This window comes from Lygodium microphyllum, chromosome 6, assembly GCF_053477565.2.
Source record: "Lygodium microphyllum isolate KBCC chromosome 6, Lygodium_microphyllum_v1.1.10, whole genome shotgun sequence".
Taxonomy (NCBI): Eukaryota; Viridiplantae; Streptophyta; class Polypodiopsida; order Schizaeales; family Lygodiaceae; genus Lygodium; species Lygodium microphyllum.
The window spans coordinates 92,645,589-92,717,677 of NC_141140.1; the positions used below are offsets into that span (position 1 = coordinate 92,645,589).

Sequence of the window (72,089 nt, forward strand, 5' to 3'; positions counted from 1 at the left end):
TGACCCATCTCTCATTCCACAGCCCCTGTGCCTGATCATCATGCACCCATTTAGTGATGCCTTGGTGTAATATGTTGAAGAGCCTATTTAGGACAAGAACTATACCAACAGGTATTTCTCTAATGACAAGGAGGAAAATGCGGTGCTCATGAATTGTTGACAAGTTGTGATCATGATTTTAGGAAGAGGTAAAGGGTGTGACATGATGTAGTCACGAGAAACCCTTGCTTGTTGCGGACTTGCTGAGCTTGCCAAGGAAGTAGGCTCATTATCATTCAATAGTAAGCTCATATACACATTCTTATCACAGTCATCTACTTCTGAAATATTAGCCAAATGTGCCCCCATTGCATCATGTGCTGCATGTCTAGCAACCCTTCTAGTGCGTTGAGGTAAAGGAGCATCCATTTTACTCTCCTGAGTTTGTAACAACCATCTTGGAACTGTTTTGGTTGCATATACAATAGCGCTTTCATGCTGTACTACTTCTTCCATTGCATGTGGCAAACCATCATCTATACCTTGCTATTTGGGAGCATACGGTGCAGCAACAACTTTTTGTATTAAGGCTGTGCACATCTCCACATGATGCTCTCAGAAAGAAGAACAATCAAAGGAAAAAGATGTCATGAATGTGGCATTACTCAAAGGTACCATGATTGCCCAAAGAAAAAAGCTAGATCTAGCAAAGCTATAGTACCCATTAAGGTTCAGCAAGGTGGAGTTAGTATCCCTAGCCCATCTTTGGCAACTAGCTTGCTTCAAGTGCTAAGCAAGCGACCTCTACTCCACACACTGAAATGGAAGCCTTTTCCAAAATAGGTGAATACCTTGACCTCAAACATCAACTTAGGTTGATTAACAAGATAAAGAACTAGACGGAAGATGTGTAAGCTGAAATTAGGGTTGATGAATCCCAAGACAATTTGCAACCCCATGGTGCAGATAGCACACTTCCTCGATGATTAGGCTTAACACTTTTGGATGTCCTATTATAGAACTAGAAGCTCAACTACATGCTCAAGTTTAGCCAATGAAGTTGTAATATTAGGAAGTAGACCTAGGGCTCTTAGATGCCTTAGCTTCTATGAGTGTCTCAATACCATTGGGTATGCTTTAAGAACAATCCCACCATTTGGACAACTTTTAGGACATGGATTGATAGAAGTAGCGAAACCCAACCTATTGAGGAGAATACACAAAATCCTATGCCTAGCTTATTAGAATATCAGAGTAGCAGCATGGGAAAGTGTGCACAAGAGGGAGAAGAGAGCTCAAAGTACAAGAACAAAATCTTGCTTAGTAAGTGGCTCACAAGTACAACTGGGATACTCTCACACACATTGAGAGTGACCCTTAGGGCTATTTAAATAGCCTTTGGATGGCTAGGGTTAGGGTTTCCCCTGCCCTCTAGTCCATTCACACTCATCTATCCTTATGCACCCTTGGATATAGTGGGTTCACATGCTTATCTCTCAACATCCCCCCTTAATGTCAGAGTGGCATTGGATTACAAGACATGTTAATGTTCCCTCCCTCAATCAAATGGGATGCCTTTATAAATCAGACTACAAGGGTGCTTATAGGTAGAAGATTTATAGATTTAGAAGAGTCGAACATTAGGTGCTGTGGAGACATATTTGGTCTCCAATTCTTTTGGTACTTAAGGGGGTGGTAGGGCATTTACTGGTAATATGCCCCCAATCTTCTTACATTTGTTGCACTTCATTTTGTCAGGATAGTTTTTCTAACAATTGCTTAAAATATGTCCCTTTTTATTACAAAACGAGCATTTAGTGAAAATGATATGAGCCAAGAGTTTATCAGGGGCTATTGAAGTAGATGCATGACTAGTGCTAGCTTCTTTTTTATTTCTTTTCTACTCATTTAAACAAGATTGGATGGTGCCTTCCAAGGTTGGATTAGGGATATTTATAAGAGTAGTTACAAGGGTTGGGAATATCTTCTTTACAGCTTTTAAGAGAATGGCAATGGCATCTTGGTCATGAATTGGAGCTTGAATTGAGGATAGTTATATTATGAGCCCCTTCAAATGAGAGATAAACTTACCCAAGTCTTCTCCTTGCTTATACTCCAGGCTAAAATTTTCAATATTTAGAAAAATTTTAGAGTTCTTTCCTTTAGCCCTATAAAGCTTTTCAAGCTCATCCCATTTCTTCTTGCTTGTATCAAGCTCTCTATCATATTTGTGGTCATGAAGGGAGTTGACTACAACCTATTGCTAGGTCAGCCTGGGATGCACAATATGTGACTCATTGAAGATTGGGGCAATGATATAGTGTTTTTGGAAAACTATTCGAAAGTTATGTGCATTAAAATGACTAGCTAGAAGATTACTATAGTTGACCTCAATGCTATTTTTTGTTTGTTTTTGTTAGAAGATAGGCATAGGAGCCTGACGAAGGAAATTCGGTATGGCAGCCTCTATACTATGCCAAACTCCCTTCCGCCACAAAGTGAATGAGGTAAGGGCATCACCTAGTCATGGAAGAGCGGACTAGGACGCTATGCAAGAGGGAGAGGAGCTTGTGAGGGAGAAGAGAGGAAAACTAAAAGAGAGAGAGAGAGAGAGAGAGAACTACAAAAAATAGATGAATCAATAAAACTTAAGAGGGCACAAGAGATGGAGAACCCTCAAGACATAACCAATATACACAATATGGACACCAATAGCATGGGCTTATTACACTGTTGAGCATGCATAAGCCATAGTAAGAGAATGAACTACATAAGCTCATGAGAGAGAATGGGGAAGGCTCAATAGGACTGAAGAAGGCCTCTTGGCTTTCTCTTTCAAATTACAAAGGAGAAGGCCTCTTTATATAGGCCTTAAGGATGTTTAGAGAGGAGGTTAAGATAGAATAGGAATTAACACCACCAAAGCTGCATTAAGGCAGTTCCACCAATGTGGAAGCTCCATCTAGATGTTTTGTTGACAAATTTTGTACTTAATCAAGTTCCATTATAGGTGAGTTGTCTCCATTATCCCACCCATAGCTTGAGTCCAAGAGCTTTCCTATAAAAAAATATAGAAAATCTTCATAACATAAGATCATATTTGGCAATAATGGAGAGAGAATAGTGAGAATTCATACATTACTACTACAATTAAGGATGATTTGAGGGTGATTTAGGAGGGAAATTCTAATGGTATATTAGCTTGAGAGAGAGAAGAAGAGAGGGAAAAGGGTTGGGAGTCTAATGAATGATGTTTTATGGAAGTGTTAAGTGTGGGGAAGAAAGTGTGGGTGTGTATAAAATTGGGAGGTGGTCTCCACCGTAGTTGGAAAAAGTTTGCATCCACCATTTTGGTCATATCTCCTGACTCGTAGCTCCAAAAAATTATAAAAAAATACCAGCTAAAACTTCAGCTCACGGACTACAACTTGGATTGGAGTGAAAGTATTTTTAAAAAATCTTACAAAATCATATGCCTGATTTTTCTTCGACTAATGCTTCCAAGAAGGGTCCCATTTGTTTGAATTATCATAAGGCTTCAAAGCCATGACATTATGAGCCTCACATGCCCTTTGGATGGCTCCAAATCTATTTCATGTTTTTTCTTTTCGCATTACACATTTTCCCTTCACCTTCCTCCATTGATCTTTACTCTTCATCCCTCCTTGGTAAACCGGTCCATGAAATATTTCCATCCAGTGATTTCTTGGATTTCCCAAGAGGTTGTTCCCACCCTCTTTTTTATTTCAAACCTCCAAATGTAAAAAAAATCAACAAAGTATTAGACAAATACTTTTTTTGTGATTTTCTCGCATCATATAACCCCCCCCAAACTTGGCTAGAGGTATTTATGCCTCTAAACACTCTTTGGTATCTTGAGCTGACCCCACCTTGATGTGATAGGGTTTTAAGCGCCATCCATTTACCCTGGTCTTGTGCACTTTTCCCTCAATGTCTTGAAGTTTGTAGGAGCCATTGTTGATTTTTTTGTGTGACCCAAAACGGTCCCTCCCACCGGTAGAGAAACTTGCCATCCTTTCTTTTATCAAAGCGATTGTCATATCGAAGCACTAAAGATCTCTCCTTGATGTTTTTATCTGTTAACTTCTTGTTGAACTTTTCTCTACACTTCTCAGCTTCCTGGGAGTAGTGGTTGATGGTTTCTTCACGATCCAATTGTAGCCTCTCTAGGTCCGGTAATCTTTGATGTAACTTCTCCTTTTGAGAGCCTATTGTGTCACCTAATATCCAAATGCTAGCTAATTTCACCTCAATAGGAAAAAGAGCCTCTTTCCATAAACTAGATGAAAAGGTGTGAACCCTAACATGATTTTGAAGGAGGTTTTGTAAGCCCATAGAGCTCCACTAAGGTGCTTGTCCCAATCCCGGGGTTTTGAATGTACCTGTTTGCTGATGATTTTACAAATAATTCCATTTACCTTTTCCACCAATCCATTGCATTGAGGGTAGTAAGGGGTAGAGTGTCATCGTTGAATATTTAGCTTTTGCATGAGTTCACCCACCACATTAGCTCTAAACCCTGGTCCTCTATCTGATAGTATTTCAAGAGGGATACCAAACCTACAACAAATGTGGTCAAATATAAATTTACTCATTTCCTTAGCAGTGATTCTTCTAGTTGGCATAGCCTCGGCCCATCTAGTCATGTAATCTACCCCCATGATAATATACTCTTTTCCTGATGGAGTGCATGGTAGAGGCCCTATGGCATCGATTCTCCACTTCTCAAAGGGTCCATAGACCTTGATTGGGGTTTGCGGTGCTGCTATGAGCCGTTGTGGTCCTAATTTTTGACATTCTTCACATGTTTGACACCAATATTTGACATCTTGGTATAGATTGGGCCAAGTAAAGCCGGCTTGTAGAACCTTTCTACTTGTGATGTCATGTGCAAAGTGGCCTCCACACACATCATCATGGCAAGCTTTTAAGATTTCTTCAATTTCCCATTTTGAAGGCACTTTCCTAAGCACACTATCCTTACCAAGACAATACAAACTATCATTTATCATGTGATATCTTGTAGCCTTCCGAGCTAGCCACTGTCTTTCTCCCTTAGTCAGATGTTTGGGAGCTTCTCCTTGCTCTAAGAGGTGTAGAATATCTTCTAAGTCTTCCTTGCCTTGCTAAAGTGGGGGTTTGATAGCCACTGCTCCCACCATTGACTCATTCAACTTTGATGATGCTAGATGGTTGGCATTCTTATTCTGGTCTCTTGGCACATGATGTACTTGTGCCTCCCTAAATTTTCTCATAAGAGATTTGGCTTCTCTCATTTTACTAGAGAGGTTTGTATTTTTGCATGCCCATGTACCTTGCATCTGCCTTACCAATAGCATGGAGTCTCCAAAAGCATTCAACCTCTCGATTGAATTACTTGTAAAAGATGCGGGATCTAGAGCATGGCAAAGGCGGAAGCTATGGAGAATGGAAGATAAAGACACAACTCATGTTGACATGACAATGTAGACAACTGTTACACAAGTGAATTAGGTTTCAAGATTGAGACTTGAACTCATAAACACAATCTTGTGTATGGACAACAATGACACAGACACTTGACAGAAGAGACAAGTACTATTGCATTATCATCATATGAAAGTGATAGTTCAAGTACATCATTATATAGAGTTGTTTGGTAGCACTTAACATCCACTGTGCATATGGGATTTTTATTCTCTTCATAGAATGGACTGCATCTTCCTAGCCTAGCTGCCCTATACAAAGGGACTAAAGTAGGTGTGATTGCAAATATCTCAACACCCCTCCTCAATCACAACAAAAAGTACAAAGTGTGTAGAGGCTTTAGTAAAAGCAACACGTGCAAAGTGTGGGCACACCATAAACATAGCAAAAACACCAGAGACTGTTGCATAAAAGGCTAAGTGTGGGTACCACAAACATGATGAACATCCAGAGGCTGTAGCAGGGGCCTTACAAAGTGTACAGAGGCTGTAGTACAGGAATAACTGAGGATTTTTACAAGTTTATGTTTGAGACATTAGGGCTAGGAAACACAAGACTAAAAAAGTCTATCTGAATAGAAGGACTGATGAGGTTTGTCCTTCTCCTGGTGGTCTTCTTCTTCTTCTTCCTTTGCTCCATTTTCTTCTTCTTCTTGGACTGCAACTAGATAGGCCTTTTGGGACCTCTTTCTTACGTGGCAGAACTTCTCAGTGTGTCCAATCCTTTTGCAAAAGTCATAGAAGAGCTGATCCTTCTTGCCTTTGTACCTGTTGCCAACATATAATGCATGCTCATCTCTAGAGGTACTTGATTCTTCCTTAGTTTTTAGCTTCTTTTCCTCTTCTAATAGTGATGACTGAATATCAACAAGTTCAGGATTTGACATGTTGATTAAAGTTGTTGATACATTATTATATTCAAGAGGCAAACTCTTAAGTAGAACACCGATTGAAATATCTTCTTCCATTTTAATGTTGATTCCTACAAGTTGGGTTAGAAGTCCTTCCATGTAATTTAGATGTGTGGCAAGTAATGTGCTGGACTTCATTTCAAGCCTGAAAAACTCGATCAGGAGACCATACTTTGATGATTTAGATTGTGCACCGAACAAGGTGTCAAGTCTCTTCCATGTATCCTGTGAGGTCTCATAGTTATCCACATGGTGGATATAGCTGTCGTCTAGCTCCAGTTTGATAATGGCCCGGGCCTTATCATACTTGTGTCCCCTTATCCCCTTGCTTAGGGTTTCCCTCGACCGGTTTTGCATTATCTTTATCACCCTCTTTAGCCTTTTGGCCTTTTGTCGGCTCGTAGGTTAGAGGTTTCAACGCCATTGACGCGTACAGCCTCAACAAGGCTGACTCCATTGCCTTGTGGCAACTCCTCTATAGTGGTCTTTCCCCTTTGTAGTATTTGTCTTGGTCCATCATTCTGCTGGAGGTTATTACCTTGCGCTCTATGATTAACTATACTTGGCTGTTTACTCCCTTGTGGAACATGACATGAAGAGACTCTTTGAGATCACCTTGATGAAACTCACCAATGGCTTAGGAACATCCCTGTATAGTGAAAGTTAGCATAGAGTCCAATTAGAAACCTACAAACTAGTCATGGTGAAGCAACATGAATTGCTCAAGGAGGATGTAATGGTAACCTACATGCCACAATGAAAGAATCTGGAAGAACTCAAGGCCCAATTGGGGTTTCTTTCCAACACCTTGGCAAGTATAGGACAATAAGGATTATCAAGAACATGAACTAAAGGTAGAGGATTGATACAACCTGAGTAGTCCCAACCACCCTCTCCTATTGCCTTGGATCCACTAGCCATCGTGATGCCACCCATGACCCTACCTTATCTACCAAATTTTGACTTTAGAGAATTTGTAGAGTAATTAATATAGGAATCCCCAGAACAAAAGGAGGCTTATGAAGCCATGATTGAGGAAGTAAAGGCACAATCACAAAAGGTAACATATTTTCCCGTCCCATTTGACCTTCTAGTAGAAGAAGAACAAGTAAACCCTAAATAGGCAATACAAAAATATCAGGTGTAGGAAGAATCTAGTAGTGTGGCAATTTTCAATTTCAAGGTGGATGAAGGAGACAAGTTTAAGGAACCTTTTCCCCCACAAAAAGTATGAGGCTCATCTGAGCTACCAAAAGCATAGTAAAGAAGTGGGCAAGGCAACTTGATATTGAGGCCTTTAAGAAATCTTGTAAATCCATGGGTAGCAAGAACAAATACATACCATAAAATTGCAAGAAGCCTAGACAAGACATCCAAAATGGAGATACCCCATTCTAGAGAATAATAAGGTGGCATGGCAGGCCTTTGCGTACTCAATTGATAGTGTAAAGGTAAACCCGCTCCATTTCCCTTTCCCCCACCAAAATTGCAAGGAATACAATGAAGGATAACATGGTAGATATAACTTTCCAAAGATCCCAAATGTGAAAGCCACTAAGAAGAAAAGAATCTATATGTTCTAGCATTTCAACCTCATCCCAGCCTTCACATGTTTTGTAAGGTAATTCACTATGCCTAGATCCTTCCTTTATCACAATATGTAACTACCTCCACCTCCTCATCACATTACTCTAGTAGCCTATCATGCCATATGAGGAAAGAATACCACCAATATTCTTTGATGTAAATGTACACATTAATTGGGTGGCAATGATATGACTACATCTTTGGGAAATACTTCTACCTCCTTACTGCATAAAGCTATTACAAGATGTAGTGGATAGCATATTTGCATTTTGTACACATCCTTTCTTTTTGGAATCATGCCTACAATTTTGCATTGCATTGAAAGGGTATATGCTTAGTAAGGTATGCCTTCAACATGCACTTAGATTGGTCCCTGAGTAGTGTAAATGCCTAGTTTCTTTTTTAAATTCCACACACATACAATATCTACTCCTAGGGGTCTATTCCCTAGCCCATGTCCCCACATCACTATCTCTAGGCTTATCAAATGGTAGGACAACACCAGCATGCTCAATAAACCTATCACCCTGGGCATTGCACTAAACCAAACCTTGCACCAATTGGCTTCTCAAGTGTGAAACAAAATTTCAAGTATATTTGAAACCTGGCCCATCTCCTGGTTGCACTACATGAGCACATCTCATTGCATGAGACAAGTAGGCATACCCCTCAGGGGGGAGAACCCAACAACATATAAGTACATGGGTGCAAGAAGAACCATCAACATTAGTGGCACGCATCATTTGCTTTTCATGATCCCTCCATCTACAATAGACACCCTCCTCCCTCCTTGCCACACTTGGTGAAATCCCACCATCTTCACCTTTCCTCAATTTGAACCTCTACATCAAGTAACCCAGTACCACTTAATAGCTACACCATGCGGGAGTGACATGGTATTGACACTCATCTAGGAGGGGGGACACATGTTAACCACATGAAGGTAAACAACATTGAGAAAGAGAATATGAAGAAGAAATGAAGAAAAGAAAGAGCTTGAAGGCTGGGGAATGCCTTTTTTGACAAGAATATCTATGGAAAAAGTCATTGTATGGAATGTTGTAATGAGAGATAGGCTCCCTCTTGTGCACATTGATATCCATGATTGATAGTTAGGCTCCTTCCTATGCACATTGTATCCATAATTGATAGCCAACATAACCTAGACATGTGCAACTTATTAATAATCTACTAGTCTAAGTTGTATGCAAGGAGAAAGACCGATCACTAGACCAAAAAGTGGGTTGGATGCCCAACAGGTATGGGAAAACCTAACCATAAGGTTGTGTAAAAAAAAAGGATGAAAGATAGTGGAAAAGGCTATTCATGTGTGTGCAAACTCCTTATTCTTACCTTTGTTTTGTCATATTGATGGGGTTCATTATTGCGCGTGCGGGGTAAGGACTTTGTCACTATCATTATTCAGTTGCGGGAGATGACTTAGCACAGCTTTTGCACGGGGCACGTAGTGATCATGCGGAAATATTACATTGGGCTTGAATTTCTTTCTCTTCAATCCGATTATGTCTATAAGGCACTTTACATGGTTGTTGAGAACCTGGGATTAGGTCTATTTTATGATCTTCAGGACGTGTAGGTGGTAAACCAGGGGGTATACCAGTAGCAAAACAATCTTTAAATTGTGAAAGAAATTGTTCGTGTCTAGGATACATCTGATTTTCCTTAACTTCAATTTCATTCACCCATACTAAGTACAATTTTCTACCTTTTCTCAATGCACATTTAGCTTGTGTGTGACTAAGCAATTGAAAATTATCCAAGATATGCATTCCATGTAATGTGATTTGTCTTCTGTTAGAATGGATTTTTATTGAATGTGTGGAATAATCTATGTCGGGATTATATTTATGACGCCAAGGCATTCCTAAAATAATGTCACTAGCTTGCAAAGGCACAATCAAGAAATTGTTGAGATATCGAGCTCCACTCGTGATATGCCAGGGTGACCGTTGTGCATTTATGTCACCGACGTGTCAGTTGCAGATTCGGTTGGTACACCGCCCATGAATAATAGCTACATGATAGCTATTCTTATCTACTCTAGTTCGTGGCTCAGTTAGTATGCCACCTTAGTTAGTTGAGTTTGGTTTTGAGACCCATATATAGGGTTCTTCTATTTCTTTGTATGAGAGTTTTTTTGGCTTACACAACTAAGAAGAGGAAAACTGTTTTCAGCCTCCACCTCTGTGTGTATTCCCCCATTTTGCAAGCAAGAAAGCTACAAGTGAGACTCCTTCCTTCTCTCCCACAATCTTGACATGGTATCAGAGCCTTGTTCGTGGTAAGGAGCTCAAGAAAGCAAGCCAAGCTCACGGTGTTCTGGTAAGAGGAGCAGTGTTGCTTTCATTTTCTGTTTTGGGAGCAGATCTCTGCAGGTAGCCCTCGGCGACCCTGTTTTTTTTATTTGAGGCCATTTCGGGGCCTGTTTTGGAGGCGGAAGTTTTCTGCACGCACTCAGGAAAAGGCCCAGTTTTATGCTGTGCGACCACTGTTCTACAGGTCGGTGAAAAGTTACTGTAGAAATTGCATCTTATGCTTGTGTGCAGAGACATTGGGAGTTACAGAATCATCCTTGTTGCCTGTTGATGCAAAATCGTCACTAGGAAGTGACTGTGTGGTCAAATACCACTTTCGTTAGTTTTGCAGATTAGCCCTTGTGAGGCTGAAGCTGTGCTCTTTGCAGTGACAGAATTTTTTGCAGTGTTCTGTAATGGCGTCTGATTCTCTCTCACAGATTGTCACTGAAAAGCTTGACAAGAACAACTTCCAAGCATGGAAGTTTAGAATGACGAATTTCCTTATGGGAAAAGGATATTGGGAATTTGTTGCAGGAAATGAAGAAGAACCAGTTCTTCCTGATGTTCCCAATCAACAGCAAATGCAGGCATTTAAAGCATGGCATGAGAGAGCCAGGAAAGTTATGTACTGGCTGTCTATCAGTATTTCAGACTCTATGATTGTGCATATTCAGGATGCAAGTACGCCAAAGGAGGCATGGGATACTTTATCAAAAATGTATAGCACAAATACTCAAGCCAGGAAAATGCAGCTCAAGCAAGAGTTGCATAATGTGCAAAGAGAAAATATGAGCATCAATGACTACCACATGAAGGTGAAGAAGATTGCAGATGCACTTGCTTCCATTGGGTCGCCAGTGGAAGATGATGATTTAGTTTCTGTGACCTTGAATGGTCTAAGAAAGGATTATGCACAGTTCGGAACATCCATTTCCGTCTGTGAAAGATTTCCTGATTTTGAGGAGTTGATTGCTCTTCTAATTTTTGAGGAGCAGAGAAATGGTGGTGCATCTTCTTCAGGAGGAACTTCAAAAGAAGATGTCTTCTACTCAAATGCTGGAAGAGGTAGAGGCAGAGGTAGAGGAGGCCGATCTGGAGGCCGTGGTAGAAATCAGAATATGCAGCAAACTCAAGAAAACCAGTCCTATGGAGGAGGACGTGGTAACTCTAGAGGCAGGGGGAGCCAAAGATGTCGTGGTGGATGGCAAAGAGGCCAAAATGCAAACAGTAATATTGAATGCTACTACTGTGGTAAAATGGGTCATATGGCTAAAGATTGCTATAAAAAGCAGAATGACATCATGAATGGAAAACTGCAACAAGGGAATTATGCATCTTCTAGTAGACAGGGTGATGACAGAAATGAGCATTTGTTTATGGTGCAGCACATGAACAATTCTGTGACAAGTGCAGAAGAAAGCAACGATATATGGTATGTTGACTCAGGTGCATCAAACCACATGACAGGTCATGCAGAATGGATGGAGGATGCAAGGAAAATGAAAAAACCAGGATTTGTGGAGACTGGTGATGATACTGCACATCCTATTGTGCAAATTGGAAAAATTCCTTTGTCTATGCAGGATGGGAAAAAGAAATACCTGTCCAATGTATTTCATGTCCCAAATATCACCAAGAATCTGGTTTCTGTTGGTCAAATGGTTGAGCAGGCCTTGCAGGTCAGATTTAATCCTCATGGATGCTTTGTTGAGGATATGAAAAATAAAGGTCGCTTGATAGCAAAAGGAAAGAAGAAGGGCAGAATGTTTACGTTGGATGTAGACATGCCTGAATTGAGTGCAGCAATGTTTGCACATGGGACCGGTGTAGTTGCAGATATTGATATCTGGCATAAACGCATTGGTCATGTTAATGTACAGCGACTTAAATCAATGCAGGCCCAAAATATTGTTGCAGGATTGCCTAAATTCAAGGTTGCAGAAATGCATAAGGTATGTGAAGCCTGTCAATTTGGAAAACATGCAAGGAAACCATTTCCTAGACATGTTCAAGAGAGTGAGAAGCCATTGGAATTAATCCACTCTGATGTGTGGACTACTAAAGCTGCATCTCTTGGAGGCTATCATTATTTTGTCACTTTTATTGATGACTATAGCAGAAAACTTTGGGTGTATTTTATGAAAAAGAAAAGTGAAGTTTTTGGGCATTTCAAAACTCTTAAAGCTATGGCTGAAAAAGAAACAGGTCTGCAAATAAAATGCCTAAGGTCAGATGGAGGAGGAGAGTACCTCTCAAATGAGTTTGCAAGGTTCCTGCAGGAGCATGGCATAAAGCAGCAATATTCATGCAGTCATACCCCACAACAAAATGGAATTGCAGAAAGGAAAAACAGGCATATTGGAGAGGTATCTCGTGCCATGCTCAATGAAAAAGACCTACCAGATTTTTATTGGGCTGAAGCAATTGCTACAGCAGTCTACATAATGAACAGGACTCCCATTGCAGCAATACATGGGATGACTCCAGAGGAGAGGTATACTGGTAGGAAACCAGATATTTCTCATTTGAAAATTTTTGGTTGCATTGCCTATGTACATGTGCCAGATGAGTTGAGATCCAAGTTGGATCCAAAAGCTGAGAAGTGCATCTTTATTGGTTACTCTCTGCAGCAAAAAGGGCATAGATGCTATAACCCTTCTACTCATAAGTTTATAGTGAGCAGAGATGTTGTTTTTGATGAGATGAGTAGCTGGTATAAACCAGTAAATGTGATTGATGATGTAGATGCACAAAATGGTAATGCTGCACAGAATTCACAGCAGCAGTCACAAAATATTAGTGGACCTGGAGCGTCCTCTAGCAGTGGTTCACATTCTTCGCCATGGACAGGCAGATTGAGATTAGGAGAATCTTCTCAAAGCAATGCAGATAGTGGTATGCAGGTATCACGAAAAGGAAAAGAGAAGGTTGATCAGCCCATGTTTGATGTGAATGCAGGTCACTCTTATGTGGATGGTGAATCCAGTGGCTCAGAACAGAGCATTGATGATGAGTTGGGTATTCCTTCTATTGTTACACCTGGAGTAAGGAAGACCAGGGATGTTTTGAGAGCACCTGGGAGTGAACCTATTTTGCGCAAGTCTACGAGAGCTAGGTATCCTGTGGATAGGCTGAAATATGATGGATTTACAGCCATTCACTATGCATATATGGTCAAAGTGATACAAGAACTAGAACCCACTTCTTTTGAGCAAGCCACGGGAAAAGAAAAATGGGAGAAAGCCATGGATGAAGAAATGGATGCCTTGGAAGCAAATGCTACATGGGAATTGGTACCTTTGCCTAAAGGTAAGAATGCAATTGGCTATAAGTGGGTTTATAAGGTGAAGCACAATGCAGATGGTTCTGTGAACAGATACAAGGCAAGATTAGTAGTCAAGGGGTATGCGCAAACATATGGCATTGACTATGAAGAAACATTCAGTCCGGTTGCAAGGATGGCAACCGTAAGAGCAGTCATTGCTATGGCTGCATCAAAGGGATGGTCTTTACATCAGATGGATGTAAAGAATGCCTTCTTGCATGGTGATTTGCAAGAAGAGGTCTATATGGAGCAGCCACCAGGTTATGTGCATGCTGTTCATCCTGAGTTTGTTTGCAGGTTGAAGAAAGCCTTGTATGGCTTGAAGCAAGCACCTAAAGCATGGTCTGACAAGATAGGACAGTATCTTGTCACTATTGGCTTTCAGATTTCCAAGGCAGATTTCTCACTTTATGTGAGAAAAACAGAGAAAGGTATTATGCTACTTGTCATTTATGTTGATGATTTGATTATGACAGGTAACAGTGATGAAGATATCCTTCATGTGAAAATGCTATTGAAGCAAAAGTTTGAGATGAAGGATTTGGGAGAGCTGCGTTATTTCTTGGGCATTGAGGTGATTAGATCACCAAGTGGGATACAGCTCTTGCAGAGGCAGTATGGATTGGACATGCTATCCAAATATGGGATGACAGGCTGTAAGCCTATTTCACTTCCTTTGGAGCAGAATGTGAAGCTGAGCACAGATGCAGGTGAGCTTCTGGAAGACCCTACTATGTACAGACGCATAGTAGGAAGTTTGATTTATATGACTATTACTAGGCCAGATTTGAGCTATGCTGTTGGATTGGTAAGTCAGTTTATGCAGGCTCCAAGGAAACCGCATTTGGATGCGGCTAGACGCATACTCAGGTATGTGAAGTCCACATTGCAGTATGGACTATTTTATGAGATTGGGGTTCAGATACAGTTGCATGGATACACTGATGCTGATTGGGCTGGTAGCATTTCTGATAGACGATCTACCAGTGGATATGTGTTCTCTTTTGGGAGTGCTGCAGTCACTTGGAGCAGCAAGAAACAGCCTACAGTTGCCTTGTCGAGCACAGAGGCTGAGTACAGGGGTGCAGCAATGGCTGCATGTGAGGTAGCTTGGTTGCATAAGCTACTTTATGATATGCATCAGTCTACAGATGGGCCAGTTGTCATTTATTGTGACAACATGAGTAGTATACACTTGGCAAATAACCCAGTCTATCATGCTAGAACAAAGCACGTTGAGGTGCATTATCACTATGTGCGGGAGAGGGTTTTACTAGGTCTTATTGATCTAGTTTATGTCAGCACAGAGGATCAGGTAGCTGACATATTCACGAAGGCATTGGGCGCAGAGAAGCTGCGCAAGTTCAGAGACCTGCTTGGTGTGCAGGAATTGGGATTGAGCTCGAGGGGGAGTGTTGAGATATCGAGCTCCACTCGTGATATGCCAGGGTGACCGTTGTGCATTTATGTCACCGACGTGTCACTTGCAGATGCGGTTGGTACACCGCCCATGAATAATAGCTACATGATAGCTATTCTTATCTACTCTAGTTCGTGGCTCAGTTATAGTATGCCACCTTAGTTAGTTGAGTTTGGTTTTGAGACCCATATATAGGGTTCTTCTATTTCTTTGTATGAGAGTTTTTTTGGCTTACACAACTAAGAAGAGGAAAACTGTTTTCAGCCTCCACCTCTGTGTGTATTCCCCCATTGTGCAAGCAAGAAAGCTACAAGTGAGACTCCTTCCTTCTCTCCCACAATCTTGACAGAAATTTCTACGCTCAACATAATCACTAAATTTAATTTCTAAATCATGAACTTTTTGTGTACCATTGTATCTAGTGCCTAAAAATGCAGCCTTTATGCGATAATGAGTTGGAACAATAGGTACATTCAATTCTTTGACTAACTTTGCAGAAATAAAATAATGTGTGCTCCCATCATCATGCAAAGCAATCTTTTCGTGACCTTGCACAAGACATTTTATTATTAATAATGAATAAGGATCTGGCATATCTGGTAAAGTATCTGAAGCAGGACCGATATCATCATCATATTCTGTGAAATCTAGCATTTCTTCATGGTCTTCATCTTCAGTCGCTCCCAAGTAATTGATTTGAATAATTGGCTTCTTGGATTGATAGTTCACCACTAGATGTCCAGGTTGATGACACTTGTAGCAAACTACAAACTTGGCTTTGGAAACATTATTAGTAATGGCTGGAAATTTGGGTATGTTGGGATTTGGCTAGAGAGATGGCTTAGGTTTTGAATTTGTGTTTGATGCTAAAGGAGGAGGTCGAGTCCAAGATTTACGGAAAGAAGAAGGAACAAAGCGAGTTTGATTGAATCTTAAAAAGTTAGAATTGAATTGGTTTGTACCGAAGTTACCGTTAGTTGAAAATTGTTACGATCACTTTTCTTGTCCACGAATTTTGTCTTCAACATCATGGGCCAAAGAAATCGCATCCTCCAAAGTCTTTGGCTTGAACATGTTCACTTCCGCATAGAAGTGACCAAGCAAACCAGACATATACTTGCACTTGTGGATCGCCTCAGGAACATCTTCAAGCATTCGAAGTTGCAGTAAGGCACTCTAGAAAACCTTAGTGTATTGCGGAATAGGCTCACGATCTCTTTGTTGTAGAAGAGAAGGGGAAATTATGAATAGGAGGAAAAAAACACTAAATAGCAAGATGAAGATGCTAAAGAATTTTGACTAATAGAAAGGAAGGCTCATATTTGAATAATACATTACATACATCATCATATTCTCTCTGAAGATGTTTCTCTATGCCTTTGTCAACCTGCATCATTGGCTTGCAAAACTTCACCATCAAACTATCTTTTTCATTTTAGCATATCAATGATTGCATCATGAAATTCACGCTCTGCGATTCCAAGAACTTCACCAAGTGTGAATTCCACTCTACTACCAAGTATGTGATCTTCCAAGACCTTTTTAAGGTTTGTAGTAGTCTCAAGATCCGATTGTAACTTGTAACCGGGCTGCTTGCCCCTTTTCTTGAAATCAAGAAATTTTCATGTTGCTTTAATTAGGAAATTAGCCTAGTTAGTGGCATCAAAGCCTTATTGTCACAATTGAGCATACACTTAAGTGTCGTAAGATTGCTATCCACAATTGATATTGAATTCTCTAACTCCTTCTACACAAATCTTTTTAGCACTTGCTTTCTTAAAAATTATGTTGGAATAAGGAGTTCATTGGAAGATGTAGAGCAATACCTTATGTGTCTCATTAGGTACTTTAGTTATTATTAGCCACCAAAACTCATTTTTTGATTGCACACTAAATGGAGGAACAAGTGTCATGTTTTTAGTGTAGATTTCTTATCTCAGCTTGATTCTAACAAAGCACCCACAAATGTAAATAACACTTTACTAGATGCCTACCTTTTCAACCATTGTCCAAGATACCCACTCAACTAAATTTTCCCAAATAAGAAGTGCCATGGGCTTGGTATAAAGAAATGTAATGTTTCCATAGTACTAGGCTAACATTTATAATAACCTCTCTTGTGACAATCTCAAAAGAGTGGCCATCTATAGACAAAAATTTGGAATAATCATCCAATCAGCCCTATTGTTGCAATTTGCATGGTTTTCTGCTCCATGTTGTCCTAACATCGAAGCAATCATTTTAGAGGAAGTCAATTCCAAACCCACTAGTGGCTATCACTTTATAACCACAATCATCCACAAAGTTGAACAATTCCATTTAATATGGCCCACCATCCATGAAGATGCAAATCCTTACGTATACAATATGTGTGGCATAGATGCAACAAAATCTTCATGATCTTGTTCAAAGGGAAAGAAAATTATTGACTTTTGGCAAATGATTTTCTATATCCAAATGAGCCCTAGCACTAGGTCAAATCCACCTTTTAATTATCTTTCTTCATTGCTCATTTATCTTGGAAATGATAAAGAAGGTCAATAAGGTCATTCAAAATATTTCGATGATAATATTCACATGTATCAATAATATCAATCAATGTTAATTAATATTCGTCAATCTCTATTGTAATGACCAGATCCTTTAAATACATTTCAATAAACTTTACAAGGCTAGGAAAATAAATTACATACGCTAGAAGAAGAATTAAATTCAATATAAAGATAAGGAATAAGCTATGATAAAGAAGTCATAAAGAAATTCATCCCTCAAGGAGGAGAACCCTTTGTTGAAAAAAGTTCTAGAGCAAATGGAGACGAATAAGAAATACCGGAGGTGGTGTTGCAAAGGTGCAAGCAAACTTGCATGGGCACTACTACTAATGCTATCACTATCCATGAATGATGGAACATAACAAAGATATCTGCAATCATTGAGATTAGTAATCTCCCATTGATAAACAATCTAAAATTACTATATCCCCTGATGTTTTGTGTGCTTTTTGGTAAGGTACTTCTTTTATGATACTAGAGGCTAAGGCAAGGTTTAGCAATTGTAAGGAACTCCTTTGATGATACTAGAAGCTAAGGCAAGGTTTAGCAGTTGGAGCTTTTAATGACATTCTCAAAATGCAAGCATCTAGTTGTAATTTTGAGAACTTTGCCTTGTTTCTTTGAATGATGTTTTTATGAATATATTTAATAGGTTATCGATGGAATAGATTCAAAAAGCTTGTGATACAGCCTAGGTTAATCGACAAGGTTATGAGGCAATATATAACATGATAGCTAGCTTGTCACAAGATAAAGCATATGATCTTGCCTTGTCCATTTCAATGTAGATCTATACTCATGAAGTATATTTATTAATCAAAGAATCAATTGAATAATAATTTTTTTATCAAACAGAAAGTGAAAATTGAAGGAAATAAACATGAGAAGAAAAATATTAATATGATGAGTTCATAAATACTTTGTTAATCGTATTAACTTGCAATGCACAATGGTATTTCTACAAGGTACAAAGTGCAAAAGGTATTGACTTGTTATAATATAGCATTGATGATCTAATATGACATACTTATTCTAAGATGTTCATGCAAACTATGTTGGTCAAATAATGTTTCAACCTTGGAGTTTGTTGTGAAGCATGAAGGGATGAAAGTTGGAGAGAGTATGCTTTATATTGATGAATTATGCAATGATGATACTAAGGTCTAGGTAATAAGATTGATATATAACATGCACATGCAAAATCAAAACCTTCTTAATAATGGAATATCACTTCCACACTATTGGGATTGGAAGTAAACCCAATACAAATCGACTAACACCTCAAAGAGAAGAGGATGGTTATGGAATTTTATGTGACCATAATAGCCCCCTTCTAAAAAGGGCGTAGATAGGCACATATGAACCTATCATAAAGCGATTTATATTCATTTAATTTAGAGAAGGGGGTTTTTTTTAAAGCTTTGTCACAATTGTGGCGAGAACTAAAAGCCAGCCACTACAACAAGGCATTATCACCATGTCAGTAACTCCCTTCTTTCCACCACTCTAGAGAGAGAGAGAGAGAGAGAGAGAGAGAGAGAGAGAGAGAGAGAGAGAGAGAGAGAGAGAGAGAGAGAGAGAGAGAGAGAGAGTACATAACTTTGTCTAGGCCACTAGTGGTGAATCACCATTTGGGCTTGTTTGCCACCTCTGCAAGATCACACTAGCTAGTTGATGAGGCCACCCCACAAGCTACTATGCTCCACCATCTATGTCACATCCCAAGTCACTATAACTACTTAGCCAATCCACACTATGCAACTCTTGCCCACGTTGCTAGCTTTACTAAGGCCATCTCCATCAATCATGCCCTAGTTTTAGCCAACTAACAAACATAATTCATCTCATCTTATAGTAGGGTCATGCCATGTAATGACTAGACTTTTGTAAAGTCCAATGAATAAATTTAGCCCCTTGTTTAGTAGGTATGATGCTTAAACAAGGTGAGCATGCAACTCACTTTACTTAATAGCAAAGTAGTGCATGTGGCATCACTTTTAGAATATGATTTATCATCATTGATGGTGTTTATGCAAGGGTTAATTAAGGTTGGTTATACACCAAATGGCAGATGCCCACTTTCTAAGTGTTAACCAATCAAAGTACTTATTTAGGAATTGGTGGGCATCCACAATTCTTTACAAACTAGAGAGGACATGACCTATTGTTTACATATTAAACAAATGAACTCCTTTCCCACTTTTGGACGGAGAGTCTCCCCTATCCGATTTGTAAAGTGTCCACTTTTTGCATGTATATCCAATTTTAAAATTTACCAGCATATTAGTTTTCACTCTTTTGCAAAATGTGTCTTTTGTGTGTAAAGGCTTTGTGTCCATGTATGTGCCCAATTTCAAAAACCGCATGCCCATACTTTGGGCAAGGGTCATCATTCAATGTGTAACTAGCCTAAGCCACATAGCTTTACATTCAAAGTGAAGAAGAAAAAGATGGCCCCACAACACTACATTAAAGCCACTTGTCCCTTCTCAGCTCTACCAATGGAGCCTCCAATGAACTAGTTCACACATACATCTTAGGTATCTCGAGATCATTATGGACCACATTAATTCAAAAATTTTAATTGACATAGGCCATTGCAAGATTATAAGAGTCTTAGAAAATGTAGTTAATTTTGTGTCTATATTTTAGTTTTTCTATGGCTAATATGGGTGAAAAATGAGAAAAGATCTTGCTCACCAAAGCTAAGTGAAAATCTTTCATTTGCGAAGTGCTGACAAGAATAGCTAGCATACAAAAAAAGGACTTTGGATTCAACTTTCATACAGCAATGTCACCTACAAGGGCTTTATGAATGGGTATCAAGCATTGGCCTATAGACAATCATACATAAGAATCGCTCCTAAACCTAGCTTGGAAACCTTTTGAAATGTGCTTTTACAAATGTTAGGAAGCATCTTAAGTAAAAGATATTCAAACTTATATTTCTATTATGGAGAAGAAATTTATAACTAGATTTTGGAAGTCCTACAAAGAAAATGGTGTAATCCCTCTAATGGCAAAGCAATTTCCCTTAATCACCACTTCAATTTGATCCCATTGTGGCTTGAGGATTCCTCCATGATGACTATGCCAACCTTGAGACCCTAGATTGCCATGACAAAAAAGTGTTAATATGGAGGGTAGAGGAACAACATGCGCACATATTGAAAGAGAGGAAATTCAATATAGATATTTGGACAAGCAAATAAATCTATCTACTCCGAGCCTAATGTTTTTGAAACAATATCTTATTCTCCACATGTATGATTCTCCATTAGGTGATGGAGTACCAAGGATGGATCAAGTATAGTAAAGTGCATGATGAAGAATTTCCCAAGCTATCATACTCCAAAGAATACTTCGAGCACCAAGATTTGGCCATCCTAATAGAGATGTAGAGCCTTTTAACCCATCATGGCTTGACGTATAGTTCAAGGTTCATTATGTGTGTATGCAGACGATATTCTATATTTTTATTCATTTTGGAATGGTTCTAATATCTCACATTGGATAGATGGTTCCAATTCAAAGATAAGTCCAAGTGATGTGCCTCCCAATTACTTTGTTAAATTGCCTCAATATGATGATTTGTTTGAATGTGTCCCAGTAAATACCTTGTCCTTGTGGGTGGCTTTTGTGACCATGATGGGCTTCTTACATAAGGAAAGTATTATTGATAATGGTGTACCTATTAAGAACATCAAGGAAGGTGTTTGTTAGAGTCATTGATTGGGGCATGGAAACAAAGTTTGACATGCAAAATACATATCCTCCTCAACCAACAAGTCAATGTATAAATGAAAGGATATACTCACACAATCTTCACAAGTGTGACCCCAAAAGTGCTTCTCGAGTCTTCCTCCCTTGCCCCCGCATGCACACCAAAGAGTGTTGCTCCAAAATCCCTCACCCATCAATTTGAAGTAAGTAAAATACATTGTTGGGATACATTGTATGTTGGATTTTGCAATTAGGCAAGCCATATATCACTCTTAAGAAGAAAATCTTTGTAGATCAATTAGAGAGAACTTGTAGCCTTGATGTGAATAACAAAGAGCCTCAAAGACATCCTTCATAGACCATATATCAAAATAAGCTAAAATCTTTCAACTCCATAACTATAGTGGTTTATGCCTAAAATATGATGTATATGCATATATCTTAATTAATATGAATGAATTAGTTCTTTCAAACTTGTCTTTGAATTTAAGTTGCTTTATGTAATAATCTCGAATTAAATTTGGTTAAATAAACATTGATGAAAAAATCAAATATTTTATCAAAAAGATCTTGCACTTTGTTAAAGTGATGGGGCTAACCTTCCAAATGATCACATCAACTAAGTGGGGTCACGAAGTATTATGAAGGACAACTTTGTGACATTGTTATGTCTAAAGAGATTTATGATTGAATATTATTTGGAAAGTTTGAAGACTACAAGGATACAACTCCTTTGAAGCTTCTAGAGCTCAACAAGTTTATGTACATGGCATTCTCAATAAAGGAAGTGAATTGGATAGACAAGCCTTTCAACATAGGCACTGGCTTACAGAGGGCAAATGTGAGGGCTACTATACATCAAGATAAAATCAAGCACCTATATACACTGCACCAATCACAATGACACATACATACCATGAGGCCTTTTAGAATGAGATAGATCCACTCAAAGAGCTTATCGAAGACCTCACTAAAAAGTTTTTCATGCTTACATGTGCACGCACACGCACGAACGCACGCATACACACACGCGCGCACACACACACCCACGGATGCACGCACACATGCATGCATGCACCCACACGCACGCACACGCACATGCACATGCACATGCACACGCACACGCACACGCACACGCACATGCACATGCACGCGCACGCGCGCACAGACACACACACACACACAAAGGAAACACAATGAACCATTGCTCAATTATTGGAAGAGCTCGAGGCTACTTTAGGAAAAATCACAAATAAGCAAAAGAATGAAGAGTTGGAGTTGCTTAAGAGTTCTCTAATAAGCTCACTGGGGACTTCCCTCTCAAATGTTGTTAATAATAATGAGACTAGACTCTTCAATACCATAGCTTGCAAAAACATTGGATATGAATGGCATCAACTTTTTGGATTGTTTCATTCAACGATTTACATGTTGATAACAAAATTCTTGCTTTGAAGCTTGCACACCACAATGTAGTATTGTTACTTTGTAGCTATGCATTAAAAGGTGTATGATTTGAATATGTTGTGGAGAGTAAGTTGATTGTTCAATTTGTGCTTTCATATCACAACTTAACATTATGATTTTGTATTTATACATTGAAAAATGTTTCTTTAAATATGTTTGAGGTTATGAGTTTATTAGTAAAATATATACTATGTGCATTCCTATTTAGTACTATGATTTTTTATTAGCTATACATATTTATTATTTAAACAAGACAAGGTCTCGATCACTCTAAAAAAGTTGATAATTGCAACTACACAAAAGAAGTAAAAATTATTGTTTAAGTCATAGACATGTTATTAAAGAATATATTCATCAAGTAGAGGTATTAAAAGTTTGTCCCATCCTTAAAAAGTATATTTAAAAACTACATTCAACTAGAGTTATTAAAACTCCTCGATTCCACATCCTCCTATTTTCCTCTTTCTACTTAGTATTTATCGATTATTTCAAATATATTCTATTTGAAATTTTTTTCCCTAATTTTTAAAAATAGTATAATTAAAATTGTATTTCAAAGAATCATTTGTTTATTAATTTTCTAACTACTCAAGATTATTATTGTAGCTCAGAGACCCCTTAACTACATATGATTGAGCTTAAAAATAAGTAATATAAACTTTAGTAATTAACTTATATTCTTTTTAAATGTTTTTACCTTTGCCCTTAGAGTACCTTAGCTCAAAGACTGATAGGCATGCCAAACCACTATGCAAAATAAAACTTACAATGAATACTCTTTAATATTAAATAATCTTTCTTTTTTGTACAATATATTCTTTGTATGAAAGAATTTTTTGTTTTAATTATTTTTTCAATCTAACATGGCAACCTACATATGACTTGTCCTTGCTTATCGCCTGTATTTTTAAGGGACATTGTACAACAATCCAATATTTTTTGTACTATAAGTATCTTATATTTTGTATCATGCAACTTAAATTTAAAGTGCACTAGTGTTCAAATCAACAAATAAGAAAAAGTGAAATTTTCTTAAACTGCAAAATGCAAGAAAAGTGAATACATCCTTGCTTTTGTAAAATTCTAGAATTCATGTACTTGTAACTCATATCTTTTATCTTCATGTGAAGATAGAGAGAGGGAGTTGGAAGAGGGTTGCCTATGTTTCATGTACAATTATCACTATGAATTTCATCAAGATAGAGGATAGTAACAAGAGAAATTTCCCACCCTACCATCATCCCTACCTACAAGGATAGCACAAAAAGTATACGAACTCTCTATTTGAACATAGGATATATTCCCCACACTACCATCATCCCTACCTACAATTCCATCCTTCTTTTACAAATTGCCACCAATATTTTATATGCAACACAAAGTATTAATTGATACAGCATCATGGATTAATTTTTATGTTCAAAGAAGCATATTTTAGTCCCTAATTATAGATTCATTGTTTGTTTATAAAGCTAGCAAATCACCTGGTTGAAGAAAATGAGAGATAGGGTAAAAATTTCTTGCTTGTTTACAAATCCATCAAGTCACCTCCCCCCCCCCCCCCCTAGATAAGAATCTTTTGATTTTCTTGCTAGGTATCAGTCAACAAATGGGCCTCTCTCTCTCTCTCTCTCTCTCTCTCTCTCTCTCTCTCTCTCTCTCTCTCTCTCTCTCTCTCTCTCTCTCTCTCTCTCTCTCTCTCTCTCTCTCTCTCTCTCTCTCTCTCTCTCTCTCTCTCTCTCTCTCTATATATATATATATATATATAAGATAGAGATGTTGATGGTTAAAGTAAGTCGAATAAGATGAGAATTAATGTTTTCCTATTGAGCTGACAAATATCTCTTTTTTCATTTCTTAGATTTGGTTTTCAAACATCCTATTGCAATTGAGCACTATTACTTACAACATATGCATGTTGATACAAGTGATCTACCATAATAAACTTTGATTGGGCAACCTATTACCCTATCTCATGGCCTTAAATTCATGTACAATGCAAGAAACTAATAACAAGGATACCAATGACAATTACAAGAGGTACAATAAAAATTTAGACATTTGATGAAGCTTGAGGGCTAAGCAATCACAAGAAGAGAAAAATATTATCTATACTTGCTTGGGAACTCTAATATACATTCAACAATGCTTTGAGCACGAGTTTGATAGAACCAAAAATTCTTACTATCCATTCACACACTTTTGGTACCTTTTTGTGATCCTCCCTACTCCTTTGAACCTTTGATGAAGCCCTTCAATAAGGTGCAAAGCAATGATGATCAATAACCTATCTAGTTGAATAGTCAATCAAGAGACTAATTCATGTTGATTTACGTGTCTACCCTACCAATGTGTTGTATCTATTTGTCCTTTTCAAAGTAATGCACAATAATAAGGTGGGAAAGTACCCAACATAAGTTTTGAGTTCAAGAGTGATTCAAAAGGTCATGCAACTATAAGCCAAAATATGTGCATAAGGACCTCTTTAGCTTAGCCTACAAGAATAGAATGATTGCTGATCTCATCTATTGTTGTTATTAGATGGCATGAAGGTTTCCAAGAAGTGGAAAGTATTGTGATTGAGAGAGCAAGCAATTAGAATAGTATTTATTAAGATCTCTTGGATATGGCGAATTGGTTGCTCAACAACAAATGAAAGGGTGTTCACTTGCCAAACCTTGAAAATCAAAGTTTAAGATTTGGCTTGAATGAATTGAATACCTTACAATGGTAAAATTTTGAAGGACCCATGGTTTGGGAGAGAGAAGCTCGAAAAGAGAGCAAGAGGGAAGACTAAACAAGATGAAGAAAGCCTATTGTTCACTCTTCCAAGAAAACTCTTAACTTTTCTTTAACCAAGAAATCTTGAGATAATAACAAGAAAGACCAATTCAACAAAGCCAAGGAGTTTCCACTAGCTATAACCCCAACTAAACCTTAGCTAAATTTTAAAACCGAACTATATTATCAAACGAAGGCAATGCCAAAACTACTTTGCATAATGGATTAAGAGCCAAGCCTTGATAGCACATATAATAGACTAGCTCTAATCAACTAGTAACTCACTAGATAAAGACAAATATAACACTCTATGGGACATAGGCAACTCCCACAAGCCAAATAGTCCATGACTATACTATGAAAATCTCTCTAAAAAGGACAAGCATACAAGACAATTATCAAAGTGACCCGAAACTCAAGTCCCTTGATCCATTACACAAAAAAAAAGGTGAAAAAAATGCCTCCATTAGTAGGAAATAGTGCAAGTAGCAACATACAACAACACACTTAAATAAATGTCTTACATCATTGGATCTAAACAAGCTTGCTTAACAATACATGCCCTCTCAAAACTGACTCTAGGATAATGCTAATAAGCCTAAGAGAATGCTAGTAACTAGTGAATCTAACATGACATGCTAAAGTCATAACCTCACATACCATTCACTTTGCCATTCATCTTCCACTCTGTAAATCTAACCATCATGTGTGACATATAGAAAGATTATACAAGGGAGGGTATCACATTATGTCAAATTGGGACCTTTTTCTTCTCTCAAACAAGTGGTATGTTATATTTGTCAAATTGTCTTACACTTCCAACCATGCTAGTAAGATATTTTTTCAAAACATACAACACAATTTGAGGGAAGCGTGATGACAATATATGTGTGTATATCATTGTGTTAAGTGAGATGGCTTTTTTGATAAACATTGGAGTTAACATATGAGACCAAGATAACCTTTGTTCCACATACGATGGTCTTACACCTTTTTGTTGCATGTTAGAATGCACCTATATCTAGCACAAGAGGACTATTGAGGACAACCATGATTTGTCAACAATAAGAGGCAAAAAATGGTGTTAGACATTGTTTGTGGGTTGTAAGCTCTTAGGTCCCAAATACGATTATGATAAGATACAAGCATGAACAACTCTAAAGATGAAGTCAATCCGTGAAGTTGCATTTGTAACTCCACAATGGTCAATGCTTGATCTAAAATATAAGTCCTACACAAATACATGAGCCTCTCAACACCCCCAAAACCAAAACTAGCAAGTATGTCAATAGGTAGGCATGGAGGATGATCATTGAAGCCACCAAAAGCACCATGTGTTAACTCTCCCAACTAGCACCAAGCTTCAAAGGTATTGAAGAATGTCCTTACACAACTTGCATCTAGCCACATCTTCCCCTTCTTATGTTCCTATTGTAGCTAAATAAGCAAGAAAGGATGCTCTTAAAGAATATGCAACCAACAAGTAAACATCTACTTGAAACCTACACAGTATGCTTGAATGATTAGCTTCATTTTCCCCTTCTTATGTTCCTATTGTAGCTAAATAAGCAAGAAAGATGCTCTTAAAGAACATGCAACCAACAAGGAAACATCTACTTGAAACCTACACAACATGCTAAAATGATGCAAGCTAATCAGCATTAACAAGCCCACGAAGGATCATTCATGTGTTCTATCATTAAGCAAAGCATTGACTTAGACAACAATCCATCTTGGCAATAGGACAAGGTGTATCCCCTATGTTCACACATTCTAGGAATTATTTGTTACTTCACCATACATGATAGATGACATACTCCTATTCCTAGTTCGCTTGCTATATATTTTGGAGTTCCTCGTTTGCTTGTCACCTTTTTCTCATATAAGACAAACCAACTAACCATGAGCATCAATTCGATGAAAATCAACTTTCAAGGAATATTGGAGTTACCATGATTTCATACATATGGTAGTCTACGTAGGAGTCGCAATGCTCCCAAAAACCAGGTATTAATGATGGGGAATTGTGAAAAATATAGCTATTAGCAAAAGCAACAAATATGCTGGAAATTCTCCAAAATTTCAAGTTGAAGGTCGCCACCTCGATTACCTGAAATGTTTTTATATGCTTAACGTGATATAAGATGATCGTTTGGAAACCTCAAAGAAAACTCGTGCACCCAAGAACAAGCAAAACATAAGACGATGGTTCGGGTACTACACGCTACCGAATGAAATTTAACAGCCACGCGCTGCGACCTTTTCTAACACAACGACAGACAGACTTCTCCTCGCCATAACTTGCCAGTGGCATACAGAGAAGCGTCACAATCTGTTTGGTTGGGTTCCCGATTACTCTGAGCCATCAGGCCCTTAAAACTTATCGCTTGATCTGCGAGCAATAGAATCACCTCTATATTACAGAACTCTCAATCCCAGATACCGAAGTCCAACATTGCACATTTTTGCAGTCGGTTGACACTAAGGATGTATTGTTACATAAAAATCTTAAAAATCAGATGTTACAAAGGTTGGTATTCAAACCATCCGGCTATAGCTTTACACAGCACAGTCTTCCTTTGTGCAGGGAGCTAAAGCTCATAAGTCTCCAGAGGTTTCACCACTTATCTTGATCCCTTATCCACTTTGTAGCAACCCATTTCTCACCTTTGATGACAGGGCAGCTTCCATGTAACGATGTCTGCGAGTGCCGAACAGAATATTAAGTATAAAACTGAAAAATCGTTTGGAGTCGCGATGCCAAGGGCGAATTCAACATCCAAATGTCCTAAGAGAGGGCCAGTCACACGCATTGCAATCAATGAACAAAATATGAACTTACCCTATCAAATGTTCCATTAGGAAACATGGAGTAAAACAGCAGAGCATCTCCTTGACGAGGCTTCACCTTCAGCCCAATACACTTTTTGTAATCATAATTTATGTTCATGTTTTGATGCCCCTACATAAGGTAAAGAAACTGCTTTGTAAGACTTGCACTCTGCTTTGTAAGAGCTTGCGTCCTTATACAGTGTACTAGAACACATAAACTGCTTACCTCGAAAGGGAACATCGTCTCCCCACCTTCCTCAACATCTGAAAGATAGAGGAGGAAGGATGCCATCTGTATAAAACGAAGTGGTAAAAATAGATGTTAGACTTAAACCACTTACCACTTGAACTTATGAGAGTCCGAACACCAAGTAATGCAATGATTAATCTTGACGTGTTAAGTGCTCATGCCATCAGTTCATCAAACAAATATAAGAGCTCCACAATTAAGTCTTCGAGCAACATGCACACCAGTGCTGCACATTAAAACACCTAAACATGAAAACAGGAAGATGCCAGCCTACTTCCATAGGCAAAAAAGAACTCACTCTCTGGCTTTTCTGAGGACCATATTCGGCAGGATTGAAATAATCATAGTGGCTGTTATACTTCTGGCCTCTTTCGTAACGCAGAACATTGAAGGCCTACAAACAAAGCAAACATAAAACCTGTATTAGATATAGAGAAACAATCAAAGTTTGATACAGATGATCAAATGAACAAAATTATGCTTTTTTTTTGCAAAATAAGGTGTGGCTAATACTAGACTCTGAAGAGAATACAACAAAGCACAAGTGCTCAACAGTCTAAATGCCAAACAGATCAGATATGTACAAGGCCTCCCAAGTGGGTCTAGAAGATGCAGAATAGCTGCCAAATCTCCTGGGTCCTGTCAATGCCATTAGCCCCCCTGAACCTACTCCCATTGGCCTCAAAGAGAGTGGATAATGAACAACCAAATCTCCAACGAAAAAACATATACTGAAAGGCTCTTTCCATTAAATGTCAGCTGGCAGCAAGCCTTCAAAGTGTTCTACCTTGTGAGACACTTGGTGAGCTCCCACACATTTGATCATGATATTGTGGGCCCCAGTAGCTGTCAATTGAGCAATGCCTCCATGCCCACTATTGCACATGAACCAGCCTCAAGGATGAATATCGTTTTCATGTGTCTCCACCTCATGGCATCCCAAAAATTGAGTTACTAGTTACGCTGCTTCATGGCATCCCAAAAACTAACTAGTTATGCTACCTCACAAGACCACAAAGAGTGCTTTTGGAGTCTCCGCGCATTGCTATGGGCAACATTAGCAAACCCCCCTCTTGTTGCACCTGAGGCAACTAGATACCTATTGCTAGACGTCTCCCTACAAGCGACCAACAGTAGGGGCCACAGTTATCCCATAGGCATCTCCACAAAGTGCCTCTAGATGGGTTCATGATAATGTGCTTTGCCCAATGTCATCTATGGGTGGGGGCCCAATCCATATCATCCTACATTAAACTGTGTGCTGATCCGTGTCAATAGGCGACGAAGCTAACTGCCATTTGCAAAGTGAAGAAGCACAAAAATATGCTATATAGTGACTCATACAAAATCGTCTTTTAATTCCTTGGCCAATGTGTGATTGAAACACAGAATGTGAATCAAATAGAAGTATGCACTCAGCAATAGTCAAAGATTCATAAACAATCAAGAAATTAGGACCCCCCTAAAAAAAACACAGAGAGAATGAAAGTGAAGACATGTGAAATTTTTGCACTTGAAGATCTTATTGTATCATTAAAGGATTTTATGTGTAGGATAGAGGGGTGGAAAAAGAAGAAAAAGAGGCAAGAAGTTTCCTTATAACGGCATCATTGTTTGGTCTACATTAGAGCTGCAAATAATGTTAATTCTTAACCAACAACAACATTCCGACAATGATCAATGGTTAATTTGAATAGGTCAAGTGTTTCATCGCTAGCTAACTTAGACCCTACGGTGAACTTGGTTGTGCATTAGCAAGCAAAGACTAGGCCCTAAAGCTTTATCATTTCTCTATGACATGGGAGAGCAGATAGGATTGTGAGAGTGCACAACAAAAGGGGAAACACAAACACAGAGAGAGACTGCAATGAAAGAAGAGAAAGGAAGGAGAAAATCTGCACTGAACTGAACGGAAGCTGAATACGAAAGAGGACTGATCAGTCCCTACCCGCAGCCCAAGGCATCAATGAGGGCTTCGGATCAAGCTGATGATGGAAGGCAGCACCAGAAGAAAGAGAAGAGCTCCTGTACATCATGAGCGTGCTGAAACCTGCAAAGGAAAACCTGTGAATGACCCAGTGGGTTGGTTGTTTTTGGGGGCCATAAATAGCCATAATCAACCAAATCTGACCAACCTGCTCCAGTAAGCCAAAAACATAACGGCCAACCAGTATAAAAACAATAAAATAATGCTGGCGCAAATTAATAGACCACCCATAATAAATCCAGGCTGCCCATCCCACTAGCCACTGAAAAAGAAATGCAAGGCTGGAAATAAACATCAGACAATGTGAACACACCCTAAACCCAACTGGAAAAGAAATGCATGCTCTAAACAAAGCTGCATTCTCTGTCAAAACACGTGACAAAACGAGTGCCAGAGATGCTAATGTCCCCATCTAACTCAGACTGAGGCTCACAAGTAGGAGAGGATGTTGCAAGACAGACATGACTCCCCTCTCAGATCTTGGATGTGGCTGAAGGCCAAATTAGACAGAAGGTGCTAAATACAAGGCAAGAAGAGATGACAAAATGAGTAAGGGCTGCTGGACTGGAAAAGACTGATTGACACAGTGGAGAGCAAGCAGCTATAAATAGCCAAGAGCTGGAGAACTGGTTGCCACTGGTCAGACTGGTAAAAACAGCTGCTTACCCTGAAAAGTGGCCACACGGCACTGCCCACCTAAGAAGAACTATTCACCCTGCCATGTGGCACAAATGCCTGCCCGGAACACACTTGGACTGGCCACCCAATGTTGCAGCCTATCACGTAGCATGCACACAGGCTGGGGGAATGCCATATGCAAGAATGAGCTCCACCTAAAATGTCCGGTAGAGGGCCTGTGTCAGAGTTTCTAATATCCTTGTCTGACTCAAACTGAGGCTCACAGACATCTCATTGGGTGCATGTACATACAACCATTTGATACTTAGTACAGACAAAAAATGCAGCTACCCTATGAAGCTGGAAAATGACATGTACCAACTATGTTTAGGACAGCACAGCAAGTGAGCATGGTGGATGTTCCAAGAGAAAGGACTGCCTACCTGAATTCCAGCACCACAAACATGGTATGAATATGCAAAGAATTTATATGATGTTCTAGGATGGCCAAATATGCCACACCCACTTACACCTACACCACCCAAAGCAATTGCTTAAACAAAAATTGTCATACATGTCAAAATGTAGAGAGGGAGGTCACAGGATCTTGATGGCCTAGTGGCTTCACATGTCACATGCCCAAGATACATTGGTCCCAGTGTTGATGCAGATGTTTGACAAAGCTGCATGCAAGGGATTCCCAGCTGGTTCAGCAAACCATAATATTGTACCCCTCTTTAAGAGGGGCACCATCTCCCACAAACTACATGAGAATTATGATTGGACATTGCTTGGCAAAAATGTACGGCTCTATTTTCGAACATGAATTAACTTCTTGGGCAAAGAAACATAATGAGAGATCTCCGGGACAAGCTGATTTTAGGAGACGCTTCACCACTTTGGACCATGTAGTCACTCTTGGAGCTCTCATAGAAGAGGGAAGGGCACACCGTAAAAGGATTTATTGCTGTTTTGCAGACTTTCTTATAGTCTTTTTGACACTCTTACCACAGTCAAGGATCATAAGAAGACCACAAAACATGCTAGTACCAGAGGACATACAATATTGAATAAAGCATATATGCCCTATGTGAGTCACTGATAGTAGTATGGGTATCAAAAGGCTTATCAGAAAAGGTCGACAGCACTATAGGGGTAAAGTAAGGTTGCCCATTGTCACCTACATTATCTGACCTATACATTGATGAAGTACAAAACTATATAGACAAATTGGGGGGGCATGGGGCAAAGCTTGGCCAATGTATAAATACCTATCCTATTGTATGCTGACGACATTGTTCTCATCTCAGATTCATCAAAAGGTTTGCAGCACCACTTTATGTCTTTTGCACACATAGAGAGCACTCTATAAACCTGAGAATTGCTAAAGTCATGGTGTTTGACACCACCCAAGCTAAGGTAACTAGATCAGCAGGAGTTTACTTTAATGGACGCCCCATAGAGATGGTTTGATCACACACACACACACACACACACACACATATATATATATATAGAGAGAGAGAGAGATGTGACCTTCAAAGCTGGACAATATCATCCCATCCCATACATGCAGGGGCTAGAAGGCTCCCTCCCTAGACAAGAATCTTCAAAAATAAAAAGAGAATATCATCCCATATAGGGGTAGAAGCTCCTTTCCTAGAAGGAAAAAAAAAAAGGCAAGTAACATAGCTGAAACACGAACACACAATATAACATCATGGCCATCTGAAATTACTCAATTTAAGATAATGGCTCTTCAACTTGCCAACTCTTCCACACCATTTCCATAAAAGGATCCTTAATGAGGATGCACTAAACAAAGGATACTATTGAAGTACTTACCAGAGGATGGAAAGGTAGAAACAGTGGGTCACCATGATCAAAGAGAACACTACCCTCTAGGTTCTCAGGGTGCCAAGCATGTGCTATCTTGCCAACAGATAGTTGCTGGTTGCACATGCCTTATTGAAAAGCAATCAATAGCTCCCCACGAAACATTGGGGGGAAAATCTATACGCATGCTGGAAACAACCGATGTGATTAATGCTAACACAGTATGAGGCACAAGCCTGAAGTCTGACCACATATAAATGATATCATGTGATATTCATGCACTTATATAAGCACCTCAAGCATGCGCCTCTCCTACAGGCATCCCATCCTTCTATAATCCAGATTCCACATCATTTCTCCAAATAACACACACAAATGCTAAAGGTCAGGGCTGCTTCAGAGGGCATTCCATCCTTCCCCAAAATAACTCACATCAAATGCACGCCAGAGGCCTACCCTGCTTCCGAGGGCATTCCGTTTTGACCCAAAATAACTGGCAGAAGATTAGAGTTACAAAGAAGACAAGATTATTTTCACATCAACTTTTTCTGGAAAGAAGAAACATGAAAGAGCTAATACATTTCCCAAAGCACTGGACTCACTGAGTATGAAGGGAAAAGAGCATAAAATTTTCAAGGGGAAATAAAGAGCATATATCAAAATCAGCTGGTTCACATTAATTTACCACAGCTAGCATGCTTAGACTCACCTCCCCATTAGCAACAGGAATCATTGTTGCTCTTGCCATCTTTTCTTCCACCCACCGTAGAGTTCCCGATTTGTCTTGCCTTGACGTCAAGAAAGTGCCTGAGCTGTCACAGCAAAAATGAAATGAAGTCACACACACACACACACACTCTCTCTCTCTTTTTTTTCGTAAAAGACACACACTCTCTCTCTCTCTCTCTCTCTCTCTCTCTCTCTCTCTCTCTCTGTGCAGATGTCAGATAGGGTGACTGAAGAGACGAGAGCATGTCTGTAATACGACCCACACACTTTATGATGCTGAATTGCCAATGAAGGAGACCTCTCAAACAGCCAATACAATGGCAGCTTCACAAGGTGGCACATCTGTGAGGCCCGCTACAAGTTGATATTCAGTTGTGAGTGCCTCTTGGTGAATGCCACTTTGGTGGAGCTCTAGTCATCCATCATTCACTCCCTCAAATAATTTGGACCAGCTTGAGGCAGCTATCTGTTTGCACTTGGGGTTGTCATAGCCTGTTTTTAACCCTACAGAATGGTAAATCCCCTATGGTGCTACACTCCTGCCCCATCATTATCCAACAACGTAGATTAGCATGACAATGCACAAGCTTTAATATCAGTGTGCATTGTAGTGGATCCTTATGGCCGTAGAAAGAGTAATACCCAAGGTGTCCAAAGCGGGGATGCCAGAGACACTTATTGTTCATAGGCTCCCCTATGGTGGCTAAAGCTTGGAAATGGTGGAACACAGTTCTCGGCAGTCAGCTAGGAGGAACTGGGTCATCATGTGGAGACCACTAGACTGTGCCTCATCATGAGCAATCACTAAACCAATCTAAGAGTGTATAATCTCAACTGTGGTTGCAATAAAGAAAACTACTCGCCCCAATTGGCAAAGCTATTGAACAGAAAGAAGGTTCGCCATAAGCTTGGGGGGACATAATACACATCATCCCAGCGAATCAAGATCTTGGCCCTCATCACGATCATACTTGACATGAGTTAGACCATGGATCTTGATCAAGGAGTTGTTCCTATACCGAACATTACCAATTGCAAAGGCTCAGGAGACAAAAATGTCCTAGATGGCGTCATAGGATGGGTGGCTCCACTATTCACAATCTAAACAGGTGAAGATGTGCTCGATCGGGTAGAGTGGGCCTCTATGGTCACCTCAACAAAAGGTAACTCACGAATATGGCCTATAAGCTCGCATCCTTTGATGTCTCTATGGAGAGGTTCTTGAAGACACATCAAAGAAGGGACATTGCCATGTATACCAAGACACACCAATATGCAAGGAGCAGATTACCTGAAGAAAGTTGGATAAATCATGGATTGTAGCACAGTCTATGGCCTCGATTACGAGCTCCACCAAATCATACAACTTCAAGATGGCAAGTACCATTATCCGCCATATGCAGTAATTCTCCCCATTAAAAATGTTTATCTTGTAGAAGAGCCAATAACACAGGGATCTTACGGTCCATAATAGCCCAAAACTCCACATCGAGCTTAGAAGACACTGTCACTTGAATAACCTGAACGAAAACAAGGGCACCCCCCTCCGACTTCAAAAACACAGCTTGCTAGGGATTCCTCCACTTGTCCTAACTTGTTTCAACCACTGGAGGCAATAAAAAGTCAAAATCTGCAATAGAAGGCTGAAACCACAGCCTTTTCTCCTTCATGAACAACAAAAACCTAAAAAATCAGCAACTTTGCTCCTTTCCCACACTCCTCACACTCATCTCAGCCTTCTATTGATAGCAGCCCTTCAGCTCAACTGCGATCACTGAAAATGCAGCCTTTTGTCACACTAGACTCTCCTCTTCAGGTCTGCCCACGATCGATCAACCCCTCAAACACTGCTTTGATACCATGTCAGAGTGCAGCAAATGTAGAAGCATATGACCGGATTGAAAGAAAATGAACACAAGCGGGGGCAGCGTTTTGAAAAAAGTAGAACACAGAAATGTACACTGATGACTGAACGTTAAATAAAGGGAGCAGATCTTTTTTTTTTTTTTTTTTTTTTGGGGGGGGCACAGAAATCTACACTGATGACTGAACGCTAAATAAAGGGAGCAGATCTGTACAACGGGCTGTCAAATGCATCCGCCGGAGCACTCTCACCTACACACCAAATCTGAACTGATCTGACCCCTGGCAGCCAGCCAATAAATAGGCTGAAAAAATGAATAAAATAATGTAGGTCAGCCAGCAAAATGCTGGCCAATGTAGCATAAACAACAAAATAATCATAAAATACTGCAGCAAAAATGCTGCCTACCACATGGCATACTGCCCGCACTGCCCCAGAAATGCTGCAATCAGCTGATGACTGCACAAATCTGTCTGACCTAATCCAGAAATGCGTAAATCTGCCCTACAATGACTGTACTCTGCCTGTGCCCATCCAAAGAATTACCAAATCTCTAACACCATCATCTTTCAGCCTGTCACCTGCTTCCCAACAATACTCTCATCATCTGGAGCTGCTGCCACCTGCAAATTCTGCTGTGCAGGCTGAATTTACAGCAGTCAGGAGGTGGACAGCTCATATTATCATCACCCTCATCTGGATCACATTGGGCTGCATTTCAGCTAGTACACCTGTATTTTGCTGCACCAGAGTCTTTGCTGAAAGGGGGATGGGGGAAAGAGTAGAACACAGAAATCTACACTGACTGAACGCTAAATAAAGGGAGCAGATCTGTACAACAGGCTGTCGAATGCATCTGCAGGCCTCTTACCTACACACACCAATCTGAACTGATCTGACCCCTGGCAGCCAGCCAATAAATAGGCTGAAAAAATGAATGAAATAATGCAGGTCAGCCAGCAAAATGCTGGCCAACTGTAGCATAGACAATAAAATAATCATAAAATACTACAGCAAAAATGGTGCCTACCATGTGGCATACTGCCTGGACTGCCCCAGAAATGTTGCAATCAGCTGGTGACTGCATAAATCTGTCAGAATGCGTAAATCTGCCCTACAATGAACTGTCTCTGCCTGTGCCCGTCCAAAGAATTACCAAATCTCTAACACCATCATCTTTCAGCCCATCACCTGCTTCCCAACGTTGCTCTCATCATCTGAAGCTGCTGCCACCTGCAAATTCTGCTGTGCAGGCTGCATTTACAGCAGCCAGATATTATCATCACCCTCATCTGGATCACACTGGGCTGCATTTCAGCCTGCATACCTATATTTTGCTGCACCAGAGTCTTTGCTGAAAGGGGGATGGGGGAAAGAGTAGAACACAGAAATCTACACTGACTGAACACTAAATAAAGGGAGCAGACCTGTACAACAGGCTGTGGAATGCATCTGCCAAAGCTCTCACACCTGAACACACCAAATCTGAACTGATCTGTGACTCCCAGCAGCCAGCCAATAAATAGGCTGAAAAATGAATAAAATAATGCAGGTCAGCCAGCAAAATGCTGGCTAACTGTAGCATAAACAATAAAATAATCATATATACTCCATCAAAAATGTTGCCTACCACATGGCATACTGCCCGGACTGCCCTAGAAATGCTGCAATCAGCTGGTGACTGCATAAATCTGTCTGACCTGATCCAGAAATGCGTAAATCTGCCCTACAATGACTGTACTCTGCCTGTGCCCCTCCAGACGATTACCAAATCTCTAACACCAGCATCTTTCAGCCTGTCACCTGCTTCCCAACGATGCCATCATCATCTGGAACTGCTGCCGCCTGCAAATTCTGCTGTGCAGGCTGCATTTACAGCAGCCAGGAGGTGGACACCTGATATCATCATCACCTCATCTAGATCACATTGTGCTGCATTTCAGCTGGCATACCTAAACTTTTCTGCATCAGAGACTTTGCTGAAATACTGCTGCCCTATGCCATTCTACTTTGCTGTATTTAGACTATGATCTATTCACTATCATTCATTGTCTGTGCAATTTTTATATCATCAAATAGTGTTTAGCTTGTGCAAGAGATGGACCTAGATTTCTCATAAAAAGGCCATTGGCACCCATTAAATACACTAGTACTGTGATAACCACTTTGCATTGAAAAGTGGGCTGAATTTGATACCTGGGAATGTTCAAAACAACACAATTACAAATACATATAGGTGAGTGAGTTTGTCCTTTCCTCTATGACTGAAGAAACTTTTAGGCCCTCAGTGTTGAAGAAAAATGCAAGACCTTGCAAAAATCTATTGAGTTGGCATTGATTGCCATAAGATGCGCTTTAAACCACCATAACAATAAGGATATGTAATCAAGTGTCTGTTCTCTCTGTCTAGACTCTAGCAACATGATAAACAATCTGACCAGCTATCTATGAGAGTAATTGCTGAGTTCTAGAGTTCTGGCTACCAACTTTTATGCACAGACTAATCATGTTTCAGAAGTTTACGATTCATTTTCAAAGAAAGCACAATATTGCTAAAGAAATAACATCACAAAAGCAAACCAATCACGAAAGAAAAGAGGTAAAGATTAGCCACCTTGTCCTTGTATCCTTGGTATTCTCTTCCGTCTCTCCCTTGCGCAAAGCCAAAGAAGAAGGAGCTAATCGTGATCTGGCTAATTTGATGATGGTTTCACATTGCTCCCTAGTAGCAAAATTGCGAAACAGTAATGCTCGTGGTTGCCAACTCAATACCTGGCATAAACATCATTGTCAAACAAACATAACCTTTTTTTTGTTATAGATAAAGGATGCATCTGTAGGATTTACAAGATGCAGTGATTATACTGCTTCTTGGCATTAATCTATCCAGCTATATCTGATCTAACCAGCTTTGCATCAACTTATGAAGACAACCAATCAGAAGTGGCAATTCAGTATTGAAGCACACATGCATGTACATCCACATGTCTCGAGCATTGACATGTGTGAAATTTCGGGGATCTTTGTTTTAATGGAATATCTTGTCAGCTAAACCATTGTTTTTGTCCTCCTAGATAAAGGGCAACCTTCATTGGAATTAACCGTTGACACTCTACACACAGTAACAAGCATGGAAATTGTTGATCCATGAAATTATCATTAACCTTTTCCTTTGATGCTAGAAGCACGTAAAGTCATGTACCTGGAAAGGTGTGTGACTAATGTAGTCATCACCACTTTCACCATGATCCGTGAGATCCGCATTTTCCTCCTGAATAACCTCCAGGGACTTTCTACCTCTCACTCCGAGAATTTGGTCCTGTACTGACGAATCCTGTTAAAACCTGTTATTAGAAGCGCTGGTATTTCTATGAAGTGGTATGAGGGGCGAAGGAAACGCAAGTTGCAACGGTTCTGCCCTTCATTACACGCTTCCGAATCATCTAGCCAGACAAGCCAGAAGAAAGAACCAAACCTGCGATACGAAAGCGGTAGACCCGTAGAAACCGATTAATAAGCAAGCCACGCACAGGAGCAAGACAACTGGCGTGGGGAGCTTGTAGCAGTTTGCTAGGGCTTTTCCTCTGCCTTTGCCCTTCATTTTGTGCGAATGGACGAAGCCAAAACAGCAAATTCACACTTCTTCAATTGGAAGCTGCATTGACATAGATCAATATGTGGATTTAATCACAAATAGAGAGCGAAACGGCTGCACAATTCTCCAGATGAAAAGTGAAAATGAGCGATAAGAATGCGAGGGGGAACTTATAATATAGCGGTGTAAGAGAAGGAAACGACAGTACCTGGCAGATCTAAGCACGATGGAGAAGGAAGGAGAGGATGTCGCAGAGAAACTGTGAGGCGATTTAAGAAACAGAAACCATGGAGCAGGCAGTTCATGCAAAGACGATCGGCGAGCGAGGCACGAATCAGAGAAAGAATGAGGAGAGGGAGAAGACGCTGTTTTCGCCGCCGATTTTAGATACAACTATGGAGAGGCTGAGACGAGGACGCGGGGAGCGGGGCCGCGGGGGGGGGGGGTATGGGCCTATGGGACCGGGCGGGGATCGGGTGGGGATGTGGAGGGTGGGATTGAGGAAATCTATGTACTGCAGAGATTCTGTCGGCTTAAGAGCTAAAAGTTGGGACCTTAGTCTTTAATCCCCACCAATTCTTCCAACTTCAGGGAAATTTGCCAAATTGCAGTCCTTTAGAAAATAAAAAAACCAAAAAATACAAGTCTAATTATAAATTTAGTCTCCAAAAAACTTTCAAATTTTAAAGAATACAATTTTAGTTCTTCATTATCCGAAAATTTTACCAAAATGCGTGTAAGTCCAGTTTTAACAAAAACGCTAAGGTTTATTGTAAAATAAAATTCACAAAAACTTTCAACATTGAAAGAAGAAGGTTCAAAGATTTGGGCTCAATAAAATTTTACATTATAAAAATTACAATCATGTATCATTCGATTCAAAAATCGCTCCAAAATTTTGGATTATAAGGTTTTTTGTATGTGCTACTAAACATGAGTCCAGTTTTAACAAAAACCCTAAGGTTTATTGTACAATAAATTTCACAAAAACTTTCAACATTGAAAGAAGAAGGTTCAAAGATTTGGGCTCAATAAAATTTTGTGTTATAAAAATTACAATCATGTATCATTCGATTCAAAAATCTCTCCAAAATTTTGGGTTATAAGGTTTTTTGTATGCGCTACTAAACATGTTTTTCTAAACACTACTCTGCTCTCTAAAATTCCAAAAATACCATTCAAATTTTAATCATTACTCTATCATTTTTAGAAAGTTACTAAAATACATTTACGCCCTCAAATTTAAACAAGTATCAATGTGCTTTTATGTATAGCTTTGTTTGTTAGCATTGCATGTTAAAGCATGCACTATTACAATGGTACGATAGGATTGATGAATCGCTATTCAAAAGTTAGTTCTAGCTTTATTGAGTTAAGAGCTAATTTAGGTTAGCTTAAGATCACCCCTAAACTTTAATTTTCTTTTCAAAGCAAAATCCTCAAAAGGCAAGTAATGCTCTATATGCTAGTGCGCACTTCTTTCAAACTCACATCACGTACCATTCACATATTACTTTGCACTCCCTTCTTTTCTATAACAATAACCTATCTTAGATTGCCTTGAATAATAATCACCATCAAATGGGTGGTGACATTTGCCTTGATAAATCATAATCTTTTGCATCTCTTTTGTAATCACCATCTAACGAGTATCTAAAGCCAGTAATCACCATCTAATGAGTTCAAGATTAGTCATATTTGTCTCATAAATCATGCATTTAGTATTGCATATGTGGATAATGCTATAAAGCATTGACATGTACCATCCCTTATTAAACTTGCAAAATATGATGTATTAAACCATTCTTAAGGGGTATCGAATTTTGGTTAAATTTGAGGTTGCAGTTTGGGATTTTTGACTAAATTGGAGAGGTATATTTGAAATTTTGACTACATCTTAGGAGTATTTTGGTCATTTTTAAATTTATGGGATAATTTTACATTTTCAAATAGTAGAGATGTTTGGTAGTTTACCAACATTTTGGTAGTACTTACAATACATTATTAATTAATTAATTTGAAATGAAGTATTCCGTACACTTAACCAATATAATTCAAGTGTTTATTATCAAATTCATATTTGTCCTTGTATTATATTTGCTTTTACCCTTTTCTTGTATGAATTAACATTAATTATGCTTCTTATTTACGAGGTAGTGATGTGGTGGGATGCAAGGTTGAGCCCATTTTAAGTTGCATATAACTACAAGCATGACACCTTCAGCCCCATCTTTGTGGTACAAAACCTCTAGGTGTCTATCTTCAAAGGTAAATTTTGGCATTTATTGGCTAGATCTCTATAGAATGAATGTCTCAAAGATCCACATATGTCCACCAATGTCAATCCATTTGATTAGGTAACACATCTTGTTCAAGGTGGAAAGAGGCCATTGCCTAAACAATAGTGTGATCCAACCCATCAAGTGCAAAAAGAATGAGGCGAGATGCTATGAAACACATTATACAATCAATACATCAAATTTATCACAATGGCTTCCACTCTTAACATTGATGTTTCTACTCTCTCTTACTCAGTTAGCAAATCAAACAAGAATAATAACATTGGATGTTCATGTTTACCCCTTAGTCATTCAAACACAAGGTTTCATGTGAAAGGTAAGTTACACTCCATGTCATGTCTTAGGTCATCTTGAGTTCTAGACTTATGCATGGGGGATGAAAGTCTTTTGGGCTTTTTGACCAACTCTAGAGTAACCTTTTTAATGCCATCTCAATAAAACCAATAAGGGGGTTGGGAGGGCTAAAAGTAATAGATTAGGTGAGATGTAAGTTCATAGTGTAAGTCTTTGTTTAGTGTCATTTGATGCTTTGAACACATTCACATCCTCTTCCAATTATGCTTGAGACAAAACTCAATGTTACTTATTCAAGGTTCAAACTTATATCTATTGAATATGTCCAAAACTTAAAAGTGAAGCATAGCGCCTTTTTTTGTCAAGTCAATCTGCAACACCACTAAATGCCTTAGATTTGTTTGGAATATGAAATATCTACTTACTATAGGAGATGTGACTCTTATATAACACTAGATATTACACAACATGCATTTGGCAACATTATTCTACTTATTGGAGCTTTCTTTACAATTTTTTAAAGAGTTGTTCATTGTCTTCTACAAATGACCAAGGTCTAACATAAGAAAAGTAGTGCAAATCATTTAGTACTTCCACATGGACCCTCTTTACTTAGATCTTACCATGGATATCAACAAGCAAGTATACCAAAAGACACAAGTCATGCTAGCAAAGAGTGAGGCCATCTTAAATTTTCTTCATTGCATATGTTCATACTTATCAATTGCAAGAAGTAAAGTCATCTACATATTATTTATCACCGCCTTACCTCTAGGAAAGTACTGGTTACATGTTTAAGAGCTTATTCAGGAAGAAGCTTTGCCAAAAAGATTAATCATTATTATTACCATCTGTCCCTCTTTAGGATAAAGTGAGTCCCTTAACAAGCGTTAGTACTCTTGTAATCAATGTATATAAAAGTCTCCATATAGTCCCAAATCGCATTCTAATTGTCTTTGTTCAAGAGCTAATGATTTGTGTCTTACAAGTAGGACACATGGAATAACATTGAGTGCTTCTAGTAGACATCGGGCTTGATACCTTCTTTACTTGGGCTCCTCGAGTTTACAACTCCAATATGCTCCTTTTCAATACTAGAAATGTGTGCATATATATTGGAGGCATCATCATTCGTGAGTTCTAGTCCTCATGCAACATGCTTTTCAAGACTCCAGATCCTTCAAGCATTTAGCTCCTTTTCTAACTCTCTCCCACAACCGTACCAATTTCAATTCATTATGTGTAGTCACTACTGACCTACTTTTTGTCAAAGGCAAGGTTTGAGACCCTTCCAAGAAGTAGGAATTCTTCTTCACCAATATACTATTTGCCTTTTGGTAGGTGAATATAAACTAAAAATAACTAAAGTTCACTTGTGAATGCATAGAAAATTTGCAAGTGCATACTTTAAGCAAAGAAGCCCTCCTAAGGTTTAATGAAAACATGCAAACCAACAAGTCATCTTTGCCTTTTCTTTGATTCATAGGCAATCACCATCACTAGAAAGCGAGGCACAAAGTCTTTTTCAATTTTGCTTTTCAGATACTATGTTTTACAACATCACCATGTGGAACCTCACACTTTTTGGCTTTTCATATTGAAATGTCTAGCAATCAATCCTTTTCAAATCCAATTTTTCTTGATAGTCATTGATCAATCTTACCTAACATGTAATAGTTGAGTTTATTTACTAGCAAGCTAGTGCATCTTTAAAAATCTAGCAATTGTGCACCTATATAAGTAAAAAACAAAAAAGGGATTGATGATGACATCACGACTATGTCGATTCTACATAAAATAATACACACACAAAAGCCATGGAAAGAAAATTGTAGGACAAATTAGTCTGGTAAATGCCAAATGTATTATAGATGTAAGGCTTGATCATTATTGAGAACAATTACATTGGGAAGGCATGTTGATGTAAGCAAAAATGCAACGTGATTTTTATCATCAACTTTTCCCAAATCAAGGGGCATACTAGTTAACATGGATGAAATATGTGACAATTAGAAGTCTAGTGAATTGAAGAAGATACATTGAGGAGTCATGCACTTACAAATTTTAAGCATTTGTTGTAAGTCTAAATTAGCTGTGTTTTGTGCATGATTGTGTCTGCACATTGCTATTGTTCATCTAAATTTGTGGGGATGATAATTAGACATACTTACTACATTTTAAGCTTATAGGGTCCAAAGTTAATATATTAAAATGCATGCTTTATGACTAGTTGTGTCATATAATAAGTGCTTATTCAACTCATTATTACAAGAAATAATAATGTTTTTGTGTGTGCTTGTTGCTAGTTAGTGTGTATTTGTAAGCTTCAAGCAAGCTATGAACATATGCAACCTATCAATTGACATTTATAGAATCTCATGAATGGTTTCCACTAAATAGAAGTTTGTGCATAATGCCATAATTTTAGAAGATAATATTGTTTTATGTATGTAACAATTTGTGAGTAGGTGTTCAGATAAGTAAGTACGAGATAAGTATCTACAAAAAGTCATTTGTGTTCCTTTTTAGTATAGTAGTTGATTATTGTTGAAATCTTGAGCTTTAAGACCCTTTTTCCTATTCTTTTGTTTGCTTTATTTTGTTTCCATGTGTACTTTTTCCTTTTCACATGCCTAATGTTCAAACAGAAAGTTGTTATTCAAAACATTGTTAGAAAAAATAAAGGTGGAAAGAAAATTTAACATGCTTACAAATGACAAGATAATACTTTCATTGAGCTCTCTTTTAGAAAAAATTAAAAATTAAAAGTGTTAAGATCATACACATGACTTAACATTTCTTTTATTCAAAGCATCCATATCACAAATTTTGGCTTTTTCTAGTCCTTACAAGTGATTATTGTTGGCCACTTAGTTGTGTGTGTGTGCACGCGCGGACGCATATGCACACATGCTTGCATGTGGATGCAAGCAGAAATGGCTTGTGGGTATGTGATTCTTGTGCATTAGGCCTTGCAGCATGCATGAATGCAATCTTTTCAACTTCAAAGCACACTAGCGCATGCAAAAGCTAGTTTTGGTTTCTTACCCTCAAGTGTACCATCCCCTATTTGTTTGATGTATAGCGGAGATGTGTGCAATATAGGTGATATCGTGATGGTGATTGGAGGCAAAGAGCATAAGCTATCGGTCAAGCGTAATGCTTGTATTAATTGAGGTATTGCAAAATTGTTCTAAGGATATTGGCTACTAGAATGAGAGTGATGCTTGGAGTGTGGAAATTAGGGGTGTGTTCTAGTTAGGATATTATCATGGATATTATTATCTAACTCTCAATTGTTAATTTTTTATGATTTTGAATAAATATGATTCAATATTTTAGTAAATTTTAAAAGTAAAAAATACATGATGATGATGATGATGATAAATTAATAAATGTTTAATGGGGATATATATATATAGTTGTATCAATGTCTACAAAAGGCCAAATGGGTTATGAGACAAAAACAGATGCATCTTAAGTTCAAGGAATTGTCATGTTTCCCAAGTAGAATAAATAAATTGTAATCTAAATGGAAACACCTAGCTAGGAAACGTCATAACTAAAAATACAAAAAAAATCACTTTGGATCTAATACAATGTGGAGCTTATCTAGGGATCATCATCATCTTGAAGTATCTCTCATGGGTCTATCCAACATGGATATGTTGAAGTGCCAAGGTAGAACTACTTGATGACATGCCAATATTCTCTATATCCTTCAATGGTGGCTCAAGCTGGGACATGGACTGCAGCAAGCCACGGGGGCAATGTGCTCTAAATTACTTGGTAGCTCTGTCTAAGTATCTAGGGTATGCTCTGAGGTATTATATGTAGTTGTAGCTTTGAAACACACACACACACACACACACACACACACACACACACACACACACACACACACACACACACACACACACACACACACACACACACACACACACACACACACACACACACACACACACACACACACACACACACACACACACACACACACACACACACACACACACACACACACACACACACACACACACACACACACACACACACACACACACACAAAGTGAATGTGTGTGTGTGTGTGTGAATGTGAAGTGAGGATAGTGGTAATATGGATTTGGGAGGGGTTCCCAACTTTTGTGTGTGTGTGTGTGTGTGTGTGTGTGTGTGTGTGTGTGTGTGTGTGTGTGTGTGTGTGTGTGTGTGTGTGTGTGTGTGTGTGTGTGTGTGTGTGTGTGTGTGTGTGTGTGTGTGTGTGTGTGTGTGTGTGTGTGTGTGTGTGTGTGTGTGTGTGTGTGTGTGTGTGTGTGTGTGTGTGTGTGTGTGTGTGTGTGAAAAGGAACAAGCTAGAAGAAATAGAGGATACAATAACAATAAGCTAAAATACTTTTTAATTTAGAAGTTCTTTTGGATACCACAGAACAAAACATGAGTTGAAAATGCTAAAAACACAAATTGAGGCCCCATCACCCCTCATAACATTTGGGTTGCCACCTTGAGAAGATGTTGATCCTTAAGACTCACATGCACCCTACTTACTTTGTTTATGTCAAAGTGTTGCATATATTTTATAGTATATCTCAGAAAATTCTAAGCTTTGTGTCTTAAAAACACTAACCCCATGTTGCTTCCAAGAACTTGATATCACTTTCCACTCGGAAGAAACATTGATCCTCTTGCCCTTCAAAAGTAATTAATACATCAAATTTTCACGAGTCAAGTCATTGCTTTAAAAAGAAGGTAATCAAATGCTTAAAAGAGAACCTAAGCCCTTACATAAGTTGAAGTTCCATGCCCATTGCATTAAAAACCCAAGACTTTTCTATCTTATATTTCTTAATCCCCTTTGTAGAATGATGCTTTGTTACTCCTCCTTAGGTCCTTATATCCTTCTTGCAAAAATCTTGCTCCTCTCCTTAATCAGATAAGTAGACTTAATCAATGGCAAATGAATTCTTAAACAACAACTAGGCTTTCTACACCTTAATTCTCTCAACACTTCACACCAATGTTCTCTCGATGCTTCTCAACAAGGTTTAAAGCACCAGTGTCATTAGCAAATTAGGGCGTTTCGTGTCCTAATGCACTTGGTAGATGGTTCAAGCTCATGTGGGGGGTCGAGTCAAGGGGTCTAGCATCTTAGGGGGGGGCTGAGGGGTTGAGATTGATTGGGGAAAGGCAGCTAGGGTCATTAGATGGGCAACTAGGTTTGGAAGGAGGGGGTCAATGTTTTGGAGGACCAAAGTCTTCCATACTGCATACACTTTCACACTCCTTTCACATAATGTTGGTAGATCACACATGACCATTAGTCCCACTGTTAAGTCATCAAGACTTATAAAGTAACTCGATTGCATGTACTTTCTCTCCATGCACTACTATAATGTCTTAAAATAACATATCTTTTGAAGAAAAGTTACTATGTGAAAGTGACAACACATTGGGTTTTACAAATTTAGATATATGTATATAATGGGGTCCCCAATTGGATCTTCTTATGCAATATTGCCTAATAGGCACTCGTTGACAATGGCTCGTCCATTATGTCAAGCATGTCTTGCAATGTGGTCAAGTGATTGTTCAATGAATACAATGGGCTTCTTTGATCTTAGTGCAATGTGGTCAAGTGATTGTTTAATGAATACCATGGACTTCTTTGATCTTTGTGCAAGACTATACTAATTGGAAGCTTCAATGTGTAAAATGGAGTTGTCTTTCTTTCAACTAATTGTGTCTTTCAAACAATCCTATAGGATTTCATGCAATTATACCATGAAATCCCATCATGCTAAGGAGTATAAGTAAGTATACATTCAAAGATGGCCAACACACAATGCTAGATGACAATTGAGATTGTCTTGGAAGTGTGGATTGCAAGAAATCTCAAGGAAAGACACCATGCTAAAGGAAGTTAGCATGGTAATAAATGAAGTTCATACTACAAGAGAGGAGCTAAAATTATAGACATGCAGTTACTGGCATAAGGGTTGTATGTCTAAGGAGGAGCAATCATAGACAAAACATAAGGAGGTGATGATGCAAACCAAACTACAAAGGCACCATTCCCAATCAAGGGTTTGTTGTAGTAGAGCTATAGGTGGACACACAACATTATGATATCTGAAAATAAGGTATTTTTGCAAAGGATTTGATAACAGTGTCTTTTTTTCATGCCATGCAAACAAAATGACATTGTAGTCATGCAAAAGCTTTATCTCTATAAAGAAAGATTGTATGCTCTTGCTTAAATCCCTTAGCAAATAATTTGGCATGTGGCATCCAGGGGTACTCTTAAACTTGTATGCCCACTTGCACAACAATGAATGTTTCCCATTAGGCAAAGGAGCCACATATGATTTTTTTTTGCAATGAGTTATACTCTAATTGCATGGTCATTTCCCAAGAGTGGCTATCACCTTTGAGCATGGCCTTCTCATAAGTAAGGAGCTCACCAAAGTCTGTTACCATAACATAGTCCATGGAGGGCTCAAACTGATTAGGTTGATGTTTATCTCTAGTAGACCATCTCAAAACAGGTTTACATCCTGTCCAATATCATGATTATGGACCACTAGAACATTAGCTGCCATTGGTGGTAGGCTATCTAGTTGGTTGTATAGTAACATGAGTCTCCTCTTGCTTAGGCTACTTATGCATCTTCTCCTCATGGAAAATGACATTATAGCTATAGATGACCTTCCTAGCCTACAGATCCCATAGGTGAACCCATCTCACATGCATCCTCATAACCAAGAAAGATGCATTTCACTTATTTGGGATCCAACTTATTGCATTTGTTCTTGAGGACATGACAAAAAGTCTCACATCCAAAGACACACAAATGCGCATATGACGAAGGTTTTCTAGACCATACCTCCTTTGCAACATGGCAACCAATAGCAGTGCATGGGGATTTGTTTATTATGTATACAATAGTAGTAATTGCCTTAGCCCGAATGCTACATTAAGCCTACCTAGCTAAGCATACTACAGACTCTCTCTTGAATTGTCATGTTTTTATAGGGTGGGGTGTAAGGGCAATCAATTGATGCTTAATACCCCACTCATTGCAAAATTGCTCAAATGCCTTATAGGATATTTATCCCCATTATCTGACCTTAGGCATTTTAGCCTATACCCACATTAGGGTGGGGTGTAAGGGCAATCAATTGATGCTTAATACCCCACTCATTGCAAAACAGCTCAAATGCCTTATAGGATATTTATCCCCATTATCTGACCTTAGGCATTTTAGCCTACACCCACATTAGGGTGGGGTGTAAGGGCAATCAATTGATGCTTAATACCCCACTCATTGCAAAATCGCTCAAATGCCTTATAGGATATTTATTCCCATTATCTGACCTTAGGCATTTTAGCCTATACCCACATTGGTTCTCAACAAGAGCAAGGCAACATTGAAAGGTAGCAAATACATATGATTTCTGCTTTATGGAATATGTGCCCAAACCTTATGTAAAAAATCATCAAATGAAAGTTAGAAAGTACTTTGCACCACCTAGTGATTAATAGGGAATGGGACCACATACATCAAAATGAACAAAATCATGAGGCTTCATCCATGCGTGTAATGTCAAACTTCTTATGAGAGAATTACACGTTTACCTCTCATAAAGACAATTACTACATGAATAAAAATATTTTTAGTTGAGGGGCAAAAGATACTACAAAATGAGAAAGCATTTTCATTCCTTTTAAGGACATGTTCCCAAGGCGATGATGCCGTATAGATACATGTGGTATGTGAGCCATAACCAAAACATAGTCAATAGGCCCAGATACAAGTAAAGGATAGAGATTGCCAGCCTTGGCACCTCGAGCAAAGATAAGATTCCCATGGGCAATCTTCCATTCAAAATCACTAAAAGATCCACATAATCTAATTGTCTAGTAGAGAGTAGGCTTTTGGTCAAAGCTAGAAAATGGAGTACATCATGCAAAACAAAAGTGTTGCTTAAAGAAAAGTTGTGTCTAATACAACCAATGCCAAGTCATTTCCTAGTCTCATAGCACCTGTTAGGTAGCGATAGGAGTAAAACCAATCCCTATGTAGGGTAACATGGAAAGAAGTCCTCGAATCAAGTAGCCAACACTGAGAAAAAGTTAACGAGACATCAGCCAACTAACTAATATCAAGAGAAGAAGATACCAAGATGTAATCATCATTAGACTCAAGACCTAAGGCATTTACCTCCTCAATTTTCACAATGGACTTACTAGGAACAATGTTGCGATCATCAAACTTTTCCTCCGCTTTGCCCTTACCTTTCTCACCTACATTTTTTACTAGCACACGGTAACAAATAAGATGGTCTTTGCTAGTGATACTATAATTGGACCACATCGACTTGATTTACCCACTATTGCCCATGTGAGTTCCTACCACAGTGATCATTATCGCTTTTACCATCATGTTTGCCCCTTGTTGGGGGTAAAGGAGCCTCCGCCTAGCCGCCTGTGTATTACTACACTGACAGTACCCGCCACTACAGGGTCGAGCGGGGTTTTCGGAGGCGTGGTGGGGTGGTGTGGAGGGAGCGGGGTTTTTCGAGGTGGGGTGTGGGGGGGCGTCATGGGGGAGTGCGGTGGGGTGGGGGGGTGCACCGTGTCGTGGGGGGGTGATGCGGGGTGGGGTGGGTCGAGCGGGGTTTTTCGAGGTGGGGTGCGGGGGGGGGGGGATGCGCCGCGTCGTGGGGGGGTGCGGTGGGGTGTGGGGGGTGTGCCGTGTCGTGGGGGGGCTGACGCGAGGTGGGGTGGGTCGAGCGGGGTTTTCGGAGGCGTGGTGGGGTGGAGTGGAGGGAGCGGGGTTTTTCGAGGTGGGGTGCGAGGGGGCGTCGTGGGGGGGTGCGGTGGGGTGGGGGGGTGCGCCGTGTCGTGGGGGGGTGACGCAGGGTGGGGTGGGTCGAGCGGGGTTTTTCGAGGTGGGGTGCGCCAGCATTGGCAGAAAACCAGTCTGGGAAAAGGCTAAAATGCCTAAGGTTAGATAATGGGGGTGAGTATGTATCACGTGCTTTTGAGCAATTTTGTGATGAGTAGGGTATTAAGCATTAGTTGACCGCCCCTTACACCCCTCCCCAGAATGGTATGGCTGAACGCATGAATAGGACCATTTAGGAAAGGGTCCGTAGCATGCTTAGCCACGCTGGCTTATTGTAGCACTTTTGGGCTGAGGTAGTTACTACTGCAACGCATCTCATTAACAGGTCGCCTAGCAGTGGCATTGACTTTTAGGTTGTAGAGGAGGTATGGGCAGGCAAGCCCCCCTCTTATGATCATTTGCTTGTCTTTGGATGTGAGGCATTGTGCCATGTGCCCAAGGACAAACGCAATAAGCTGGATCCTAAAAGTGTCAAATGCATTTTCATTGGCTATGGAGATGTAGGAGAGATGGGTTACCGTCTATGGGATCCGCAAGTGTGGAAAGTGATCCGTAGCCATGATGTCATATTTCACGAGGATAAAATGCATATGCAGCCTGATAAAGTGGTTGAGGTACGCAAAGTTATCTTTCAGGAGGAGCCACCTGCTCCTGTTCAGCCCGCTCCACGGCTAGCTAGACAGCATGCAGCATCACCTGATGGTCATGGCTCAGATGTTAGACATGCTGATGTTAGATAGGATGTCGATCACGCAGCAGAGCCTGGGTTGAGGCTTTCTATTAGAGATAGACGACCTCCTGACCGTTTTGCGCCCTCTATGGATTATGTACTGGTCATAGATGAAGGAGAGCCTCTCACTTATGATGAGGCTATGCATAGGGGTGATTGTCACTCTTGGAAGAGGGCTATGTAGTTTGAGCTTGACTCGTTGCATAAGAATCAGACTTGGGATTTGGTTTCCTTGCCTCAGGGTAAGAAGGCTTTGCCATGCAAGTGGGTGTACAAGCTGAAAAGTATCCCTGGATACCCCAAGCCAGCATACAAGGCTCGATTGGTTGCTAAGGGTTTTAAGCAGGAGCATGGTGTTGACTTAGATGAAGTCTTTTCTCCTGTGGTCAAGATGACCACCCTATGCTTAGTCTTGGCCTTAGTTGCACAACTTAACCTGGACTTTACCAGATGGATGTCAAGATGGCTTTTTTACATGGGGACTTGCATGATGAGATTTACATGGAGCAGCCTCAGGGATTTGCAGACCTTGGTAGGGAACACCTAGTGTGCAAGCTCAAGAAGAGTCTATATGGCTCGAAGCAGGCACCTGGGGAATGGTCCATAAGTTTGATGCATTCATGCAATCACAGGGCTACAGCCGCAGTGCTATGGATCCGTGCTTGTACAGAAGAAAGCCCGTGATGGTTCTTTATTGATTTTGGTACTCTATGTGGATGACATGCTTTTAGGAGGGACAACTCATGAGGAGCTAGATGCTCTTAAGGCTCAGCTCAAGAAGAGCTTTGAGATGAAAGATCTGGGATAGGCCTCTCATATACTTGGTATGCACATCACGCACGATAGATCTCAGGGACTACTCTATCTGTCACAGAGGGAATACATTCATAAAGTCCTAGAGCACTTCCGTATGTAGGATGTTAAGCCTATTGACTGTCCATTACCTTATTATGTGAAGGTTTCATAGGCCGATTGTTCACAGATAGATGAGCAGAGGACCGAGATAGCCAAGATTCCCTATGCATCAGCTGTGGGCAGTCTTATGTATGCCGTGATAGCCACCCGTCTAGATATAGCTTTTGCAGTTGGGGTTGGGCACGTTATATGGCTACACATGGCAAGAAACATTGGGATGCCATGAAGGGTATCATCAGGTACCTAAAGGGCATATCAGATATGTGCCTTTGCTATGGTAGCCAGGATACAAGAGTCGTGGGGTACACTGACTCTGATTATGTAGGACATGCAGATAGTAGGAAGTCCACTTCTAGCTATGTATTCACTTATGCTGGAGGGCCTATCTCTTGGATGTCCAGGGCGCAGAAGTGTACAACTCTTTCTACTATAGAGACCAAGTATATTGCAGCCACAGAGGCTTGCAAGGAGGCTATCTGGTTAGGCCATCTGATTGCAGACCTTGGTATTGTAGATGCTATGCCTACACTGCATTCGGATTCTATGAGTGCCATTCAGTTGGCCAAGAATTCGGTCTTCCATGCGAAGACGAAACATATTGAGGTGAGGTATCACTTCATTCAAGAGGTCATTGAGGACAGGCCTGCTGACCTTATCAAGATTTAGACTGAGCAAAATCCTGCAGACTTGCTCACGAAGAGCCTCACTATCGAGCGCTTTGCCTTCCTCAGGAGATTGATGGGCATTGGATGAGATGACATCTTTTTCCTCATCCTATTGTACATGTGTACATGTTGTACTGTCTTTTTATTTTTTCTCTCTCACTAGGGCAGATTCGCCTTTAAGTGGGATGTTGTTGGGGATAAAGGCACCTCCGCCTAGCCGCCCGTGTATTACTATACTGAGAGTACCCACCATTGCACACTGTAGGTGGCGGGCGCCCATCATAGTCACTTATTCTTTATTCTTTTAGTGATAGTTTGAATCAAGGAAGGCCCGGCCACACATTGTGGTTGTTGGAGTTCCCACTTTTGAGTCTCTCTCTCTCTTGGCTCTTGCTCTCCATCTGCCATAGCTTTCATTGCCAAACTTCTTCCTCCTAGGTTCCATTTCCCTTTCACCCCTAACAATCAATGCATGAGAAGTACGAGCTACATCCACATTATTTCTATTTATCTCCTTTGTGAGTAATAATCCCTCAATATCCTAGAGTTTCAAACCATCCTTAGACATATTAGCATACATGGTAGTATGAAAAGTGTCCCATGACTCGGGAAGTATCACACGTAAGAACAAGGGAGGAAGATTATCCTTAAACTCAATATCTTGTGAAGTCAACTGGTTAAAAATAGAATAAAATTCATTCAAATGTGCCAACACACTAGTCCCTTCCTTCATGCATAACCTAGTTCTTTTGAACCAGTATCTACCATATTTGCATCTTCCAATAGGTGAAATTTGTGCCATCAAGCTTTTCAATAGTGAATTTAGCACTATCATTCAAAGAATTAGTCATAATGAAAATATTCCAATGTAAAATCCAAGAGAATGGGCTAATATAAATGATTGAAAATTAGCCCCCAAAACTCAACTAAAAAAAGGGTAAAACAAGAGGGAATACCAAAGTATAGAGCTGTCCACTAACTGCAAGCAATAGACTACCAAAGTACAATGTTTGCTTCCTAAAAAAATGATGACATCAATGCTAAAATAAGGAAAAGAGTATATGTAAGTCCAGGTGTGGGCAAATAGCTAAGAAAGCGAGCTTCCACTACCAAGGATATCCAAGTAGCAACTAGGATACAAAGAATGCAACTAGTAGTGACTAAGCATAGACCACTAGTACTAAAGACTGGTCACAAACTCAAATTGTTATAGTAAGCCATACATCCCATAAGCATATACATCACCGACTACTGGATAGAGATAAATGCCAATATTCAAAGCATATGGAATCAAATTAGTCTACAAGCAGAGGTATCCAATAGCATATAATAGAGCATCTAAATGAAGAAAGGGTCACACTGTCTCAAAGAACCAAGCTCTACCAAGTAAATACAAGCGTCTCCCAATGGAAGTGAATCCAAAATGTAAAGTAAGAAAAGAAAGCTCAAGACATATACATCAAAGCATCTGAGAAGCCCAAGCTCATCACAAATACACTCGGGAGCATAAGTGTCAAAATGAAGATGATTCAATACATGTAAGTAAGTAAGCATGGAAGCTTAAATCAATTGACCAAAGCCCAAGAATGTAAATAAAATCCATGCATGTCATAACCATGTCTGGGCTCATACATTGATGGTGGACATCACCATAGACATGTAGAAATACCATGTAGGCACAATAGGCATTCAAAGCATGAAGCTTACTATTGTATGCTTGATGTCCAAAATTGATATGATAGCAATAAACCCATGCAAAACTGACCTAATCAAGCTCTCAATAATCCAAATAGCATCCCAAAGTTGAAACAAGTTGAGAGACAAGAAGATTCACTACATGCCTTGAGAGAAAGAAACAATGGCTGCCATGAAAACTTGAGCTCAAACTTTGAATCCGGGCCGAAGTAAAGGATAAAGAGGCTCCTTGAATGGTTAGCTATGTTACCAGTTGAAAGGTAGAGCCTGGATGGAAGCACACAAGTGGAAGCAAGAGTAAAGAAAGAGCTATGGCAGGCGGAGAGAGAGAGAGAGAGAGAGAGAGAGAGAGAGAGAGAGAGAGAGAGAGAGAGAGAGAGAGAGAGAGAGAGAGAGAGAGAGAGAGAGAGAGAGAGAATGTGGGAACTCCAACACTTATAATGTATGACTACCCTTCCCTTATTCAATAATCACTAAAAGAATAAAGGATAAAATGATAGTGATGGGTATTAGCCACCTACAATGTGCAGGTATGCAATCAGGGTGTGTAAAGTAAATACAGGGCAGTGTAGGCACATGCGCCTTTGCGCCCAACAAACGATGGGATAAGAAACGGGCGACAGCTACAGTATTGAAAGAGGCTAGAGGGAGGCATGAAGTGAAGCGTAAAATGTGAGATTGAGAGATAGATAGACTTATATAGGGTTTGAGATAAGAATACATTTGCATATGTTGGGGTAAAAGGCCCTTGGGCCTGCCCGTTTACACTGACCGCCCATATTCTTTATTCATATATATGAGATAGTGCAATAAGGCTGTCATATCATTCTTGACAGCACCTACATTGTGTGTGCTCTTCTCTCCCGCATCTTCCTCTTCTCCTTCTCCACTACCATTGCATCCCCTTCAACTGGTATCAGAGCTTTGGATCAGAGCTTGATCGGAGGTTCGGCATTACTTCAGCTCGGATTAAAGACCTAGAGCTTGGAGCTTCAATGCCAGCCATGGCTTCTTCCCCCCGAGGTAAGATTTCATCTCCCGCCTCTCCCCGACCCTCATAAGCTCTTTGCAGGTGTTCCTTGGCTTCATTGGGCACCTTGTATGCCCCCATTTGCCCCCTTATCTTGAGCATAACCATCAGGCCCCACAATAGCAGCTTACATTTTTTTTGTGTCTGTTTCAAAATTTGGCTTTAAAAATCCTATTTTTTTTCATATCTCAAGTATTTGGAATCCGATTTAGGCAAGGTAAGAGTCTAACTTGGAGTTTTGGCATGCTTTAGAAGCAATGGTGATGTCAGATCTACCAAATTCTGACCACAAAATTTCATGCAATAGATGTGAGTTGATTTACATTAAGAAAATGTCATGCTCTTAGCTTATGTGATGCTCTCGAGGCTTGGTATTTGATGCCCATATGCTTTGGGGATGTTTGATCAATGTTTTGAGATGCTTTGGGACTTGGTTTAAGCTTCCATAGCTCTATTTATGCAAGGATTTACTGCTATACATTGTTTGGTAGCAAAGTTTTGTCAGGGATGGCTTATGCATAATGCTCTTTGTTGATATTTGGGTGTCGTGTTGGATGCATTGATGCTTGGTCATCATGGTTTATGCCCGGATATACTATTTGAGAGCTATTGAGCCTTGATTTGGATGTGGACACTTCGTTGCTGGTTGGATTTATGCTACCTTGGTTGACAGGTTATTTTACCTCCAGTTTGTTTATGCCTATGGTCTACGGGTGCTCCAGACTACTTGGGATGATATGCTGATGTATTTGGATGATGCCACTTTGATGTTTATGCTCTTGGGTGCTTCTTGAGCAAAGAGTAGAGCTCAATTCTTGGTTCATTGTCATTTTCTTTGCAGCTAGCATTTCACTTGACAAGGTTTATGCCTCGTGCTACCCATTATGGGACTGATGTCTGATGTGGATGCTTTTGGGTTCGACTACAGTATGGCAGATGTTTGGGCTTGAATCGACTTGCATTTGAGAATTTTGTGGAGCAATTTGCATTTGGTCGGCTTATCACTTATGCAACTTGGATGCTATTTGCCCCTTAATGCCCCGATTATGGATCTTGGATTTACTTGGATGTAGATACATGTTTGAGCAGTGATTTCTCCATTCTTCTTTGGCAGTTGGTTATTGAGCAGTGATTGCTCATTGATACTTGGATTTATTGCAGGTTGTTTTGGTTGATTAGTGGACTTTACAGTGCTTGGGTTGTAGTTATGGCTTTCTTGCTCCTCTGTTGTCTAGCTTCTATGCTAGTTGGGCTAGTGTTGCCCGTCCATGTTAGAGAGCAGATGCTATGTATGCTTACCCGTCTATGCACATGGTCTACTATTGTATACCTTACAGAGCCACTTATTTGGATGTTGTTGTACAGATCTTTGGGCTTCTCCGGGGGCTTGATTCTTATAGGATGCTTTGCCACTTGTCGATCTTTACTTGACTTGGATATTCCTAGGTGGCATGATGTACTGCAGAGTTATGCATATGCGTATGGTTATGGGCTGATTTCATGGCTGAATACCATATGCCCTTATGACAGATGTCTTATGCTTTACTGTACTATAGTTGGTTGTCATGCAGTTGGCTACAACTCTTCTTCATGAGTTTTCATGAGCCTTTGCAACATGCTTCTACCACTGATGTACTTGCAGATGATTGTCTTCATGAGCAGGTTTCCTCCGTTGGGACAGCCCTTGACTCCTTGAGCTCCGTGGATGCTTTGGATAGCCCTATTCATGATGACTTGGATTCCTTGTCATCTTCTATAGGTTCTTCAGTTACATATGTTGTATGCTTCTGTTGTAGAAAGCTTGGGCATGTTAAAAGAAAATGTCTTAGATGGATTAGAGAGCAATAGAGACATAGACGGACTCGACATGAGTAGAGAGTCAGTTATGCAGCAGGTGTTACCACTCTTTTTAGTGGTGAGGTACATGCAGTTACCCATGCTGATGTAGTTGAGCATGTCCTCTTGTCATCTTGTTTCCCTACAGCTTACTTGCTCAGTGATCAGGTTTTTTCCTTTGATTGGCTTTTGGACTCTATGGCATCTTGTCATGTTATCCCTCATAGAGCATGGTTCTCTTCTTTACAGGGAGGTTGACAAATGTATTGATTTGGGCCTTGAGCAGACTTATGCTATTGTTGGTACTACAAGGGACATACACCTAGATTTGCCTAATGGGACTTCTCTTATGCTCAGGGATGTTTTACATGTTCCCATGCTTAGTAAGAGCTTGATTTCTGTCAATCAGTTGCATGATGCAGGTTATTCTGTTTCTCTTGAGGATAGGTCATGGAAGATCTGTCATGGTTGCTTGGTTTTGGCCAGAGGTTTTAGAGTTGGTTCTCATTACCAAGTGCATGTTTCTCATGTGGGAGATTTTATGGTTGCAGTTATCCGGATACCACGTGCATTGTTATGGCATTATCGCCTAGGCCATATGCACCACAGAGAGATGGAGATCTTGTCTCATTTAGACTCATTGATGCCTCCTATGTCACATGCATATCTTGATGCTTGCCATGATTGTTCGTATGGTCCTTGCAGAGCCCCTTTGGCTAATGGTGATCGTGAGAGGCATGATCCTCTAGATCTTGTCCATTGTGTAGTTTATGGACCTATGCCTACCCAGTTACTTGGTGAAGCTTCGCATTTTGTGACCTTTATGGATCATGCTACTCATCGTGTTTGGGATTTTCCCTTGGTACGGATTGAGGATGCCGCAATTATGCTTGACATGTTTATGGATTCTGCTAGTTGCAGGCCTAGGTGCTTGTAGATGGATTATGAGAGTCATGCTATCTCTCCCAGCTTTCAGTCCTATTGTTAGCAGTCTGGCATTGATTTCCTATGCCCACGGTATTATGGGATTGCTCATGGCATGTGCCTAACCTTACAGGCAAAGGTTGCTTCTATGCTTACCACAGTTGGGTTGTCTTATGGCTTTTGGGCTGAGGTCCTTATGATGGCAGTCTACTTGCTTAATAAGATGTCGTGTCTGACTTTGGATGGTATTACACCACACAAGGCATGGAGTGGCATGAGATCCTCCTATGATTACTTGAGGATGTTTGGCTGCCAAGCATTTGTATGTATGCCAGATATGCCTATGTCGTCACACAGATGTATGCTCCTTGGTTATGGAGATGGTGACTTTAAGGCCTACAGATTATGGGATTTGGATGCAAAGCATGTCATATGCAGCCGTCATGTTGTCTTCTATGAGACGCAAACACCTCTCAAGCCTCTTGATGAGCATTCAATACACTTTATGATTGATTTTATAGCAACTACAATGCCATTATAGTAAGTTGTTCATGCTGAAAATGAGGCACTTATTGGCCCAGATGACATAGCTATGCATAACAGTCAGGGTCAGGATGTTGGTGGTCAGTTGCTAGACCCCTTGTAGTCTCATGAGAGCTGTTTTCTTATAGTTTTTCAGGCTGGATAGCCAGCCATATGTCAATCTTCCGCTTTGGTGAGGCCACATGTAGTCTTGAGACCCCGTTGGAGTGTCCGGGATGTTGGCTCTCTTTCAATAATTGACTCTGGAGAGTTTGACTACTCTCCCCTATCTTGTATGCACCACGTTGATGCTATGCGCAACTCTAATGCTTTACAGCCGTGCACTGATGAGTTGTGCTTGCTTCATGAGAAGCATTCTTGGATTGCTCCGTTGTATGGAGCTGCGGGATCACTTATCTCTTGGATGTCATGGACTCGGGGATGCTTGACTCTTCTTCTGCACATGTTCCCGACACTTCTTGCACAGCTCGCTTTCCGATTGGGCGTTGGGTGAGATGTCGTGATTCCTCACCCTGTCTTTTTTTTTCTTTTCTTTGTTTTCACTCCCCATTGGCCTTTTAGTGGGAGGTTGTTCGGGTAAAAGGCCATTGGGCCTGCCTGTGTACATTCACTACCCATATTCTTTATTCTTATATATGAGATAGTGCAATAAGGCTGTCATATCATTCTTGACATCACCTACATTGTGTGTGCTCTTCTCTCTCGCATCTTCCTCTTCTTCTTCTCCACTGCCATTGCATCCCCTTCAGCACACGACCTTTAAATAATTACCAAGGAGAGAATTGAAAATAAAAAATCTACAAAACAGTAAAAAATATGTATAATAGAAGCTTGATGTATTATTTCATTATTAAAATTTGATCATTAAATTGTACTCAAATCTCAAACTGCAGTAAGGGTGTTTTGAGGTATCAAAACAAACTTGTAAGAAATCCCAGAAAGAGAAAATATTTGAAAAAAATATAAGTTGTGTTTAAAAAAAATCTAGTTTTTACAAACGAGCATATTTAAAATCGTGAAATATCATTTTCATAACCTTCTTGTGGCTTACATCAAAGCTAGAAATCTGAGCCTCCATAAAGGTAACACTCATTGACCCAATAAAGTTCCTACCTTTTCATCATAAAAGTGATAGTGAATATGCAATTTAATTTTTTTAAAACTTTTGATTGCCTCCCTCAATTTTCATTGCCTTCTTTCTCTCTCCTCCTCCATGCTAGTTTCTTCCTTGTTCTTCTTTTTTTTATAAAAAAAGTACCTAGTTTTTTCATATTGATATTCAAATTGTATCCTTAGCTATAGAATCAATCATCCTATGATATTTGTATTGCTAGTAGAAGAGCTCTTTATCATCTTCATATTGATTTAGAACGTGAGAATGGACTAATCAGGAAAAGAATAACACCCAACACTATTTCAAAGTCCATGAAACATGTTTTGATTGAAGAGGAAAAAAACCTCAATCTCTGGTTGGATGGAAGATTATATCCCAAAGATTCTATGAAAACTAGCACACCTCCTTTCTACAATAACTCTTCATTGTCAATGATGTTAACTAATGATGGTTATAGTGGTTTTTTAGGGTATACACTCAATCTTGTTGTAGATAAAGTTGTTTTAAGATTAGAGAAACACTTTTACAAAACATAGAGATAAGTTGTTACAGGAACTATGTGATTTTCAAGAGAATATCCATTCATTAGAGAACTATTTTAAAGCACCAATGAAAAAAACTATTTTAGGCCTTTGAAATCGACAATTTTGACCTTGGTAATTCCTGGCCACTCTCGCAATTCCTTTGTTTGGTGACCAATTGTGAATCCGAAAAATCCTACATGTCCAGCTTGACATCAGAACGGTCGAGAAGCTATCTTTTCTTCAATTTGACCATCGAAAAAATTACTAAAAATCCGCAACCACCACAACGATCGAAGTTTTCATTTTCGTCATCCTTGGTCTCTTAAAATTGTTGAATTCTCATGTTCCTCTTCCATTGGCTTTAAAATCTCGCATGAAATTTGCATTAGTCCACTCCTTTTTGGCACTTTACGAGTGGTTAAATGCTGCTCTCATTGGTGACCACAGGATAGGGTGACTTAGCCCGTTGAATCCCACGAACTGATTTGTACAAACAACAACCAAAGAAAGCATCAAGCTGCCACAAAAAATATACTCAACAAAGCACAATAATAGCTCTCACCCTACCCCTGATAGAATCAAGGCATGAGAATCCACAAGGGATAGGCACATCATAATTTGACAGAAATCCAGAGCGAGTCGTTAACCAAGTGCTCTAACATGGATTGGCTAAAAGTCTATTAAAGAGGTCATCCTAGTGGTGGTCTAAACTACCCACCTAACTTAGGACAAACGGGACTAGGACCTCCTACTAGGCGAGGACTCTTATAGCCTGGTCATCATATTTTTGTTGTAACACATTTTTCTCCCAAGGTTTCCATACTCGAGCCTGTAAAAAGGAGGGAGCTAAGCGTAGACTGACCCAAGGAGAACGAAGCATTGGCCTGACTTGGTCCCCAAGAACCTACCAAGCTCTTGCGAGGCGACACTTAATCCTTTTCTTTCACTCACTTTTATTTTCGCTCCAACCTTCCTTACTTTTTTTTCAGCTAGCTGATACCTCTAGAAAGACAAGGCATTGGCCCCGGGTCTAACTCATCCCTAGGAACCTACCATGCCTCCGCAAGGCGAGATAATCAACCGCTTGTAGGAATTTTCTTCCTTTTTCTTTTTTTCTTTTTTGATTGAGGGGTTAGAACCCCTTTTTACACACCTCTATAATTTTTATCTTTATATATATTCAAAACTTGCTCTTCTTTGCTATTTTGGCAGGCTTCTCTAACTGCTTCACACTAGTAGGGACTCCTAGGACAACTGCCTAGCAAGCAGGAAGGATAGGGTCACAAAAGGACTGCCCTCAGAAATAGGTCTTTAATGCCTTACAATGTCCTAATAGAAGATAGACGACTACTCAAATCTACCCCAAATATACCTAACCAAACCCTAGGGCTTCATGCCTTGATTGCCAGTCCCCGCAAACGAAAAAGAAAATAATCCCTATATACACATATCACACTATTAGCTTAAGGAAAAACTCAGAAAGGCAACGATACCACCTAGAATGGCCACAAGAAGCTCCTGTGCCGTGCAACAAAGGCTCCCTCCAAGAACTTTGTCCAACCTATGTGATGTAATCACTAAAATAGAAAACCATTAAACGTACGTGCACCAAACATACATATGGCCCTCTTGGCCTAAAGAGATATACCATTTCACAACCAACAAAACGGCCCTATTGGCCATATGAAATAAAACATTTTACTACCATTCAACATAGTGTACTGTTGAAACAATCCCTTGCTCCTAACATTACTCGACTAAAACACAAAATCGACCAAGGATAAGGCTTCTTAGGCCCTATACTAAGTGCATTAGGCTATTAGCTAGCCCCCCTGCATAAATAACAAGAGGTATTTGACGAATATGATGATACATAATCCTATGCTTCCATGACAGAGTAGGAAGGTGCTCACTTGCTACTTGACTCATAACCCAAACTAACCCATCGGTGGCCAAAATATGATGTGTCAACAAGAAGACCCCAAAGTAGTCCAGGGCTAATGTTAGGAGGTAATTGTAAGGGTTCCCTTGGACCACAATTGAAAAAGACATCTTCCACGAAAGCATAGTTAGCCAGGGAATCCGCAAAGCAATTCGATTATCGAGGAACTAACTGATAAGTCACCGTCTCAAAGATATGCAACACATCCAAGTTTGCATGACGATACATCCATAAGATGGGATCCCACACACTATAGGTCCCATTTAGCTGATTGATTACTAATTGCAAGTCACCTTTAACCAATAATTGAAAAATACCACCACATCGGACTACATTCAGCCCCATGATCAAGCCCTTGTATTCTACCATATTATTAGTAAAAGAGGGTCCTAAATAGACTGCAATCTTCATGACAACCCTACATGGGGGATCTTTAATGACCACACCAATGCTCGCGTGTTTAGCAGGCCCTCTAGAAGCTCTCAAAATACAGAGTATAAACTTAGGCTTCATCATATAGGCCATGCCATAATAATAAGCTCACTCATACATATGATAATCAAAATCAAGCCGAGAGAGAGGATGTATAATAGGCACAATCCCTCCTTCTTCACTCAACTCGATAGGAATGCTAGTCATAAGTCATTGACAATGGTGACAGTGGACCTTAATGTCCCACATAAAGGATCCGTCTTGCCACTCAATAACTTGATATCCTTTGCTCCACCAGATCACTCAACCTTGGTGGCAACATTGCTTAGGTGGTACGGATGCTCCAAATAGGGAAATGATGCATCCCATCTACTTGTCTTGGTACCTATTGCACGTTAAAGTTGAATCCCAAGAAGGACCTACACAACCACCAAGCTCAATGTTAGCCCTTGCACATAGTAAGGCTTTAGCTTATTAAAGTTAGCTTTAGTCTTAAACTCTACCCCCTGCAAATCTGCTAGAAGAGTAGTAGAGCCATTCTTTCCTAAATGTACAATCTTGTATGGTCCATCCCATTTGAGTTCTAATTTTCCTGGAGAGAGCTCCTGACAAGCATCATAATATAGCACTAACTGTCCTTTTGCAAATTTGTACTTCTTAGCCCGAAGATCATGAAGGGTTTTCATTCTCCTCTTCCCTACTTCTTGATGTAATAAAGCCTGCAACTGAATCTCATCAAGATGTGCCAGAGATGTATACCATTCCTGTAACGCTTCTTCCTCTCCCAATGAGTGATTGAGGGAAAAATGCACACTGAGAAGCTCTATTCCTAATGGGAAAACACACTCCTCCCCATACAGTAGCTTGAATGGGGTGTGACATGTGGCTCTCTTGTATGTTGTGTTGTAAGCCCACACTGCCACATATAATTTCTTATCCTAGTCTCACTTTTGCTTTTTTATACTATCTTGGAATAAGATTCCTACCAATTGTTTATTTGTACTCTCAACCTGATCATTCACTTGAGGATTATACGAGGTAGTCTCGTTGTGCTTAATCTTTAAAGCTTCAGTCAAGGCCACTATAGCCTTGTTCAAGAAGTGTGTCCCTTGATCAGACACAATCTCCTTCAGTGGACCAAAATAAAAAACAATTTGCTCCATGATGAAACTGGCCGTCTCCTTAGCATTGTCCTTTACCATTGCTCGAGCTTCAGTCCACTTTGTGAAGTAGTCCGTTGCTACAATAATATACTGCTTCTGTGTAGTTGATGAAGGAGGGTATATTGGTCCCACAAAATCAATATCCCATTTTTCAAAGGGTAATGTAACCAAAAAGGGATTTAGAGGTCACCTACGATTTTCCCTCACATCGTGCCTTTGATAAACATCATAGTGCTTAACATAACTGAAAGCATCTTGGAAAATCAATGGCCACCAATATCCAGCATAGAGAGCTTTTAGGGCAGTAAGCTGGCCTACCCAACCACTGTGGATGCATAAGGGATCTTGGCCATCTTGGCCTTCTACTTATTTGACTAGGGACACTCAGCCTAACTCACCTTCACATGAGAAAGTAAAGGACAACCGATAAGCTTAACTTCTTGCATATGAAATCACTCAAGGGCCTTCTAGATGTACTTTTTTTATGACAAGTAGAGGAGCCTCTTAGAGCAATCGTGCATGACACGCATCCCAAGAATATGTGGGGCCTACCCCATGTCCTTCATCTCAAAGATCTTCTTGAGTTGAGTTTTCAAAGCATATAGCTCATTATGAGCTCTCCTAGCAATCAACATATCATCCACATAAAGTACTAAGATAATAAGGCTGTCATCATAAGCTTTCTTCGTGTAGAGACACAGATCTATATGACTATTGGAGTAAGACTACGACCACATAAATGCATAAAACTTATGATACCATTCCCTAGATGGCTTATTAAGACCATAAAGGCTCTTTCTCAACTTGCACACTAGGTGTTCCTTGGCCTTCTCTTGAAAGCCTTCAGGAATTTGCATATAAATCTCATCGTGTAACTCCCCATGTAAGAAAGCCATCTTAGCATCCATCCCATAGAGATCCAAATCTAACTAAGCAACCAAGGCCAATACTAAGTATAGGGTAGCCATCTTGGCTACAATAGAAAAGACCTCATCAAAGTCAACACCATTAGCCTCTTCTAAAACTAGTCGATCCCTATGCTTTGGACCCCCACATCCCCACTCATCTACTCAACCCTTGCTCAAGGATGGAGACATATAACTTAGCTTATGTGTATCCAACCATAATAGTCTAATAGTTACTAGATAGAGTGGGATCTCTTGACTTGAGGATAGGTACAATGGTGTTTGCACTACAGCTCTTAGGGAGGCATTCACACATGGCTATATTAAACATGTAAGTGAGGAACTCTACCACCAATGCTCTAGACTGGATTAGGTGCTTGGCTCCTAATCCATCATGGTCCTATGCCTTACCTCTATTGAGGCTATCATAGCCTCATGGACTTTGCTCTTTGTAACAACGAAGGTGGTGGTCTTTGGGTAGGGCTCTGGTGAATTGGGAAGAGGAGTCTGACCTGCCATACTGTGTACATACTAGCTACATATTGCTCCCATGCATTGGGTGATGTGATGGGTGTGACTAGGCAATGCTCTCTAAAGAGACACTTGGCCTTTCTAGTGTCTTGACTTAGGAATACCTTATATATGTCTTTCTTTGACTAGGCTAGGAACGTTCTCTTCTTCTGCCATATGAGGATTCTAATGATAGTTGTACTTGCCTAGGGGTAGTGGATACCAACACTACTTCTCTCTATATCACTCCAATGAGGGCTCTCTATGTGAGACTAGAGTGTGGAAAATCTGCCCCTATTGCTATGTGTAGAGTCTCACTATACTATTGGGTAAGCTCTTGTAGTGGAGTGCCAAGGTTTGCATCATGTAGTATTCAAATGACCTCCGCCTTGTAGATATCCTCTATCTCTTTGGAGAAGAAGTACCTTAGATATTAGTAGGTTGTATGCTTGGTATGCATATCAGTAGATTGGAGATCCATAGTGAAGGATAGATAAGGATGGTTTATTGCTACTCCAAGGAGGCATGGTGAGATTGAGAGATCCTACATATAATGTATAATCATCGATGAAGCAAGTAGGATCTTGATAATGGGTATCTAGCTAGGCCATTAAGGATGGTTGTGCCATACCCATCTCCACAAGATATCTCCCATAATTTTTGACTTCTCCCATGTTATGAAAGGTCCTCTCCATGTGTAACTCTTGTTAACCCTTAGATGAACAAGAAAAATCCAAAAAATCTAAAGCAAAAGACAAGGCCAAGGCAAAAGTGAAATGGAAGACGAAGGCGTGCCAAGAAAAACATGGAAACACAAGAAGTGCAAAAAAGTCCTAGATCAAGGAGGAGAGAGGCGCACAAGAAAAAGCACAAGTCAATACTTTTGTAAAAGAGCGCAAGGCGCACCATGATTTATTTTGTAAAAGAGCATCGGGCTCTCACCCATGCAAATTGTAAATGGTTAGAGGCTCAGGTTGAGGCCATGCCAATAGGGAAAGAGGAGGAGAAGGGTTGGAGGAATGGGCCAAGCCTCCTGGACCAAAAAGGGGATGATCGCCCAAAGGGAATTAGGGTTAGGGTTTTGTATAAAAGGCAAAAAGTGAATGAAGAAGCTCATTCTTGTGTGTGGCCAAAGGTAGCTCTCTTCTTCTTCTTCTTCTTGTTCTTGCTTGCTTGAGCTTGTGCTTGAGAGAGGGAGTGTGAGAGTGTGAGGGAGTGAGTGTGTGAGGGTGAGGGACTATGGTGGAGAAGCTCTCCATCTTCTCCTCTCTTGTTCCCTTCTCTTCTCTTCTCTTGCCTTTCTTGAGCAATGGAGGTTGGAGTGTGGAGTTTGAGGATTGAGCTCGCTTGAAGCATGTACTTGGATCGTGGAGCTATCGGAGTGCTCGGGAGAGGAGGTAACTCGATTGGGCATGGAGGTAAGCTCACTACACTTGTAGAGAGATATATCGCATCAGCTATGTGAGAGGTAGCCATTAGTGCTCAACTTGAAACACTTGAAAGAATAAGTGGTCCGTGGGTCTTGACGGTTGAGCTTGAGCTCTCCTCTACATTTTGGTTCTATTGCCGGGACCAACGGATTCAAGCCTTGAGTACTTGCACGCTCGGAATTGGGGATTGAAGTAGGGTTTTCCTCGAATTGGTGCTTGAGGTAGATAGGTAGGAAGCGAGGGAGTTTGAAGAGGTATTTGATCTCCTTAGCAAGTAAGCTTTTAGTTTTTTGGATTTGGAAAAGGAGGTCAGAATAATATAGGTGTTTTCTTTGTGATTTGGATGCATTAGGGTAAGAAAAAACAAAGAAAAAAAAGGAAAACAAGCATTAGGATTTTTGCTGTTATAACAGGGCCAGATGATTTGATTTGTTGCGGATTTGTATTTCGGAGTCTATATGCTATTCTAGGTATACAAATCCTTCATTAGGGTCTATTCTTACATTCTAGAAGTTTTTGTGACCCCTCATATCCAAAATCATTAAAATCGAGTTAAGTTTTGTCATCCTTAGAAACTTGCACGCAGGAGTCAGACACTGTTATTAGAGTTTGATTTCCAGAATCAGACTTGGATTGTCCACGACTAGCCAGTTGGACTAGTCAGATTAGGACCATCAGACCAATTAGACTAGTTGGTGCAGTCGGATTAGTTGACAGAGTAGGCCTATTCAGTTGCCGATCAAACCATCCGATCCGATTGGATGACCTTCTGTCCAGTCGGACAACCCCCACTCAGACCATCTGATCGGATCGAACGACCTTTTGTCCAGTTGGACAACCCAGATCAAACTTGGAAATTAGATCACCTTGGTCCGATTGGTGGACTGTCATCCAATCGGACATACCTAAAACGGACTCAAATCTCGTCTGACTCCTAGAGTTTGCAGGCCATCCACGACCATCCGATTCTGATAATTGGATCTCTGAGAATCATACAAAAAACTGATAGAAAACTGTCAAAATCCGGACACATCTAACCCCTGAAATCGACCTAGAGATCATATAGAGCCAAAAGCACATCATAAATTTATCACTGGGCTGAAACCTAGAGCAAGTAGTTCAAAACTTGGCTACGAATGGTCCTTCAGATTGCACCTCCCCGAATTGGGCTAGAGAGAAAACACGTGTCGTGACAGGTCCTTCAAATTAGATCCTAGTGTAGTAATGGCTCTACACAAGCACATATTCTCACTTGCAAAAAAACAACCAAAATCCTATACCTGGAACAAAGACAAATAGAGACCTTAGAACCTCAACGGGCCAATCTAGCCAATAAGGGTAAAAAGGCCACACCACAAAAACATGTATATGTTGCATTTGGACTGCATCTAGTCAAAGCGGAATGCAACAGCATCAAGCTACAACTGCGAGGATGACTAATCAAGATACTCCTGATGATGATAGATGCACCTTGAACACCTTGAACGGCACTGCATAGATGGCCCAAGATATTAGTAGAGAATCCACATTTGATTGTGCAGTTGGGGACTCAAATGCATATATCAGAAGGCTTGAACTTATAGGCCAAGACCCGGAAGATGAAGACATAGTACCGCATGCTTATCTTAGGGTCAAACTCATTGCAAAAAGAGAGTATAGTGTCGATGCTCTCATCGATGAAGGAGCAGATTTTAATATCTTGACCTATGAAGCATGGACCCTACTAGGCCAACCAGAGCTCACACCAACTAATGCAACTCTTAATCCTTACAGAGGACACCCACAAGCAGTTATAAGGAAGTTCATGATCCTTGTAACTATTGAAACTAAAAGCTTGCCTATCCTATTCCATGTTCCTCCAAATAGTGCAAATTGTGGAAAGGAAACCCTCCTAGGAAGACCCTTCAAAAGGACGACAAAGTGTGAGGCCGATTATATAGCACACAAAGGATACACTTGACACTATTGGGCATGAGGATAATCACAATCTTTAGCAAGGGTGACCTCATCAAACCTCAAGGGAAAAACAAGGAATATTCTGACATACCAGGAAAGCCCAGTAACGAGAGCAAGGAATTATCGAAAGAGTTGATACAAGTGCATGTTGAACAGAGAGAAGTAGTGAGTGAGGCCATGCTTGAAATAAGAAGGTCAGGAGACAATGACAAGGATAGGCTTTGGACTTACAAATATTGTAGAAGAGCACAAAAGAAGCCCAAGCCTTATAGACGAAGGTATCGATGGAGAGTTAGCACAATGCCACGATGGATATCTAAAGTGTTGCTATGTGCTCAAGGGCATTACGTAGGTAACCGGTGGATTTGGGTACCAAAACCCCATGCTAAACCACCTGTGTCACATTGAAGGCTAGATCTTATCAAAAGCAAAGAAGTGCAGGAGAAAATCTAAACAAAAATCCAAGTCTCAGGTCAAAAACATTAGAGTGACTGAGCCCCTCATGATTGAAATCAAGAAAACAAACAGGACTATTCAAAAGGTAGATCCTTAGCCTAGTGTGCTTAACAAGAGGATATCAGATGTAACCGTCGAGTGTGCACAAAGACTACTAGTGCCCAAGGAGCCTTTGACTTCCCAAGAGGATAATGAGAACCATAGGTGCAATGTTGCTCATGATAAGGCTGATTGCTCAACAAAGCAAATGGCAGAATCGTCTAATAGCCACGAGCAAATCTTCCCACCAGTGCCAAGTCTATCTAGGAGTCTCGAATCTCCTACACATGCTTTCCATAAACAAACACATGAAGCACAATAGTAGTTGTCAAGTGTAGCTACTCAGTCCCAATCTCTATCTCTATCTGAACTTCTGAATGTCCAAGGTGCAGGTCATGATACCACCCCTAATTCTCAACCTAAGGATATGCCTGTGCAGTCCACCATGACTAGCTCAACTGATGCTCCGATCTGCACAAGTGAATGCACAGAGGGAAAAAAAAGAAATGACCACTTTTGATCTGCTTAAGGACTTGATATTGTAGTCTACCAATAGTAGCCAGTCCACTAAACTAGCTACCTCCTACTTCCAATCAGGAATCACAATAGTCATAGCCTTTGGCCATGACAATGCCCCTTGTGGAACGTGTCCTTAGCAATTCACATGCAGAAGAGATATTGCAACCAACATCCTTGACACCTCTAGCACTTTCAAAGCACCTAAAGCCTAGGCTTGAGGAGAAATCTCTCGAAGGTTTGGCCAAAGAGATAGCACATCTGATCAATGAACCAGAGATGAAGTGCATGATGAAGCTTGATCACAAGTTGACAGCCATCACATGTGCATATGTCCATGTGGACATTGGAAGGCCAACACCAAAGCACACAAAGCTCATAGCTGAACCCCTGACTTGGGATGAGAAATGACATGTTTGCTCCTGCTATGTAGCTGTCCGTTGAAGAAGTCATAAAGGGCATCCCAAAAGCCATAGCTAGGGAATTGTGCTTGCTCTCACTCTATATTGCTCAATGTGAGACAAACAAGGAAAACTCGAAGCAATCAAACAAAAAGGGAAAGGATAAGGTAATTGTGTGCAAAAATGGTACTCCAACCAAAGTTTGGTAGCCAAAATTGGCCACCGACTAATGATACTCATTGAGCAAAGGAAAGCCCTTTGGATATCAATACATGATCCCACTTACATTGCCCCAACCTCATTAAGAATGTTGGCAATGGTCCATGAGGTCTAGCTTTCTGCCATTGTCCAAAAAAATCCCTTGTATGATAAAATGCTTCTAGAAGAAGATCTACACGTGGTTAGCAGGCTAGGAGCAGGGAGCATGGTACTTGATGTTAGCGCATATGTATTCTGCCTCACTCAAGACCCTACAATCCTAGATCTCTATGCTTCCCATCAATACAACCCTAACTTCTTTAGCTGGTTTCGTCCAAGCCTACATGACAGGAACCCTAAATCATCTCTTGGTTCTACACTAGAGTCACATGAACCTCCAAAGCAAGAGAAAAATAGCTCTCTAAACACAACACTCGCTCTGATAAGAAGCAATGGGAGGCATGTTATAATGGGTAAGGACAAGAGTCTAGAGCAGCTGCCGACCAAGAGCAACTACCAATGCAATCGGATGAGAGACTAAACGAAGGGAAATTAGCTGAAGAGCTAGACTCTCCAAAAAGAGAGGCAATTGTACCCTCACAACCTAGTGAGGCTGTTCAGCAAGCCATGGCTATGTCCCATGAGGACACACCAGAAAAAGAGAATGTTGAGGCCCAACCAAGCACATCAACAACGGCTGACCTAATTTAGGGTCCCGAGTCTTTAAAGGATATACCTCAATTGCCCAAGAAAAAGAGGAGAAAACAATGGCAGTTGCAAGTGGCTGTAGATGCCAAGAAGATTGAGACCCCAAGAGAACTAAAGAACTGAGGAATAAAGCATCGAGTCCACCCACCAATGAACCCATTGCCATCTCTCCTAATGGCGGTGAAATGTCAGACACATTTGTATATTTTGATAAATCAAAGCAACTGTTACCATCAATGGTCACTTGCAATGCTCAATCCACCAACAACCAATAGAACTTACATCGACCTTAGGAGAAACATGAAAACCTCGAGGATATGAGCAATCCTAGCATTGACCAATCTTGCTCATCTAGGCATGAGCCCCCAGCTATGCTAAAGCCTAGGAAAACTCCTAGAATCTTGCATGAGATAACAACCGAGCAAGCCCTCATCGAACATAGATGTGTCACAGAGTGCTTGACTGAGTTGGATGCTAAACTCAAATTATTTGCACGTGCCTACATCCTTGCAGACATGGGCACATTCCCTAGGGAGTAGCTTGAGGAATATTTATCATATCCACTATCCTGGGAAGAGCAAGAATATCTTAATGAGCACTATGACAAACTTCTACATGAATGCATGCAACTCATCTCTGACAAGGAAGCCAACGAACTACGCTTAACTGTGACATTCAACGAAGCGCTTTGCTAATCA

At 40.1% G+C, this 72,089-nt stretch overlaps 1 protein-coding gene across 2 annotated transcripts; it reads right to left on the reverse strand.

Annotated features, from left to right (window-relative positions):
• Nucleotides 1–28,024: 28,024 nt before the first annotated feature.
• On the reverse strand, nucleotides 28,025–39,703 carry LOC148034809 (2-oxoglutarate (2OG) and Fe(II)-dependent oxygenase superfamily protein). 2 transcript variants are annotated; one of them, XM_087679784.1, is made up of 9 exons: nucleotides 39,469–39,703; nucleotides 39,141–39,320; nucleotides 38,868–38,984; nucleotides 38,280–38,437; nucleotides 33,782–33,884; nucleotides 28,930–29,025; nucleotides 28,608–28,673; nucleotides 28,392–28,511; nucleotides 28,025–28,250 (listed from the first exon to the last, which is right to left on the reverse strand). In XM_087679784.1, the coding sequence occupies exons 2-9, from the start codon at nucleotides 39,264–39,266 to the stop codon at nucleotides 28,167–28,169; spliced, it is 870 nt and encodes a 289-aa protein (XP_087535910.1). In that variant the 5' UTR covers nucleotides 39,267–39,320; nucleotides 39,469–39,703; the 3' UTR covers nucleotides 28,025–28,166. The 2 variants fall into 2 exon arrangements, with proteins under 2 accessions (XP_087535910.1, XP_087535909.1); XM_087679783.1 differs by having other exon boundaries at nucleotides 38,868–38,999; nucleotides 39,469–39,696.
• Nucleotides 39,704–72,089: the final 32,386 nt, after the last annotated feature.

Excerpts from the sequence above, each read along its gene's own strand:
- LOC148034809 (XM_087679783.1), bottom strand. The coding sequence starts at position 39,266 with ATGAAGGGCAAAGGCAGAGGAAAAGCCCTAGCAAACTGCTACAAGCTC. Across the intron at positions 28,674-28,929 it reads GTCCTCAGAAAAGCCAGAGA|ATGGCATCCTTCCTCCTCTA; the intron begins GTGAGTTCTTTT and ends CGTTTTATACAG. Across the intron at positions 28,512-28,607 it reads AGACGATGTTCCCTTTCGAG|GGGCATCAAAACATGAACAT; the intron begins GTAAGCAGTTTA and ends TACCTTATGTAG.